The sequence below is a fragment of the Setaria italica genome, chromosome III (genome assembly GCF_000263155.2).
Source record: "Setaria italica strain Yugu1 chromosome III, Setaria_italica_v2.0, whole genome shotgun sequence".
NCBI classification, from domain to species: Eukaryota; Viridiplantae; Streptophyta; class Magnoliopsida; order Poales; family Poaceae; genus Setaria; species Setaria italica.
The window spans coordinates 17,477,538-17,547,111 of record NC_028452.1 but is presented as its reverse complement, the minus strand read 5'-3'; the positions used below and the strand labels follow the sequence as shown (position 1 = coordinate 17,547,111).

Below are 69,574 nucleotides of genomic sequence, written 5' to 3'. Positions count from 1 at the left end.
GCTCAGGATCATCAGATTGGCAACTGAACAAGCAGCAGCATGAGTAAGATATGCTTCCTGCCAGCAGCCCAGTAGTATACAACTATGCATACAGCATATCTTATAGACAATCATGAAACGCAGAGCAGCTGAAACAAACATAGAACCCAGTAATCTGCTAGTATTATACTCAGTTGCTGATCAATCCACCAAAGCCTTCACCATTGCATCATCTGCAAGATTCCTTAACAATTCACAGTGATTTTGTTTCAAAACAATGCACAATGACCCGTTAACACCCACATGCGGGTGACAAATTACATCTGAGCTGAGCTGGTCAATTTTCTCAGGCTCGTTTCTTCCTGCTCCCCTTTCCCAGCTTTGACTTGCGTTGCTTGAACACATGCAAGTACAGCTTCAGCCACAGCAATGGATAGCACACCAGCACACCCTGTGTAAGCACCAGGAGCATATCAGAATCAAGAACTAGCTGAATTTTTGTTAAGAAACAGTGAAATAGTCAAACATAATGCAGTAGCATTGCAAGATGTTTCAGTTTCACGGAGCTGACATACCACTAGAAATGAATGATAGCTCATGGAGAACTTCTCGAAGAAACCTGAGTAGAGGTTCCTCTTCTTCACAAATGGGAGAGCTTGGTACATAGTCCACACTGCAAGGATAGCAAGAACCAAGCTCAGTTTAACTTTAGTCAAGAGTGACAGTTGTAGGAAGACCTTTTGAGCTTACTTTCACCGGGTCCGACCCCGATTGGATACAGAGGGATGAAAGCTGTGTACCTACAGGGAGTTCCCATTAGAGTTTCTTCCAAAGGAATGATGATATGCAGCACACATATGTAAAGCTATACGTTGAGCTGAGAATTAGAAATAAAATGGTCTAAAAAGCCTAAGCAGAGCATCTAAACTATAAATTTGACTGATACTGCCTAGTACTTGACTGCTGGGCATCTTGTACAACTCATAGGTGAAGTGGTCGTTGTGATATTTTACTAGATAATGGTGTCATGGAACATTGATGCACTATTATGTCATGTATTTGGAATCAACTTTGCAAGACATGTGATCAACATCCCAAAGAACTGACCTTTCTGTAGCTTATTGGACAAACATTACTAAAAATTCATTGTAAACACCTAGCGACAAGTGTGCGATTCATGCAGAACCTTACCCCATTTGTAGTAGATTTTCCTTTTTATTATTACAAAGATCTTGTGTGGTTCTTTAAAAAAGATAACTATCTTCTGTCAATCAGTTAGGTTTAACTTGTGGATGTGTTTACAAGGTAACCACATGTAAAATACAACAGCATATAAAATTAGAACCAAATTAAATTGCCATAGAAGTGTGGCATTGAGATTGTCATGGAATGCAACCTGAGATAAGTCACCCAAGACGGACAAACTTTTAAGGTAGTCAGAGCATAGTGGGAATAGCGGATGACCTGTATTATAAAACATGCAGGAGATTATACTTGGTTAAAACAAACCTAACATAAAAGATGCAACTTGACGAGCACATAAATTTCGTTCAAGTTCAGTATTTGCTATAAACTTTGCCAGTATTGTTTACTTCAACTTTGCTAGTATAGTTTACTTCCTACTTCCTAGACGATAATATTAGTGTAATATTTTATTTTCCTCAGTAGGTAATCACCAATCAATTGTATTGTTATTCCCCTTACACAAACATGTCTATTGGTTGAGAACTACTCAAAAGCTAATTCACTACAACTCAATATCCATACTGATAGCACTGAACCTGGCGGGAAATTAACTCCATAGACATGCATAATAAATATAAACTAGCCTATCAATAAAACAACAATGAACATATCTGTACTAAGAATACCACATGACAAATAGAGATAAACTCTTATTGATACTGCACAATATTTTCCAAGCTAAATCTTTATTGCAGGACATTGCACCCTATGACTCCTATCTCAATCCAAGCAATAGATGGACATAGGAAGAAAAAAGGGACATTCATTCGCACCTCAGCTATGCTCCAAGCCATAAACGTTATGAAAACAGAGGGACTGCTCTGAACCTGCAGTTGCCAAATGTGAACTGAACAGATAAGCCCAGGTTAAGCTTCAGAAGATGAAACCAAGCAAAGTTGAAGCCCTCGATCGCTCCAAGGCCATCCAAGAATCTCACCTGGGGGATTTGTCGGACAACAGCGAGAACAAAGTGAGTCCTCCCTCCCCATTGCAAGACAGTAAGAAGCGGCGCAGTGGGCACCAATCCTGTATCAAAACGGCACCGGTCCATCGTCAATTCAAACATCAAGCATCACGATATAGAAGAAATTTAGGGGGGGGGGGGTTGAAAAGAGATAGGCGTTGAACAATTCATCCCACCGATCGCGGCATGGACCGTCTCAAGAATCGCGCAGGTCTGCAGGAAGCCTTCGAACCAGAACAAAAGAAAAGGTATCACACCCCGCAGGTAATTCAGATGAGGCAGCGGAGAACGGGAGGGAAGGAGGAGAGGAGGAGGCCAGGAGGGTACAGATGAGGTCGCCGGCGACCGCGTACGCGGAGTGGGCGGAGACGGGATGGGCGAGGCAGGGCAGGAGGCGGAGGAGGGCGATGAACCTGAATTCACCAAGGAAACGAAGAGAAACATTAGTAGGGGAAGCAACCGGCCGGTCGTCGCTGGTTCAAGTTGCAGGTGGCTACCATCCGAGCGCTTGGAGGGAGTTGTAGCAGACGAGGTAGAGCTTCGAAGGGCGAGCCATGGCTGCCGGCCTGCCGCGGTGTGCCGCCGGACGCCGAGCGCCGGCTGCCCGTGTCGCTGTGTGGCTGTGGTTTTGATACCGCCGAGGAGCGGTCCGGTCCGGGTTGGTTCGTGCTCCGGGTCGGTCTGCTCCGCTAGGCCCAGGAAGCAGTACGCCACGCGCCCACGCCGATTTGTGTACCCCGATACAAATGTATGGAAAGAAAATGGGTCGAAAAGACACAAATTAATCTTCTATATATTCTAAAACACGAGTTATTATTAAAAAAAATTATCTGACAAATTAGTATATCTACAATCTACTCCCTCCGTTCCAAATTATAAGTCATTCCAACTTTTCTGGAGAGTCAAACCATTTTATGTTTGACCAAAATTATAGAAAAGATCATGGCACCGAATAGATATACTATAAAAATATATTTAATGAAGAAACTAATGGTACCTATTTGGTATCATGAATGTTAGTACTTTATTGTATAAATTTGATCAAACTTGAGATGCTTTGACCCTCCAAGAAAATTAGAATGACTTATAATTTAGAACGGAGGGAGTAATTCATTAGTGTCCCCGAACATCAACTCAGAGGAACCATGATCACCACGATGTAAGAAAAAAAAAGTTAAATGCACAATTAGTACACTTAGTACATCATCTCTCTAATAACTTGACGGATGAGTACACTTAAATACATAATTTTCTTCCTAGACCTTTAAATCCCCAGTCAAATCCCCAAACCACCTCTCTTCGTATAATCCAACAACCCTCGAATAATTGCCTCTACACGCCTCCACGCCCCACATGCATCGTCGTTTTAAGAACGAGGCATGGCACTAGCTTATAGCAACGGACACGTCACATCGTGGGGTGCATAACACGTTCGTGGTCTGTTACGTGGTGCAAATAAATTGATGGTGGTCTCCAATTAGCTAAAGTTTTTTTCTTGCATTGCAGGAAAACATGTTGCAAACAACAAATGCTAAAATTTACTACTTTTTCTCAGTCTGGGTTAATTTGAAGGGTTTGTTTGTGAGGGAACCCTAACCCTCACGGGGAGTATAAACATATAATGTCTCAACAATCGGCATTGCAAGCATAACTGGAGAAGCTAAAGGCAGGCCATTTGAAAAAAAATATTATTCTTTCACAAAACTTTGTATTTTGTTTTCCCAATATCTCTGGTTCTGCAAGATGTTTTTTCGAGCAACAAAACTGATCAAGGTCTCTTTGTGGAATAATTAGTGTAGGTTCATCGGCACCAATTTTGTGTTGTAATTTATTAGTGTTTATTCAATGTATTCTCGCATTTAATTTGGATTGGCAGTCAAAATAGCACTTCCGTGTTGCAAAGTGGTGGTCATCTTGTTAGGAAGTTGTACAAAAATATAAGCGTGCTGGCATGCAAACTGTGCCTGCATACGTTGCCTGTACTGGCTGATGTACCATGTCATGGTGTTTAAAAAGGGAATGCACGCGTCATATACAAATGAAATCAAGTGGCTTAATTTTTGTGATCATTATTTTGGCCTTGACTTTGTCACTCAACTAGTTTGAGGCCTTATATAGGACAACACGGGTTGGACATCCGGACATGCATATAAAAACCATCATGTGTGTCAATGTGTTATCAACAAAAGAAAATACTCCTCCATTCTAAATTGTAGATCGTTTTGACTCTTTTAGGTTCATAAATATTATTAGATATTATTATGCATATAGACATACACTATATCTAGATGCATAATAATATCTCTGAATCTAGAAAAGCCAAAACGACCTACAATTTGGAACGGAGGGAGTACAAGCCACTTGAAAGGGGGAGAACGTAAACCCACAATAATTCTATATTATTAATGCTATCATATAGTACATAACTAGTGTACCCCACACAAATCAGTTGGCCCAAAGCAAATCCAAACATTCACACGAATTGTTATGCATACATATGTTGTTGGCTCCTAAATTCTAAACGATTCTTTCTTTAGAGTTCACAAACACAAAATTAGATGGCGGATGTTACATACAATACAACTAGGATGGTGCCATGAAAGTATCAGAAAGGGGCCAGCTAAGGACATCCTTGTAACAAAAGAGAGAAAATACTACCTTTTCAAAAAATTTACATTGTACACTACGCCATATTTGATTTATGCTGGCACAGGTAATTTAATGTGCTGGCGGGCGTGATTGGCACCCGCCAACAAAGAAGCCATTGTGCTGGCGGGCGATGCAAGCACTCGCCAGCACAGATGCACCCCATCTGTGCTGGCGGTTGGCTTATATCACCCGTCAGCACAGAGCTCACCCATTTAAGGCCGCGGGCATCTTCTTCCCCAAGCAACTGTCCATTTGGAGCTTGCCCGAGAGGAGCTTGGAAAAAGCTCCAAAAACACTAAATCTAAGGGGGAAGGTTTTGCTCTTGATTTCTTTGGAGGAGGTGGCTATATAAGGTGAGTTTGTGCCATTTGAATCTTCTTTTTCAACTTGTATCCATCATTTCTAGCTTCATTAGGTTGTCATCTAGATCTAGATCTAGAACTAGGAAAGAGAGGAGGGAAGAGAGAAAATAACTAGAAATGGATTATTTTTGCAAATAAAATTCTATGGTTATATTATAACCATGACAATGCTATGTCTGTCATTTTAATGTAATATAGAATTAAGTTTGGTTATATTTTTCCTACTTATGAATTATTATAATTATAATTTTAATTAATGATGTTGATTATCTTAATATATAATTGAGTTTGACTTTTTCCTTCTTCTTATTAATTATTACATCCAAGGTTTAATTGAGTTTCATTTAGGGTAATATAGAATTGGTTTTTATTATATTTCTTCCTACTTATTAGTTACTACATCCATAATTTAATTTAGTTTATAGAATTGTGACCCATAGCTCATTAAATTAGTTAATATAACATAGAATTCTTGTCATAGGTTGTTAAAGATGGATCATAGAGCATGGATGTATGGTATACAGAGATATTCGCATACTTTCATGTCAGAGGTATCAAAGTTTGTGAACGTTGCGAAGAAGGATGCTCGCATTTGCAAGACAAAGCAAAGACATTGTCCGTGTTTTGACTGTAGCAACAATATTGTACGGGAGGATACTGATGTCATCAAGAGGCATTTGATAAAGAGAGATTTTATGGATGGATACATAATTTGGTCCCACCATGGTGAGGAAGGAGGTATTTCAACAATACAAACATTGATACTAGCTGTGATGAAGTGGGTGGTGATGATGCAAACGAAAATGATCATATTATGATGGATGATGATTACGACCGTGGAGATCAAAATGGTGATCAAACAGATGCGCGTGTAGAACCACAGGTGGACGAGGAATGTGATGTTGATATAGAGGACATGTTGCGGCACATTGAACCGAAAGTGTTGCTAGGGAGTGCTAAAGGGTTAGAGAATTTCGAGACACTCAAGAAGGCAGCAAAGGATTGTATGTATGTGGGATGTGGGAAAGAGTGGACAGTGCTGTATTTCGTCCTTCATCTTTTGATCATGAAGGCTAAATTTGGCTGGTCAGACAATAGTTTCAATGATCTCCTTACTCTGCTCGACAATTTGCTCCCAAAACCTAACTTTGTGCCAAAAAACACATACGGAGCAAAGAAGATTATCAATCCATTGAAAATGTGTGTGTAAAGAATACATGTGTGCAAGAACCACTGCATATTGTACCGCGGTGAGTACGCGGTATTGGAAAAGTGTCCAAATTACAATGCTAGCCATTAGAAAAGTAATGCCGATTTCTGTGAGGACCGTGCTAGTTCCTCCATCGGGAATAAGAGGAAGAAGGTTGCAAAGAAAAGTGCTAGTGCTCAAGTGGAGGACAAGTCCTGTATAGGTACTAACACGATGACTCAGCGCAGAGTCCCTGCCTTGGTGATGTGGTACTTGCCGGTGGTGGACCGTTTGAAGCGTTTGTTCTCAAACCCAAAAACCGCTGAAATGATGACTTGGCATGTTGATCGCCTAATAAGGGATGACAAAAAGCTTCGACCTCTTTTCGATACTCGCCAGTAGAGGACCTTCGATGCCAATCATCTAGAGTTTTCAGATGGAAAAAGGAATGTACGGTTCGCGTTGAGTACATACAACATGAATCCATTTGGTGAAAGAAGCAGCACGCACAGCACATGGCCAGTGCCAATGATCATATACAACCTGCCCCCATGGCTATGTCACAAGAGAAATTTCCTTTTACTAACCATTCTAATAGAAGACCCGAAGCAACCTGGCATCGACGTAGATGTTTTCCTTGAGCCATTGACGGAAGATATGCAGAAGCTTTGGGAAGATGGGGTTCGGATGTGGGATGAGTACAGACATGAACACTTCACACTAAAAGCCATTATCTTTGTTACCATCAATGATTATCCCACCCTATTTGCCTTGACATGTTAGGTAAAAGGTAAGATAGCATGTGTAGTTTGCTTGGATGGAACATCATATGTGTACCTTAAGGGATCTATGAAGATAATGTTCATGCAGTACAGACACTTCTTATTGAAGAAGCACAAATACCGTAGGATGAAGGACTTTTTCGATGGCACCAATGAGAATGATTTTGCTCCAAAACCGGCTACTGGTAAAATAGTATTTGAAATGTGCGAGAAGGTCAAGTTAGACGGTAAGAAGTCATTAGGTGGTGCTGATAATTCAAAAAAAGGAAGGAAGCAGGCTGAAACTATAGACATCGCAGATGTGCTGTTTAAGAACATGTCTATCTTCTTAAAGTATTTACCATACTCGCGAGAGCTGGTGGTGCGCCATGCCATTGATGGGATGCATCTTCAGAAGAATATGTTCGATAGCACCATCGGATTCTTGTGCTTATCAGGCAAGGCACAAGTCAGACTAAAATCACGTAAGAATCTGGTTGACCTTCAAACCAGACTAGAGCTCCACCTGTAAGAACTAACTAATGGTAAGCATTAGCTTCCCTTAGCTAGCTACAACTTAACACCAGATGAGAGATTAGCTATGTGCAAGTACTTGCGTAGGTTGAAAGTGCTGACAGGATTCATCAAACATCCGGTCACTAGTCTCATTGAAGGACATGACACGTGTCGGCTATAACTCTCATTATTGCCATGTGATGATCACAGTTTTTCTCGCTATTGCGATTCGGGCTATCAAACCAGTATTCGTAAAGATGGTTATCACACGGATGTGTTCTTCAACGTGATTTCGCAGAAAGTGATCGATTGTGTCGAGTTGGCTAGGTTTCAACTATTTATGTTAGAAACTCAGGCCCAACTCGATATGTGCTTCCCTCCGTCCTTTTTCGATATCATGGAACAACTCATGGTCCACATGGTCCAGCAAATAACTGCACTAGGGCCTACGTACTTCCATCAGATGTGGACATATGAATGGTTCATGTCGACTCTCAATGGATACATGAGAAACAAGGCCTTTCCAGAGGGCAGCATAATCGAGAGCTACCATACAGAAGAGAGTATTGATTGCTGCATAGATTACATAAAAGATATGAGAGCTATTGGTTTATCGAAATCTTGACATGAGGGCAGATTGTTCGGGAGAGGTACCATTGGAATGAAAAGATTCATAGATAAGGACAACCAACAATTGAATAAAGCGCATTCAAGTGTTCTACAACAGCTCGCAAGAGTGGAGCCCTTCATCGAGCAACACCTAAATGAGGTCCGTGGACAAAGTAATGGTTGCTCGGAGGATTGGATCATCAAAGAGCAAAAGTGTCGTTTCCCATCATGGTTGAAGGATCATGAGCAGCTATTTCAAGGAAATTCCACAGAAGAAGTAACATTGATCAGGTTGGCATCTGGGCAATCAAGCAATGTCACCTCGTGGCAAGCGTATGAAATTAATGGATACACATTTTATACCACCAAAAAGGACAACAAAAGCATGGCGTACCAAAACAATGGTGTTCGCATAGAGGCGATTGATACATTCAGAAAGAACATAACTTGCTACGGTTTCATAGAGGAAATATGGGAACTTGACTATGGAGAGAATATCCGGATCCCCGTCTTTCGATGCTAATGGGTCAAACACCCGAATGGTGTTACATATGACAATTATGGGTTGAGACTTGTAGACCTAGCCAATGTAGGTTACAAAGATGACCCATGGGTATTCGCTGAGCGTGTCGCACAAGTATTCTACATAACCAACCCTATGAATGCAAAGAAGCACATTTCCATCTCTGGAAAACAAAGGATCCTTGGAGTTGAAGGTGTAGTGGACATTGAGGATTACAATCAGTATAAGGAATTGGACCTTTTCAAAGATCATGAATGAAGAATCAAGCGTGTTGAAGCAAGCATTGATAAATCCATGAAGCTATGGTTACGTAGTGACCGTGAAGGAAGAATCGGTAAAGGATAAATTAGTATTTCTTATTAGTTATGTTGTAAGACTTATTAATTATCTTGTAAGACTTATAAATTATCTTGTAAGACTTTATTAATGTGAATTCGACTTTATTATCTTGTAATTGACGGCCAACAGAAGAAAAGAGTAGGGGTACATCCATGCCACAATACAATATAACCAGTTCTGATAATAGTGCAAGTTTTTACATCAATACTTAAAGGTCCTAGAGAGCACAAGTTCAAATGCATAAGAAATGGGTAATGGTACAACCATGCATGTTATATATTTCATACTCCGGTTCGCTTCCTTAGATATGGAATATAGTTAAGGTATCCAATCATCCAGCCAAGAACTTCATCAAAATAAGTTAGAACACGGATGAGTGCACTCTCCTTCGCTTCACATGGACGACCACATACACTACTATAAATCTCGAACAATAGAGACGTTAACTGATGTGGCCTATAGAAAGTGAGATGAGCCTGGAACGTCAAATCTGGGGTGAACATCGGGTTTCCACCCATGTAAGTCAAATCAAACTATTCCAAGACTTGATCCAGAATCTCACGAAAGCTCACTTCCGCAATGGTAGTACCATTTATATCCTATAAAATGTGATTATAACATGATGAAAGTTAAAAGATGTAACATAACTAAAGTTAAAAGAATGATAAAAGAATGTTCCATACCATGTTGTTAAGCCGAGAAAGCCTCTCAGCAGTCACAATCACATTGCCTTCTCCCTCCTCGAGTTGTTTTATTCGAAAAATATGAAAAGTCTGGCACAAAGTACCCATTATCATTAAGCTGCTCTAGGCAGGCCTCCATGACGGTCCTCTCAATAGTTACCCTATTTGGTATGGCCTCTCCTGGTGACAACAAGGTGAAATCTGTATGTCGAGCAGGTACTTCAAAAGAGAGATGTACTCTTTTCAAATTAGGTTCATCTACGTCCTCAGTTTGCACTACAGGAGAAGTACCATCTAAAACTTCAACAATATCTTTGAGCCATCTAATAGGTTTGATAAACTGCATTGATGTAAGTAAATTTAGAATTTATTCATGTGTAGTAACAAAATTAATTAAAAGAAGGAAATATTATTACTATGTTGGGAATTGTTCCTCTGCTTTGATCGCCGAATGGGTTAATAGGGCCATGGAAGTGAAGTCCTGGATGACTAGCAGGAGGGTCATCGAGCCCGAAATGTCCCCTGCCACCTCCACGGGGAAAAGAACTTCCACTTGCCATAGTTAGCCCAAACTATCCACATAAAATTTACAAAATGCTCAGAATAAAAGATTATCTAAAATAATGGAAGAAATTTACAATTGTTGGTATAGATCTCATGAACATTGTTATAACTAATCATAACATATTTATTATCATTTTGTAATTGCATGGAATAAAAATGGAAAAAGGTAACAACTTTTAATTTCTAACACAATCCCTATCTAAACAAATATAGTGTGATCTAAACTAATCATAACATATTTTTAATCTTGTTACAATTGCATGGAATCAAAATGTTAAAGTATAGTGTAATCTGCATATACACTAATCATAACATATTCTTCTTAATTAATTTACTTGAATAAAATGAAAAAAGTGGAAAAAAACAACCGGCCGGGGAGGGGACGTGGAGGGCGGTGGCGAGGAGCAGCGGGCCGGCAGACGACGAGCGGTGGCGGCACTCAGAGAGGGGACGGCGGTGCTCGGTGGCCGCGGCGGAGTTGGCCGGCAAGGGGAGGCGGTGCGATGGCGGCTAGGGAGGAGGTGGACCGGCGGCGGCGCGACGGCAACCGAGGAGGGAAGGTGGCCCGACGGTCGCGTGTTGCGTACGCGGAGGAGGGCCTGTGGCGACAGCATCCGAGAGGCGTGATCGCATTCGCAGAGGACGGCGGCCCCGCGGGGAGCATGATGCCGGGCGTGCAGACGACACACGGTGGGGAGCAGCCGGCCGGGCGGAAGACGCGTGGTGGCGGCGCTCGGGGATGAGGACGGCGACGCTCGGGGGCCGTAGCGGAATCTTGCAGCCTGACGGCGTGATTTGCAAAACCGCCGCGAGTTAGAGAAAATTTGGTGCCCGGCTGCGAGTTATGCGGCCCGCCAGCACAGAAGCTCTGTGCTGGCTGGCAGGCACCCACCCACGCAGAAGTTTCACAAAATTTTCAAGAAATTTAAATACTTGGTAAATAATTTCAAAATTGTTTCAAACTTTTATAGTGAACATAAATGTTATGTAGCGAATGTAAAAAAATATAATTTCATACATAACACAAATATTTTGACTAGTTAGTTCACATGTCACTATAGTGTGAAACACCTCATGAGTTATAGGTTGATCATGACTTGGATATCCATTTGGGAAAGACGTATTGTTATACTATCTCAAAATTGTGTTATTATTTTTGGTCCATGTTGGTTCACTACTAAAGTGGTTACATATCAAATATCATGTTTGCTGGACTAAATTTATATTTTATTAAAATTTAGTTAAATCAAAAGGTAAATGCATTTTTGTGTTAAACCTTTGAAAAATGTCCATATTTAAGAAATTTCGATGATTTGAGATATAATCCATAATGCATGTTAACAAGAAAACACCAAATCTAAGGGGGGTGGTGGATTGTGCCATTTCATCTAGGTTTATTTGAATTTTAATGAAATATAAATTTGACGAACAATCATGATATTTGGCATGTAACCATTTTAGCAGTGAACCAACGTGGACCAAAAATAATAACACAATTTTGAGATAGTGTAACAGTACATCTTTCCCAAATGGATATCCAAGTTATGTTCACCCTCTAACTGATGAGGTGTTTCAACCTATACTGACATGTGAACTAACTAGTAAAGACATTTGTGTTATGTATGAAATTATATTTTTTACATTCACTACATAACATTTATGTTCAGGTGTAAAAGTTAAAAATAATTTTGAAATCATTTATCAAGTATTTAAATTGGTTGAAAATTGGTCGCCCGCCAACGCAGAGGCTCAGTGCTGGCGGGTGGCGGTAGCGCTCGCCAGCGCTGAGGAGCTGTGCTGGCGGGCCGTGTTAGCGCCCGCCAACACTGTGGCGTCCCATATAACCTGCGGCTGGGCATCAAATTTTCCCAAGTCCTGGCGTGAAACTTTCACTATGCTGTCAGGCTACCAAAATTTCACGTCGGAACCGCCACCTTCCTCGATGTCGCTGCTGGTCACCCGAGCATCGCCTGGCCTCTCAGAGTGCCACCGCGGCTCCCTTCCCAATGCCCCTCGATGCTGCTGCCCTCCCGGAATGCTGCCGCCGATCACCCGAGCGCATCCTCGCCTCCCGGAGTGCCGCCGCGGCACCCTCCCCAACGCCCCTCAATGCCGCCGCCCTCCTAGAGTGCCGGCGCTAGTCGCACACCCTCTCCCCCGGCGCGTTCCCGGAGTGCCATTGTCGGTCACCCGAGTGCCTCCTCGCCTCCCGGTGCGCCGCTGCAGCCCCTTTCCTGACGCCTCCTCCTCCTCGACGCCGCCTCTTTCTCACCCGTGTGCCACCATCCACCACCACACCTCCATGGCTGGCCACGCTAGCATTTCCACCATGGGTCCACCTCTTCCTCTCCACCGCCAGCCCTTCCCCGGCCTCTGCTTCTTGCTGATGCCGTCGGTCCTCCCCTGGCCTCTGCTCGTCCCCGACATCGCCGGCCACCTCCCCTACGCTCGACGCCGCCACGCCTCCCTGCTTCCCGCTGCTTCGTGATGCCGCGCCGCCACTCCTCCCCAAGCCCCGCCTCCTCCCTGACCGCCGACGCGCCACCGCCGGCCCTCCCCGAGGCTGCCGCACTTCCACCGGCCCTCCCCCGTGCTGCACCTCTTCCTCTCCCCGGGGCCACACGGTTGGTTTTTTCATGCAAGTATAATTACTGGATTGCAAATTATTGTAGAAAAGAAAATGTAATAATAAATGTGGTGTTTAAATATTTATGGATTGCAATTTTTATGAGTAATAAATATGTATAAGTTGTGAATGGAAAAGTTTGTTGTTGATATGCATAAATTCATGAATAATAAATATGTATAAATTGTAAAAGGAAAAGTTTGGTGCACAAATATTTATTGATATGCATAAATTCTTGAATAATTTTTAATTGCAAATATTACAATTTTGCATATTAAGAGAGATGGACAACAGTGAGAACAATGTTGAATCCGCCGAGGAGGATTCTGATTCTGACGACGATTGTGGATCGTATTCTACTCCATCTGAGTACGAACCAAGCCCACCTAGGAGTCGCAAGCGTCCAGATGAAGATGACCTTGAATACGATCCAACCGTGGATCATCAGGTACCTGCATGCACATTCATATACTAGCTAGTGATACGTTTGTTATTCACATGAAGATGATAAATTCCAACTATTATTTTCTCTATAGAACAATGACAATCCCCGGTTTATTCCCCGTCACGACATCGTAGAACATCAACTCTGCATGAAGAGGAGGTAGATGCCTTTGCACCACAACCTTTGACTACTACTGCTTCTAGTAGTATTCTGAAAAGGCAACACGAGAAACGAAGCCGAATCCAGATCCCTGAAAAAGGTATTCTCGTAATAAAAGAGCTTGGTGTCGGCTAGGCACCCCAGGGCCCGCTTGAACTCTTACGGACCCACTCAAAGGGGATGTACCCGAAACCTATTCGGACATGAAGACTACTCTGTAGGGCGCGTAGGCTTCATGGTTTCTCCGAAGACTAGTCGGATAGGAAGGAGATTACTCTACTGAGTTAGAGTAGGATTCTGTAACCATGTTCGACTAGGACTACACCCTATAACCCTGCTTCCCCGACTATATAAGGGTGGGCAGGGACCCCCTCCAGAGGACAACGAAGAAGTTCAAATACAACCAACACACAGGATGTAGGGTATTACGCGATCTAGCGGCTCGAACCTGTCTAAATCGTGTCCCCTGCGTCACCATCGGCTCCTTGATTCTCGACGACACCCGCCACACAAAAGAGCACCTAGGGTACTCCCGAGGCGGGTTGCTGGTCTAAAACATTGACAGCTGGCATGCCAGGTGCAACTTTCATCTTCGGCTCCTGGCTCTGCATCGCTGACGGCGCTGGATCTTTACAATGCTGCATCATCAATGACCAGGAAAGGAAATGCCTCGACGAGAATTTTGTTCAAGGAACAGAGAACTCCTTCGAGAAAATCCAAAATTTCAACCCACCACAATGAGATCGACTACAGTTGGGACTCGACCTCGACTCAGACTAGTCCGCACAGGCTGACGCCCAAGTTACCCCGCAGGTCGACTTCAAGTCGAAGTTGATTCCCGCACGAACTCTGTAGCACAGCCGTAGTCCACCAAAGTTTCCTTACTCGAATCCAATACAAACACGAGTCAGTAAAAGACTATGACCTCGACTCAGACTACGTCCAAGAAGTTCCTTTATCAGGCCTAACTCAAGTTTTGGTAATTACTTCAACCCCACAAGGAAGATTCGTTTATTGGCCTGGAATGAAGCCATCTTTCTTGGCTCAAGATTACGAGTCATGCCTTGTCGCTCACATAGACAACCTCCCGTATCAAGAGGGTACTCCGCTCACTTCAACCTACAAGGAAGGAAGCACCACAGAGATTGCAACGTCAAGCTCTGGAAGCTAGTACCTGGATAGGGAAATCTTTGTCATCACACCACAAAACAATGATGTGGGTACCAGTTTTCAGAGAACTCCTCAACAAGTTATACAACCCGATAATATTTCGGATGACGAGTCATCAGCTGACGCCCCATAAGATGAAACATCTGAACAAAGAAATCAACGAAGAGCACGCAATGCTGTCCGAGCGGATCGATGCCGACTACTAGCTACAAATATCCCTATCACGAACCTCAAAAGAGCATTCAATGCAGTGCAAGCTCGAGAACACAACACTCCACTCGCAGCAATTGCCTTAATCAATCTTATATCAACCCTCATACCTCATGACAAAGACAATGAATTAATAGCACAACTCGCGCAGTGGGACAATGGGTTAATCGCACAACTCGCAAAGCAAGCTTACAAACTACTCGATAAAGAATCCCCATATCCCATCTATTCCTCACAACTCGGCTCATCAAGATGGCAGCAGAGATGTTGCAGTCCATGATGGCCATCGTGAGGCTCAAAGAAAAAGCAACGAAGTAGTCAACCAGCCAAGGCAACATAGCCAGAGGCAAAATAGAGATGAACGCGAGGCCCAAGACAAAATAGAGATGCTGGAGATGCCAGCTGCACCAATTCTACAAAAAGCCTTCACCATCGCAGAACGGATCGTGAAGCATCAATTTTCAGTGATCTAAGGGAATTAATCAATAGTCATTGTGAACACGAATGCGAAGTCGATAACTATAACCATTTTCCTGCCTTCACTGCATGGGTAATGAGGACTAGATTACCCGAGAAGTTCAAGCCAACAGGGATCACCAAGTACGATGGCAAGCAAGACCCAGTTCAATGGCCACAGTGCTACTCACTGGCAGTTCAAGCAGCTGGAGGCAACGGCAACACAAAGGTCATTCACTTTCCCATATGCATGGAACCTACGCCATTAACATGGCTTGAGTCACTCAAGCCTAGAACCATTGACTCCTGGGAAGATTTGACAAAAGCTTTTGCCAATAATTACGCGGGCTCCATGTCCCGCCGAGGCAATAAAATTGATCTAAGCCAAGTCAAACAGAAAGAAGGCGAGACACTCTGTGACTATCTGCGCCGTTTCTTCAAAAAGAAGGCTACAATAGTTGACATCTAAGAAACATACGTCATTGAGTGCTTTCAAAATGGCCTCTACGATCGTCGAACATACCAAGACTTTGGCAGACGTCGTCCAGCCACCGTCAAAGATCTCAAAGTCATGGTACAGCAATGGACAAACAAAGAAGATAAAGAGCGTGAGCGATTTGGCTCCCATCGCAGCCGCGGTTGTGACAACAATAACAACAGTCATGAACAAGACAGAAACTGAAACACTGATACTTGAAACAACTACTTGGGTAATCCGAACCGCAAGTGCAAACCCGACAACACTATTGCTACTATGACCAACTCATGGAAGAAAGGGTTCCGCAAACGTGATGAAGGGCCCACCTTCACCGAGTTACTCAAGAAACAATGCCCATGACATCCAAACAGCAAACACTCGGCGATAGATTGCTATAGCATGCGTCGAGTAATGCAAGAACTACCCGCACCACTCCATCCCGAAGACTTTGGTCAGAAAAAAGACAAGGGTAAAGGCAAAATCAATAAAGATGAAGGCTAAGGAGAATTCTAGACCGCCTCTAAAACAGTTAACGTCATGTTTGGCGGAATCCCGGGTACTATGTCCAAGCAGTCCAACAGATGAAGGGCCCACCTTCACCAAGTTACTCAAGAAACAATGCCCATGGCATCCAAACAACAAACACTCGGTGATAGATTGCTACAGCATGCGCCGAGTAATGCAAGAACTACCTGCACCACTCCATCCCGAAGACTTTGGTCAGAAAAAAGACAAGGGTAAAGGCAAAATCAATAAAGATGAAGAAGGCTAAGGAACCGCCTCTAAAACAGTTAACATCATTTTTGGCGGAATCCCGTGTACTGCGTCCAAGCAGTCTAACAAGCTAGTACTCAGAGAAATTATGGCTATCGAGCCAACTGCTCCCATACCACTCAAATGGTCTGAGGTACCCATAACTTTCGGTAGAAAGGATCAATGGACAAGTTTTTCAGAACCAGGTTGATTCCCTCTGGTACTCGACCCTGTCGTTGCAGGCTCTAGACTGACCAAAGTACTCATTGATGGCGGAAGCGGACTCAACGTCATTTCTGCCAAAACACTGAGGAAAATGTGCCTCGACATCATAGATATGCTCACTCCAATGGACTCACCTTTTTATGGGATTGTCCCCGGAAATGCAGCCATACCGCTAGGACAAGTCATTCTACCAATAACTTTCGACACCGACACTTGGCACCAAAGGTGAGCCCATATTACCTGAGGGGATATCTGCTAGGTTTCGGAACATATCTGGAGCTATTGTCAGGGATAAATTATAGACCTGGATCATGATTAGTAATTGGAAGAATGTGCCTACCACTACAAAGGATGCATTGTGGGCCACATTGTAAGAAAGATTCACTTTTATTGAAGATCAAAAGAAATTCGCAATAAACTTTGCTGAGGGCCTCCTTGGGAGATGTTTCAAGAATTGGAGGTCTACTCTTAATAAAGAATATGTACAAAAAGACAAGAATGCTAGGAATGACTTCAGTAGGATCCCTCCAGAAATGTGGGAAGAGTTCATACAACAGAAGAACATGCCAGAAGCAAAAGCCCTGAGCGAAGAAAATACAGTGAAGGCTATGAAATCTGCCTAGAACACCCATCACTTGGGCGCGAGAGGGTACGCATCCAAGATCGCTAAATGGAGAAGAGAGGAAGAAGCACAGATGAGAGTTGGTTTACCGGATTTGTTTGAAGGCTTGGATGAGTGCAGCAAGAATTGGGTACTAGCTCGAATTTCGAAAGTAACACCCAACGACAAGGTTAAATTCAAACACCCAACAAAAGATGAAATTTACGCGAGGTTGGAACAGCTCACTGAGGCGCAAAAAAAGGGTCGTTTTAAGCCGAACAGGGAGAAAGATCATCTAACAGCTGCAATCGGAACCGCGCAGCACTCTGGGCGTGTTCGAAGGATATCATCAACATTGATCTGGGGTAAAGCATTCCCCAACAACCAAGCAACCTACAAGAAGCGCAACCGTTATAAGAAAAACCTTGAAGAGAAGATGAGAGAAATCGCCAAGCAGGAGTTGATTGAGTTCTTCGCCAGCCAGCAACTAGCAACAAGGGCTGACCCAACAGCATCCGATGGTCAACGACAGGCAGAACCAACCATGCTGCTTGCCCACACAAGATTCATTTTTTAGAGTAGTGCTGGCTCCATTGCAAACATGAGGTATCCCGTTGACGACATACAAGTGGATGCACCATGTAGGTTGGTGATACCTTATGGAAGGAAACAAAATAAGTTTCGAGAGGTCACAACCGGCATGGTAGTAACAGGTCATGTGTTCCTAGAGGAACCCCTGCCAGAATACGCCTGGGTGCAAGTTGTTATGGTGTTGGATGAGTCGTGCAAGATTGACATCCCTAATGATGAGGGGATTGAGGTTCTCGATGATGTGATGAACCAGTACATACTGTGGTATCATTGAGATATCGTTCTGACTAATGCGTCGCCAGAAACCTCATGGCCAAGCCAAGATGTACCCCTTCTAGATTCAAATGTTGACACGGAGCAGCCGACACTGTCACATGTGTAGGGAGCTACCAATGAGGGCGAGCAGCCAATGTTATCACCTATTCTAAAAGCTCTCAATAAGGACGATTGGACATGACTACTCCAAGGCGATGAACGAGTAGATGATTTACAAGTTATTGATCCAACATCGCCTTCGCCAGCATCTTCACCTCCCTAGAGGCCAGTGGTACCTCGTATGGTCAGCACATATGATCAAAAGGCTCCATCAACAGAAGTCAACAAGTTTTTAAACGTATTGAAGAAGAAGGCTTCATCTTCCGATGAGAAATCTGTAACTTTTGGTGCCTCTCAGCAAAAGGAAAAGGATCAAAACCTCAATTTCTTTGCATCAGATGAAGTTCCAGAGAATTATAAGCATAGCAAACCATTCTTGTATCGGTGAGATCTGTTGGAGGGCCTATGGGAACTGAATAAGCTGCATGGATGGATCATGAATGCAATGAAGCAAGGCATTCAAGCAATCACAGTGTGTGTCCCAACTAAGGTTTTTCTTGGCATTCTCGATTACCAGATTGTGATCAATTTCGAGGATTTGCACAGACTTTACTGTCGACAACACCTCGACGTGAATCTCATTACCGTATGGTGCTTGTAAGTCCACATGTATCGCATACACGAGTTTTAAATACATACGTATATATTTTATATGTCAAGTACCCGAGGGACCTATTCTGTAGGATGCAATGGAGGAAGGAAGAATTGACGAATGGCAAGTTCAAGGCAGCGTACCTTGACCCAGCATGAATAAGCGAGCCAGAGCACACAAAATAACGGAAACGATCAAAACACAAATGGAAGTAGCACAGACACAAGCAAAGAAAAATGCTATAAAATCAAAAGCTCATGGAGATAAAATGCACAAAGTGTCCGTATACATTGCAAGAGTAATAAGGAAAAAGACCGACAAGAATCGTATCATGGCTCCTTACAATTTTCAGTAAGTTAGCTAGTTTTAATTACTATATATATACTTGGTGCTATTTAATGCTGTCTATAATATAAATTATTTTAATATAATGCAGAGACCATTGGGTTTGTATCATTATTTTACCCAAGGTAGGAGAAGCAGTGGTCCTCGACTCAGCCAAATTTAGTAGAGATAGTTACAAGGAATTCATAGGTATTATACAAAAGTAAGACATTTCTTGGTAGTACTTAAATGCATGTTGACATTCTATGCACCTAAGTTGTATTACTAACTCTTGTCTTTATATCCTCAAAGTGTCGTATAAGCTTTATATACTAAAAGGTGGGGACCATGATCCAAAAAGGAAAAAAACTTTGAAAATAATATATCATAGATTCGTAAGAACATAAAAACTTGGTTTTTTCTATAATGTATACTTGTCATTAATAACAACTCATCATTTTTCTATTTGATTGTAGTGCCACAAGCAACCTCCCGGTACTGCGCTATGCGGATATTACGTGTGCGAGTTCCTCAGAAACAATGGGAGGTACCAGACGAATCCTGTACACGTAAGTCTCATATACACTGTCATGTGCTAACTTCCTAATGGTAATACATCCTAATCTTCATTTACTGTATACCTGCATATGTCTAGGATCGACACTCACGATGCCAAGCTCGAAGACAAACAAATCGACAACATTTGTAGGGAGATGACGATGTTCATCCAATGCGAGATTTGTCATGAGGATGGAGTATTTTTTGATAAACATGGCATGTTGATGGCAGACGAATGCAAAGATCTTCGTATAATGGTTTTAATATTAGCGTGGCAAAGAATAGCTATATTCCAAATGTTGGATTTTTAATAATGTGAATTATATATTATGTACGATGCAGTTTTGAATAATATGAATTATTTATTATTCAAGTTTGTTGTTACGTGGTTGGAAATACATATTTCAATTTGACGACTACAACCGATGGGAAATAGAAATTATAAATAACTCATGAAAAATAATAAATTGGATGGGAAAATACATATTCCTGGCGGTGTGACATAAGCACCCGCCAGCACAGAAACCATCTGTGGTGGCGGGCGATGTAACCACCCACCAGCATAGAAATCATCTGTACTAGCGGGTGGCTAACGTCGCCCGCCAGCACAGACCGCTCTGTGCTGGCAGGCGAGCACCCGCCAGCACAAACGGTATTTGTGATGGCTCAAGGTTACTGACGGGTGCTCGGTCTGCCAGCATACACCCCTTTTAGCCACCAACACAGATCTTTTGTGGCCTAGTGGTACATGCACATGTATATTAGAAACACTTCATGTATTAGGGCTCTGCTACGTCTCTCTTGATGTAATCATCCAGGACTTAAGAGTCCTACTCGATCCGGTAGTCCTGTACCGACATGTCCTATATGGACTTGTAATACTTTTATCTTGACCAATGACCATATAATGAAGGCACCGACAGCCTCATGGCTTGTGCCGTTCCATAATTACTTCTGTATGGTATCAAACAGCCTACTCATCTGATACATCTATTAATCGTCGTCGGCAAGTTGTGCGCATTTTCATTACAGGGATCAAACGACAATAGCATGTTAGCACGTGAGAAGCACGCATGGTTCTTAAACCTTTAGGCAAACCAAAACTCCATTTCAGAATGCTCACATTGTATTTAGGAAAACAAAATTCCATTTTTACCCATCTATATTTTTCCCATTGAACTATGGGTACCGAATAACTTTGGCCATCAAGCTGATTTCAAACCTAATTTTTACCGATATGGATGACAAGTGGCCATGAGGACCAACTATGAACTGTTGGTTTTGTTGAAGTGGCACCAACTCAACGTGTAAAAAAATGTAAATATGAGAAAAAATGATGGGCTCACTTGTCGACCTCTCTCTTCCTTCTCTCCTATCCCCACGCTATACCACTCTCCCGCTCAGTGTCTCCCTCCCTCTCGTCTTTCTCCCTCAGGTCTACCTTGTGTTAGTGTAACTACTTAGACTATCCAATTTATAATTAACTTAGAGGCGAAATGACCTCTAGCCTAGTGCTTAGAGAACCTAAGTAGCATCTAGCAGGTTTAGATTCAACTCCTCGTGGAAGTGAATTAGAGGATCTGGAATAAAAAAATATAAAAAAAATATGTTGAGGCTTCCCCTAGCAACCTTGCACCGTGGCTCATGCATGATGGGTCTAAAAGGGACATCATCCGCCATCCACCGCAACTCATACTGAGTGCAGCAGCTTTCGTAACTTATACCGCGTGCGTGTTGTAACCCACCGCAAGTCATACCATGTGCCACAACCCAACGCAATTTTGGGTTACCATTTCACTCCAAAATATCAAATCCATCCTAGATCATCGATCCCTGCACGAATCTTTATGCATTGCATGGACGTCTCATTGCAATTCCGTAAAATCGAATGATATATTGCAAACTATTATACCAAAAATCAACTTAAAGATATTCAATATGGTACGAATTAAAGTACAAAATGGCACATCACGTGTTGTTGCACTAGATATAGTTTGGCTGGTGTGTGGGCTAGGATCATGATTTTGAGTGGGCTCTTTAGATGAAAAATACTGACACGTGGACTGAAAATAGATGGCCCATCTCTTTTTTGAAATTTATGCAATATACACATATTGTGTCTTTTCGTTGCAGGGATCAAACAAAAGCATGACAGTATGTGAGAAACACACACGGTTCTTAAAATTTTGGGAAAACCAGAACTTCCTTTCAGAATTCTCGCATTATATCCAGAAAAGGTTCATTTTTACCCATTACCGGAGCCTTGTTTTATCGATCCAACTCTAAAACAACATACTTCTGCCATTAAACTAACTTTGGCTATCAAGCTATAGTTTCAAATCTAGTTTTTGACGATGTGGATGACAAGTGACTGTAACGGCCATGTTGAACAGTTGGTTTCGCTAAGGTGAGACCAACCTAACCGATAAAATAAAATATAAAAAATGATAAACCCACTCGTTCGACCTCTGTCTCCCTTCTCTCCTGCCCGCACTATCTTTCTCAGTGTCTCCCTCTCTCACATCTGTTTCTCATGGGATCGGGGCTCGCTTTATTAGTATAATCTATTCAGACTATCCAATTTAGAATGCTCATACAGCAAAAATGCCATACCATGTCCAGCAACCTCACACCGTACCTCATGCATGATGGGTCTAAAAGCGAAACCATCTACCACACGTTGTAGCTCACCGCAACTCATACCACATGCCATAGCCAGCCGCAACTCATACTGTGTGCCGAAGCTCATCATAATTGATACGGTAGGCCGTACACTACTGGAAAACGGACCTTTAGTCCCGGTTGGTAAGGGTCATAGATGCTGAAAATCTAACCGGGACTAACTACTCGAGATAAAGGGGGTCCTTTAGTCCCGGGTCAATTCACCCGGCACTAAAGGTCCCCTTTAGTCCCGTTGGCGTTACCAACCAGGACTAATTTTTTTTAAAAAAAAAAGCCACCCGCACCAGCCGCCCGCCCACGCTGGAGCCTGGAAGAAAGGGAGAGGAGGAGGAAGAAGAAGAGATAAGGTGGAGAGGCCCTGTGTGGGAGATAAGAAAGGGAGGGGAGGAGATAAGTGGAGAGAAAGAGGGAGGCGATGAGATTTTGTCTCGGTTGGAAATTCCAACAAGGACAAAAGACCCTCCTTGTCCCAGTTGCAATTTTCAACCGGGACAAAAGGTTTAGTTCTGGTTGAAATTACCAACCGGGATAGGGGGGCTTTTGTCCCAGTTGGAATTTCCAATCGGGACAAAGGGGGGCGTTGATGCTAGATTTTTTAGCCATTACAACCGGGACTAAAGGGGGAGGCTTTAGTCCCGGTTGGTCTTTACAACCGAGACTAAAGCCCCTCCCATTGGTGTCCTTCAGTGTCTCATTTTTTGACTTGGGACTAAAAGCACTTTAGTTCCGAGTCTAAAATCAACCGGTACAAAAACACTAAGATGGAAGGTCAGTTCTCTAGTAGTGGTAGATGACCACAACTCACAATGCCTATCGGAGCCCACCACAACTCATACCGTGTATCACAGTCCACTGCAACTCATACCGCATGATATAGCCATGTAACTCGTACAACGTGTTGTAGCCCACTTGACTTCTACCACGTGCTCATACTGCTGGCGCAACCCGCTGCAATTTGGGATAGCGTTTCACACCAAACCAAATCAATCCTAAACCATTGATCCAAAATGTGAGCCCATCTCTTTGTGCATGACATCTAAGTCACATGGAACATGGCATGACGTGGTGTTCCATATCCACGAGATCGTCGTTCCGGATCGAGGAACGGGTCAATACTAGACGTCCTCTAGATCGACATCAGGTATGGTACTCGATCATCCCGAAGTCATTCTCCTCATCGGTGCTGAGTACCACTGGAGAGAAGAGAAGGGCGACAACTTGATAATCCTAAGTGTGTGTTGACGATTAATGGTGAGGAATTTCAGGTGGTGGCGGCGGTTACTATCTGACATAGGGAAGGATTAGAAGAAGTCGTGTTGGATTGAGTGAGTCTATAAATGACATCCTATTTTCTTGTTTTCCTCCGTAACTTGTTTTTACTTATGTGAAATTGATTCCTAATTTGCGGACGGTGAAAGATTGAACTTGAATTTTTAAAAGATATGTCTAGATCATTGCTTGAGCCATCCTAAGATTTCATCTGCATCTACTATCCCAAGTCTCGAACCATCATCTTAAATAGGTATATTCTCTCGCACCGAATCGATTTATGTTCCGCGTACCCATTTTTCGACTGCATCGTACTGAGAACCTCGTGACAGTGTGACACTGCAATATTCTCTCGCACCGAATCGATTTATGTTCCGTGTACCCATTTTTCGACTGCGTCTTACCGAGAACCTCGTGACAGTGTAACCCTGCATCGCATGACTTTTGTCTAATGTTCCACGCAGACGCAGTGCCGGAGCACACAACCCCTCAACGCTGCAACTGCAAGAGGGGCTGCTTGCATGCCCTGCTGCGCAGCGCTTTCATAGCACCGAAGAAACCCGTCCTGAAAAACACTTTATTTTTCGGGGGCACAACATCTCAGCACCTCCAGTCTTCGAGTCCTCGTTGTGCCTTGATCTCCTCGGCGTCCATGGCTCCTGTGCGGGGTGCCAAGAAGAGGAAGCGGCCGGAGAAGCCTGCGCCGGCGCCGGCTCCAAGGTTGCCGCTGCCGCCGTTGCCGGATGGCAGCGATTGGTGGGGCGTCTTCTATCGCAGGGTTGCAGGTCGCCTCTCCTCTCCCTCCCCTCCTTCCTCGCCTGCATCGCTGTGCTCTTTAGAGTTTAACCATATGCGCCTACTTGCTCCTTTTGTTGCGATAAGCTTGATCACCGTCGCATGTAGGAAAGTATGTAGTAATGCGCGTGTGCCCCCAAAGATTGAGATAGTTCGTGGGTGGATCTGGAGGGAGTTGGAATTGCAGTCTGTGAGCGTCGATGTGTAGCTTAATCGGTTGATTGCGCGAGATGGGCTTTGAGGATGCCGGTGCGTAGGGCCTTGATGCATTGGAATGGTGCGTTGTGGATTGAGAGCTTGGAACCGTGGCTGCTGACGCGATTGCTCGTGGCTTTTGTGGCATCCTTTCAGTAGAGCATATTTTGGGAATTTAGCGTTTGGTTTCAATTTCTTTCTGTTTGGTGATGTTTGTCCTGGAATCCAGATCTGTAAACCCGCCGCAATCACAATTCGAGCAGAAGCTGAATTTACGCGGCGGCTGTTTTTGCGCACTTGTGTTGATTTGATCCAGAACCAGCTGTGGTGGAAGCTGATTCTCGATTTGGCGGTCGATGATTTTCGCAAAAAAGCCTTGAAAATTTTCCTTTCCGAAGAGGGGCGTTATGTTTTCCTTTCCGAAGTGGAGTGTTATGTTCCTTAAGCTAAGAGGGGTAAGGAATGTCTGAATCCTGTAATTCTTTGATCTCGATGGACTGTTGACTGAACATTCTAACAGTGATTTTGGGGTTTGAAACTGTATCACTATTTCTGTGCTATCGAGAAAATATTGCAGATGTTTTGTTATGACTTACGAGTAGGTTCTCCCGATTAGCCGGTCACATGTTTACAGGCTTAAAAAATCTTAGGAAACTGAAAGCCTGTTGTAAATATTAGTGGTATGATTGTTACTGGTGGTTCGTTGTTGTTTTTGCTGAAGTTTGGGTATGTTTTGTGAAGTGGCAATTTCTGAGTCAATTAGTTTTGTTTATACAAGCATTTGAGAGCTCGAGTTCTTTAGTACTATCACGAGTGTTGTAGTTTGTGAACGTGCAGTTACTTGACATCATTCACAAGAACTTTGGAACTTAATGTATTGTGAGTGCAATATGATAGTTTCAAGATTCGCTTGCCCTATTCATTGGAATGTATCCTTAGTTTTGATGTGACTTAGTCAAGTTCAGAGGTCAATTGTGGCAACCACAAGAAGTTTGTCTAGAATGATGTGCTTTATTTTTGAAGAAAATTTTTGGAGATCACAATTCTTTTTTTTTCCTAGAATATGCAGGAGGATACATACCACAATTCCACAGATGTTAGATCTTATTCTGACTCGTAAACTGATACTAATCAGTGGGAGCTGAGAATCCTTACTACACCCTGCAAACCTATCTACTCATTCATTGTTCGAATCTTTTTTTCGAACACATGCCAGGCATTAGTGAGGGTAGTAAAATGGCCTCATCAACTACAAAATCTGATCCTGAAACTCAAAATTTAAAGCTTGTTGAATGAATATGTCGAGGATTAAACCTAAAACTGTACCCTAAGATTTTTTGTTCCAAGGCGTGCATATCTCCTGCATGTTCTTGGGAAAAAATATGAAAAGAAATTTTACCCTCAAATTCACACACTTATCTGGATATGTATGTCTTGAGCGCAATTTATCTGCCTTGAGCATTTGGTTTTGTTGGACAATGCTGCACGCATCTATGCTATATTGTTTGTAAAGGGTTACATTTTAGATTGCTTATAGTTACATAGCCATTATCATTTGTGTCAGTCTAGTTGTAAAGAATGTTGTGCCTATTATTTTTCTGATAGATATCCTTTTCTCAAAATTTTAAATTATTCACCTTCCATAGATAGAGCCCTCATGTTCCTGGTGCATAACATATGTATGCTGTATTTGCCAAGTAACAACACTACATCCTCACAACACTACATCCTCTCTTTTTTTTGTTGCCACAGGACATTCCTCTTTTCCAAGAGAATACCAGACCATAGAGTCTGTCCTCAAGATGTCAAGAAAGACCTTCGACTATATCTGCTCGCTTGTTAAGAAGGATCTGACAACGAAGACATATGGTTTCAGAAACTTCAGGTTTAGTGACAAGACGATCCTAGATGTGGAGGACCAGGTCGCGGTGGCTCTGATGAGGCTGACAACAGGGGAGTCACTGCAGAACATAGGAGTATGGTTTGGCATGAATCACTCGGCTATCTCAAACATCACATGGCGGTTCATCGAATCCATGGAGGAGCGTGCCATCTGTCACCTGAAGTGGCCTAGCCCTGATGAGATGGCAACCATCAAGGCGAGATTTGAGAAGATTTATGGCCTCCCAAACTGCTGCGGTGCCATTGACACCACACACATCCTCATGTGTTCCTCAGCTCAGCCCAACAGCAAGGTCTGGCTGGACATTGAGAATAAAAACAGCATGGTGCTGCAGGCCGTTGTCGACACTGACATGAGGTTTAGAGACATTGTCAGTGGCTGGCCTGGGAGCATGGATGACTCGTGCATCCTGCGCACTTCAGGCTTGTACAGGCTGTGCGAGAAAGGTGTCAGGCTAGATGGGCAAATGGAGCTCCCTGGAGGTTCAGCGGTCAGGGAATACATCGTTGGAGACTCAAGCTACCCTCTACTTTCCTGGCTGATGACCCCATACCAAGGACAGGGTCTTCCTGCAGCCAAGGTGGAATTCAACAAGCGGCACATGGCGGCCACGAAGGTGGTGCAGACTGCATTGGCGACGCTCAAGGGAAGGTGGCGGGTTATCCAGGGAGAGCTGTGGAGGCCTGACAAGCACCGGCTTCCAAGGATCATCTTCGTCTGCTGCTTGATCACCAACATCATCATCGACATGGAAGGCACTCCAAGCAAAGAGATGCTGGTTTCAGGCAATCATGACCATGGCTACAAGCAGCAGTTCAGCAACGTCGCAGATGACAATGCAGTCAAGCAGAGAGATGACCTTTCACAGCATGTCACCGCCGGCGAGTAGTCACCGTGAGCTTCCTAATTTTCATGTGCCTTTTGCACCCCCATTTATATAGAACAATGGATACAAAATTGTAAGTTGAATTTTGGCAGATTCTGATAATGTTGGTTGCGGCGAGACAGTAGAGAGTTGAAGACTGGTCCTAATTCGTTAAGGTAGGACGTGCCAAGTTATCTCCATAAGCATGCTATTTTCCCGTTGTCAAACAGCAAAATGTTAAACAAAATGACCAGGAACTGAACCAACCATAATTGGAAGAATCATGTTACACAACTTCGAAGGCTTCCAAAACTGAACAGCTAGAGAATGTTGGAAGTAACTTGACATTTTACACATCAATAGATTTCAGTAAATTCCATTCTCAAATGCTAAAAAAATGTATTATATCATTAAAACATAGCTATAGGATGATACTCCATCTTCACCCCAAAATGGAAAGCACAGCATCACATGAGAAGAGACTTAGCCAAGTGCTCTCTTGCTTGCGTTAGGGCATTGACTAAAGTCTGCACGAAAAAGTGATAGCCAGTAAGTCAAAAGCAACCAGTTTACTTCAGTTCAAAATTATAGTAGATGCAGCTGCAGCCTACCTGCTCAGCTGATGAAGCACTCTCCAATCCATGACCCGTCACCTTTTCAGCTATCTCTCTTCCTTCTGTTTCAAGTACAATCCTGTGCAACCATTCAAGACAGTCAAGTATAATAATGGAGCAAATAATTACAAGCTGCTTACAGAGCTGTTATCCATATATCTAAACCTTGACAAAGAATTATCATTTCACTTTCATATTTCAGATATAATTGCGGTTGCATAGGTCACATTGAGGTAGAGCACAAGGTTGTGGTAGCTGCAGCAAATGGTTCAAGACCTCAAACTCCTTAAAATCTGATATATACAATTCCCCATGTAGATACTAATTTTGTTCCATTTCACAACAAACAATGGGAAAAGGATGTGTGTTTTGTTAACGGCTTTAGCAGACAAAAAAGCCATTGTTTCACGTATCAAATTGTGCCATCCCACTAGAGGCATGGTTGGGGATACATAACACCAGATTACTAAACCTTATATCCAGTGAATGCAACCATTTATAAAGTAGAGGCTGAGTAGAGCTCTGTTGCCATCGCCCCACTCCAAAAAGTCAAATACAGGGGAGATGACAGGGTGATTTCAAAGCAATGGAATGATAATAAATGTACACAATACAGGGAACGAGAAAAGAACCCTTAATATCATGTAGTAAGATAAGGCTTTACCCTCCATCAACAATTTCATCGAGGCATAATAGGATCAGGTCCAGATTCTCGAGTGCTGTTCTTTTGTCAACCATGTTTCTGAAACCACCAAGATTGGGACCACATTCATATGTAATCAGCATTAACATAAGAGCATGTAACAGAACAAACAGTGGTTGAAAAGATAAACTTTAATAGAGAGAAAATAACTTGAGAAGTCGATCAACAGCATCAGAGAATCCCTGAAGAACTGATGCTAAAATAAGCTCATTCTCCTCTTCTCCTCCAGTAACAAAAAAGTGCAGGTCTTGGATGAACTTGTACACCACAATTTGACCGTCAAACATTACAATCTCAGCTGTTAAAGAGAAACAAATAAAATATGACATACTTGAATAAACAGACAAGCAATTTCAGACAGCTGAATTGACATGTTTAAGGAGAAATTAAGTCCAGCGAGATGTTTCAACCAAGCTCATTTTTCAGATTGGTGGTGTGAGTAGGATGTAGTACAATCAGCATTTCAAGTTTCAACAGAGGTTAAAAGAGGATAACAAGAGAGGGCATGAAAAATATATAGATGATTTGTAATTTGATACATAAGCCGTGTGAAAGAAGCAAATCAATAATATTACGGGAATAAAATGGCATGGCCACCACAAATTAACAAGTTCCTGAGCAAAAGAATAAGAAAACAAGAATAGTGTTAACATTGAAGAATTGGCTCTACCACTCTTCAGGATATATAACACATCCCCAAGAATGCAGAAAGTCATATTCCATTGGAGTCATTAACTGCGTATAGCAATTGTCAATCAATCAATGATATATATATAGGATAGAGTAGAACAATTACATATATCAGATTCATAAGGTCATTATCAGACGCACCCGTGACACAATAACCCTGTCATCATTAGTATAAAACAGCTCCTTCCGTATAAGGGAATCAGATGCAAATTACCTTCCGTTCCAGCGTTAGCTTTCTGGGTTTTCGCGAAGACCGACTTCTCGAAGGCCAACTTCGCCGAGAGCGTGGGCCAGTCATCGCTGTAGTACTTCACGGCAACGCGCTTCCCCTCAGAGTCCAGCAATAGGATGTTCTTCACCGACGGGCAGGTCTCCTGCACCAACAAAGGTTCAACCATATTAGGCTATTACCGTCGACGACCAACAAATCGAGGCCACCACCATCCGAAGCCGCAGATCCCATCATGCTTGCAGCAAAGAGAAAGAAGACTAATCCAATCCGGTGACACGAGAGAGGGGAGAACGAGGTAGCACGCCACAAAGTCTGGATCTCTGCGGAGGCATCGTCAGACGACACCGCCCAGGCCCCGGTGCCGAAGCGACGGATCGGGGCAGATCAAGAAACCGGCAGGTCCCGCGAGCGCGATAGCGCTAAAGCGAGAGAGAGAGAGAGAGAGAGAGAGAGAGAGAGAGAGAGAGCGGAGGAGGATGAGGGCGGGAGATGCGGTCACCTACCATCGCGAGAGGCGGACGGGTTCGCCGGTGGGGTGGGTGGGAGGAGAGGGCGACGGTGGTCGGGGTAGCCGGCGGTAGCACAGCGCTAAACGGTGTGGGCGACGCCGTGCGGACGACTGAGGCGGACGAAACGGAAAGAGCCGTGCCGCGGCTGTAGTACTAGTAGGCTACGTTGGGCCTGCGGGTCCAGCCCAATCTGTCTCTTGTGGTGTCATTCATACTGGGCCGACATGAATTTTGGGCCTTGTGTCGATGATTTTCTCCAAGAGCGTGGGCCTTTTTGTGTTGGCGGCCTCACTTTCCCGCGGCCCCCGGCCCAACGTGCGTGCCCGCGCAGACTCACCAGATCCGCCCCGTTGTCACTTACCTTACCACCGGATCTGCAAATAGGCACGAAGTAGTTTGATTTAGGTTGTATTTTATCCACTTAACGACTAAATCCATTTTCTGTGCATGGTAAGGCCGCCTAATCCCTTTGGATCCAACTGTCCAAGCATAGTGTACATCAAGCTGGTCTATGCTGGTGAGCTGGACTGAAAGATACCCTCACCCCACCTGCTCTCCAGTGTCTCGTTATCTCGAAGAAGAAAAGAAAACGGCTTGTTCGTTTGGCACATGCAGCGACCACATGCCCACATGCGTGATTCTCTTCATTTCTAATTGGTCTGGCTTCTTGTTAAGTTGATACTTGCTGATAGCTTGTTCGTGCTCATTGTCCTCATCTGTTCTCCCTTCATCGATATGGGAGTCAGCTGCATCTTGACTGTGTAGTATAGTGTACACACAGTGATAGCTAATTAACAGTAAGCTACCAGTAACATAGTGTTGATCATCTGGAGCTGGAAGGTACTATATATATGGCATTATGGGTTTGGACACTCCACAATCTCGTAGATAGGCTGTTTACAATGAAAACTTCTATTTTCGAGACCATTGAAATGGGACATTGGATGAGGAAGAAATCGTCCACTGATAATTAAAGTATCGTATGCCCTGCGTGATATTACTCTGAAGAATGGAGAGGAGCTCTATGGAGAAGATCATCGCACCATATGCTTGATTTCATGTTGAGTTGATTCTAGTAGTCCGACGTCAATCCCGGAGCGCTGAAGAAGCTCCTAAACTAGACTCACATGAACCTGCTAAGTATCCATTCAACCTGCCAGTAGACCATAAGAGCTGGGGGCAAGAAATTCAATGAAGTTATCAATATGCTGATTCAGCAAGCCAAGCATTTTTTTTTGATAAAGAGCAAGCCAAGCATTGGAGTAGGTATTCGAATTTCGCTATAAGAGAAGTGATCTTTCTCGATAGTTCTTTATATGAGTAGCTAACAGTTTGAGTGACTTTTAGTATTTCTTTTTGGGTGACTGACATTTATTTTATCTCTAGTGTAATTTGTATCTTTTCCAATAAATGTTACCAAATAATCAACAAATTAATTGCCAATAAACCCATCATATTGCCTACGATTTTGGTAAATAATTACCCAAAATAGTAAAAACCGTTGGTCAGTTGCGAACATACCGTTGGGAAAAATTAGAAATTCTGTAGTGTGTTACCTAAGCTGAATAACCAAATCAATGTAGGGTTGGTGAACAGTTGCCGATCGCGGAAATGGATGGAGAGTTGGGGCTGGATCTCGACACAAAGGCTGATCGATCCTTTATTCATGGATGGAGAAGTGGGATGGGGTGAGGGATTTGGAGGACACATTCTCCATTTGTTACACAAATGCAGACAGAATATAGTAGATGGAATGACCAGAGACTAAATCAATCTAATACATGAGTAGCATGCACGAGCAGTAGCAATGAAATACATACGATTCATACAGGATGCATATTATTTGCCATTTTTCGGGCTTTCCATTCAGCCTTGCTGGTTTTCCTGGCAACAAACAGGCCGATATGTTCAGCCATGAGCCACACGATGGTTGTCAACTCGCCGCCATGGCTCAGCTGCTTTGCATGGGACTCCTTGTTGCAACGGTAGCTCGCGTAGAAGAGCATGTCCACCCACACCTCGAGGATGAATTGCAGCATGTCCACTTTCACCTTACCCGATGTTTCCCGGTGGATCAGTTTCTCGGCTAGTAGAAGTCCTTTGAAGAGATACGGGTTGAAGGTGGCGCCAGAGTCCCAATCTTTGTATAGGATGTTGACAAGCCCCTCCTTCCGTTCCAGGCTGCCGCTGGACATTCGCCGATCATTGTGCAGCTTGAACAATATCCTAACATTATTGCAGAAGCTGAAAGATGAAGACTGCAGGTCGGTGGCCACAGCCCCATGCTTGGACCAAAATCGAGCCAAATCCTCGCAGGTCAGTTCGAACAGCTTGCGCGTAACCAGGCCTGGCAGCATGTCGAGGCGCACCGCGAGGAGATACATCATGTAGTTGGACAGCGTCGTAATCGCATTAGCATACCGTGCTGCCCTGGAGCCTTTTTGAGCCTTGTACTTACCGGACTTGAGGAGGTATATGTCGGTGGCGATGTGCCAGATGAGGATGCCCAGTTGGAGTTCATCGCCAAGGCTCCAACGGAGGTCGGACAAATCCTTGTGTTTCATCAGGACCTGATGACCCCTCTTCGTCCTGAATTGTTTTGCTATCTTCACGAACTCCAGCGCTGCTCCCCTTGTATCACCCACATCCTTTTTCAATTCGCCCCTGAGTTCTACCACCTTCTCCCGCAAACGCCTGAACACCAACTCCTTGACTTCCGGTGGGATCACAAGGGTCCTTGCGTAGGGCTCTACATTACCCCCAAACTCTTGCTCCTTTGCCGGTTGCTCACGGGTGATGAGCTGCAGCATGTTGAGCTGCCCCATGTTGCCCGACCAACTCCGGTGAGCTTGCACCTTGGCGAGCTTACCAAGATATGCGACCGAACCATGGAACTGAGACCACCGGCTAGCACAGAAGGCTTCATGGCGAATCCAACCCTGCGGCAGCCTATGGTGCAACAAAAAGCCGGTCCAGGAAGACCCTAGAGCCCTGAGCAGCGACGCTGTCTCCAAGAGAAAGGTGGCGACCAGCAGGGCGCGGGTGATCACGACGTCCGACTGCTTGTGGCGCCTGGCTTTGTTGCTGAACTCAACCAGAAGTAGTGCGGCCGCAGTGACAAGCGGTGACACGGCCCGGATGCAGTAGCCGTGCCACGTGTGGATCACCGGGGCCTTGGTGTAGAGGAAATCGTACATGAGTGAGAGCTCCATCTCCATCACCTTGCACAGGTTCTTCCAATCGAGCTGGAAGAGGATCTCTTTGGTGTGAGCAGCGTCAGTTGTGTCCGACTCCGTCTCCACGGAAGAATCCACAATGGCGTGTTTGCAGATATGGAACAGGTAGTGAGCACGCATTATGAGGTCGCCGTCGCCGTCTCCACGAGAAACCGCAGGCTTGGGGGAACGGCGGCGGCCGCCTTTTGCGCGCCGGCGCCGCCGCTGCTGGCTCTCGAGGGAACCCCGGACGTTGGCCAAGTTTGCACGGTGTAGCGCCAACGTCTTCTCCACGTACTTGGCCACGCCGGTGAGAAGCATAAGCCAGGCCGCCGGGACCAAGGCCCAGCTCCCGGAGATGGACTTGTAGACGACATACAGGGCTCCCGCCACCCGCAGGACGAGCTCGAGCACGTAACGCCCCGAGAGCTGGTTGTCCTCGATCGAGTTGGTAGGCGGTGATGCTGTCGGGGCCGCCGAGGTGCAGCAGGAAGAAGGGCGCCCAGAACGCGACGAGCCGCCGCTCGCCGGAGGTGCCGCTGACGGAGAGGTGGCCGAGGGCGGTCGTCGCCACGAAGTCGGCGCCCACGTAGAACAGCCAGATGACGCACCGCAAAGAGTCGGAGGCCCCGCGCCAACGGAACCCGGCGGAGAAGGTGAGCACGAGTTGCATGATGAAGCTGACGCCTAGCAGGATCTCCATTGTCCAGCTTCTCCAAAGGTCGGCCAGCGCGTTCCCGAGTAGTATCATCGCATGCCAAACGATGTCCACCACCCATGCGTCTCCCATCATTGTTGCTCTCTATGGTCGATCCAAGAGATGGATCTCTAACTAGTCAAACCAAGGGTAGAACAAAGAGTATGTACGTACAGGGTACAGTGGCACTGTGGCAGCCAGCACTAAACAGATCGAGATTCGTCTCACTATATACATGTAGTTAGCTGGCTACTATAAAAAGGAAAGTGTCGACATGCCAACACGTCTATCCCCACTTATTATTTTTATATTTTTTTAACATAGTGCAAATGCATGAGTACATACATATGCACACGCAACTATATCCCTATAAGCACATTCGAAAGACTAAATCATCAGATTGAGTTCGACGAACTCATCTCGCTATTAACAGGCGCATTGCCTACCACCGAAAAGAACAGTGTCAAATAAATCAAGAAAAATGTGAGTACATGACCTCGAATCTAGGTGTACAGGTTCTATCACAAGAAATCTTATCAGCCGTTATCAATTCGCCTATTATTTTATTGTTGTAACAATCAATTAGTGCGGGTCCAACCTGTTCTTCTAAAAAAATACTTTCTTTTTTTCGAAACTTACACGAATGAGCATCTTCAAGAGACTTACACTAGTACATTTTAAATTGATGAGATCGTTTTACAAGTATCATACCAATAAAAAATAATTAATCATAAAATGCGAGCATTCATTCGAAGTTGAATGTTCAAACCAAGATATCCATAAGTTCCAACTACAAAACACATAGCCAACTAAGCTACCCTCATCTCATGAAAAGGGTCGGATACTCCCTCCGTCATAGAATACAAACTATCTAAGCATTTAAAATTTATCCACAAATACAAGACATTCCGAACATATTTAGATCATTACTCATTTAATTCACCTCGGAGTTAGCAAGATAGATTTGGCATTGGTGGATTAGTTGAAATGATTCCTTTATTTTCTGCAACCATCATTAAAACAACTAGCTTACACAACTTCCCACGTCACTCAAAGGTCCCATGCATCTTTTACCAGTCCCTGATCTGTCCTAAAAACTCTAGAATTTCTTGTATTTCATGATGATTGAGGGAGTACATCTTACTTTTAAAGTATATCAAACTGCCGGGCCATTTGCAGAAGCATAACAGTAGAAACAAGAGGAACTCCAACAGCATTGCCATCTCCCTCTCTTCAAACTAAAATTTGGCAAGTCTATGAGAAAAACGCGGTCCAACAAAGTTGCTATCCGAATGGTCATCACATCCGGCTTGCCAAATGCTCCCCCACACTCTTCAAACCTTGCAAGCGAGTTTGGCTTGCCAGATGTGCAAAATGGAGAGTGCAAGATGAAGAGTCTGTTGTAGTGTGAAATAGAGAGACCGTTGAAGTGGATGGAGAGTGTACATTTCTAGAGAGGAAACTACCTATTGGGATTTGGAGAGTGGAAAATAGATAGTCTGTCGGAATAAGCAACTCAATATAGAGAGGAATCTTTTTGCCAACTTTGTCAGAGAGTTAAATGGAAAGTTGATATACCCACGAGTCCAACTAAGAAAGACATCTTTAAAATGCTGGGTGGTTATAACAACGAGCAGCTTACATTGGCGCTCGGATGACAAACATAATGTTAAAATTTTGATTCATATTCAGTTTCCTATATATCAGGTTTAACACATGAGCCTCAGCGTTTTCTAATGAAGGAAGTTTTATTAAATATAAGATCGATCCTTTTTCAACCAGCCGATACATATGCAGCCATCACAAAAGAAAAGAGAAAGAGAGAGTATGCTTGCTACACAAAGTCTGAAACCCACCAAACCTCCTTACAAGCTGACGCTCTAAAACAACAGAAACCATGCTCGCTACACTAGCACATGTCATCGTCATAGTAAAAAGAGAGAATCCTAATGATTCCTCAAACTCCGCCGTATTCTTCCCAATAGGAAGATGAGAGAGAGAGGGGGTGGTGCACCAAGGAGGACGAGAGGCTTCTTACTCGCTGGATTCGGACGCTCCACCCACCGAGCCGTCACTGCATCTCGGCCTTGCGCCACTGTAGACATGTCACGCCCACTTCGCTCGTCGTAGCCCCGCGTGCCGCAATGTCCCGTCGTAACCCCACGTGCTGCAATGTTTCCTCCTGTCGTACCCACGTGGCTCGCCACGTCTGTGGCCCACCGCTTGACCCCACCCAAGCGCTGCCTCCGACCCTTACCCCACCGTCGATCCTCACTGCCCTAATGAGAGGTGAGCGGAGGGGAAGGGGAGGGGCATCATGGGACTCACCGGCCAGGAGGGAGAGGACGACGGAGAGAGGACAGGGAGATAGGGGAGAAAGAGGGGACAACGCGCCAAGAGGGGGAGGCGATGTGGCGGAGAGATAGAGGGGAGGTGAGATTGCGCAAGAGAGGAGGGAGAAAATGCAGGAGAGGGGGAAGCGCTACGATGGTTTTCTAATCCAAAATTGATTTCACACTAAAGCTACTCTTATAACTCATTTTGTAGTAGTGAATTTTAACACCGGAGCATTAATTAAAGCGACCAACCCGAACCCAATTAGAAAAAACGCCGGGTTGAAGAAAAGCATTGTGCGGCTGACCGGCCGGCGGCCGCGCTTTCACACGGTCTACCTGGCTCGCCTTCGCCGCCAGCCTGACGGATCTCGTTCACCCGTGCCGTGATTTACCACAATCGGCAATCGGGCATATTCGCAGCCGTTGAGGGGGGGATTAATTAGTTCCTAGAGTAAGTGGCATCCAGCGGTTAGGCACTCGTGCACAGCTTCAGTTCACTCGGATTCAGAACTGAAAGCCACGCTTGATGCGTGTCGACGGCCGCTTTCCCAAACGCGCAAAGCTCGTTTAGGCTGCTGCGATGAGAAATGCGCCGCGCAGGAGGCTACCACTACCAGTCACGTACGTGTAGTCGGGGTTGGTAACTTGGTCCGACTGGATCCTGGTCAGAATCGGCATGGATCCGTTTCAAGCAGCTGAACGCGACCTGCTTGCTCAGACCAGGATCTAGATGTGGATGCGTGTCGTGGAGTCTGATCCGTAACATACGAGCGTGAGCGTAAATGCGCCTAGAACCTGCCTGGTTCAAAGAAGTGTGCGCATTAATATTGCTAGCACCACACCTCTCAATTGGTCATGCTCGGATCAAAGAAAACCCACAATGGTTGGTGGACATTGTTCCATCAGTGTTCCCTGCACAGTTGGTCAAATACTATGTTTAGCCGTCCAGACCGGGGAACTTTTAACCACACCAACCCGATCCGATTCAGCCGATCGAGAAAAACGCTGACTAGGCTGCTGAACTTGAACGGGTACGTTCCTGTCGAGCTTGCTTTGTGTTCTTACGCGTGCTGAATCTGAGCTCTGACTTTCCGAGACACGAACGAATTCAGGTCAGGGTCCAGCTCGATCGCTAGCGAGCCACACTCCGGCAAAAGTCCAGTTTCAACTTTCAACCACCAACCTCAAAGGTGTGAAACGCTGAGGCTGAGCCACTCCGTCCGGTTCAACTTCAACCACCTGACGCCAAGCTACCACGACCGCGGCTCGCTCCATGCGTCGCTGTTAGACTGTAACATGTGTGTGCTGTGTTTATTGCGTGAGTGGGCCATGTATAGCAGGCCCAGGCCGGCACATCTCTGGGCGCCGGCCCTAGGTGATTAGGGTTAGGCGCCTGCCCCTATGCAGGCGCCTATATATATGTATTGTATCCCCGTATCCCTAATCAATCTACTAGTTCCACGCAATCCTATTACTTTCATGGTATCATGAGTCCGGGTCACCCCCGATTCATTTTCTTCCGCTTTCTAGCGCGCCTCTCGGCGCTGCCTGCGCGATCCCGCGCCTCCCCTGCGCGCTCCCCGCACCCCGTGCCTCCGCGCGATCCATGGCCGGCTCCTTGCCCGCCTCTCCCGCCACTGCCGTGGCTGCCGTCGATGCCGCGCCCCAGGAGGTCGCTGCCGACGCCGCATGCCTGGACGCCTCTCGCGCCCAGCGTCAGGCCATGCGCAACGCTGCCCTGGCCCGCGCCGCAGCCGCCGAGGCCGCGGCCGCCTCTGCCGCCCGGGACCGCGACGACGCCGAGGCTCGCATCCGCGAGGCCCTGGCACTTGCCGCCGCGGCCCGCCAGGAGGCCAACCCGGCTTCCGACGACGACTCAGTCGTCCACGACGACGCCGACGATAACTCGGACGCCCGCCGCGCTCTACTGATGCATGAAGCCGCAACCCTTCTTCAGCTCCATGCCCAGGCTGCCGCTGTCCAGAATGTTCGCAGCCTCGTCCTTGTTGTCCTCGACTCCGACGGTAACTACTCCCGTTGGCGTGAACAGTTCCTTCTCGCCGTCGGCAAGTACTCGCTGCAGGATCACATCCTCCGCGACCCTCCGGCTGTTCCCTACGCAGATTGGCTTCGCATGGACTGCGTCGTCCGTTCGTGGCTCTACGGCAGCATCGCCACGGACCTCGCCGACATCGTCATGGCCCGTGGCGACCGCGGGGCCACGGCCCGCACCACTTGGCTCGCTATTGAGGCGCAGTTCCTTGGCAACAAGGAGACGCGCATCATCCTCCTCGACGCCAAGTTCCGCAACTTCAAGCAAGGCGACCTCAGCATCACGGAGTACTGCAAGCGCCTGAAGGGTATGGCCGACGGCCTCAGCGACCTCGGGGCACCTGTCGACGACAAGCTCCTCGTCCTCACCCTCGTCGGCGGCCTCAACGACCAGTTCCACGCCGTCGGTCGTGACATCCGTCGCAGCCGCCCCCTGCGCTCCTTCCTGGAGGCTCGCGACGACCTTCTTCTCGAGGAGATGACCATGCCGTCCTCGCCGTCCGAGCCACCGCAGGCCCTTCTCGGGGCCACTGCTGGCCCTTCTCAGCCCCGGCCTCCCGCGCCCCCCAACACCACTCGCGCCGGCAACGGGGGCGGGGGGAGCCGCGGCGGCCGCGATCGTCGCCAACGCGGCGGCCAAGGACGCTCCGGCAGGGGCGGCCAGGGCAAAGGCGCCAGCTCCGGCCAGGGCGTCAAAACCCCTGGTCCTCCTGGCGCAGGCGACGCCCCCCTGGCACGTGGCCGTCCTTTTGGAACCCATGGACTGGGACCATTCAGATGTATCCCGGTCCTGGGCCCTTGCGGTCTGGACCGTTGCACCCCACCCCGCCTCCCTAGGCGGCCCACCTCTGCCCCAGGCCTACCTCGCCCATCACCAGCAGGCCGCCCTCGCCCAGCAGCAACAGGCGTGGCTTGCTCAACAGCAGGCCTGGGCCGCCCCAGTTTCCCCGGCGCAGCAGCAGGCGCCGCCCGGGTTCTACGGCGCCTCTTCGGCCTTGCCCTCCTCCTGGGACCAGCAGTCTCTCGCCTCTACGTTCAGCACCATGACGCTCAACCAACCACAGGCGACTGACTGGTACCTCGACTCCGGTGCTTCCTCCCACATGACATCCGACCCTGGTACCCTCTCCCACTTTTCCCCTTCGCGGTATCCCTCTCCCTCCTCCATTATTGTCGGTGATGGTTCCTTAATTCCTGTCACAGCCACTGGTTCCGCTTGTTTTCCAGGATCATTGTCTCTTAATAACGTTTTAGTTTCTCCTAAACTTATTAAAAACTTGGTCTCTGTTCGCCAGTTTACTTCTGACAATAATTGTTCCATCGAATTTGATCCCGCTGGCTGTTCTGTGAAGGATCTGTCATCCCAGAGAGTGATCGTCAGGTGCAATAGCTCCGGTCCCCTCTACCCGCTTCGATTCCCCGCCGCTCACGCTTTGGCAGCCACCTCCTCCTCCGACGTGTGGCATCATCGCCTCGGGCACCCCGGCTCTGATGTTTAATCTAGAGTTGCTTCTGCTGTTCCTTTGTAATAAAGCTGCCAATACCACTTGTCATGCTTGTCAGCTCGGTCGTCATGTGCGCCTTCCATTTCAGATATCATCATCTCGTGCTCTTCACAAATTTGATTTACTCCACTGTGACCTATGGACGTCCCCTGTTCCTAGTATTTCCGGCTACAAATACTATCTGGTGGTACTTGATGATTGTTCGCACTATTTGTGGACTTTTCCCCTGCGCCTTAAGTCTGACACTTTTGCGACTCTCACCAACTTCTTTTCGCTTGTGCATACTCAGTTTGGCGCCACAGTGAAAGCCGTGCAGTGCGACAACGGTCGCGAGTTCGATAACTCCAGCTCCCGCACCTTCTTCCTCTCCAAGGGGATGCACCTGCGAATGTCCTGCCCCCACACCTCGCCACAGAACGGTCATGCCGAGCGCATGATCCGGAGCATCAACAATGTTGTTCGCTCCCTCCTCTTCCAAGCCAGCATGCCGCCAGCATATTGGGTGGAGGGCCTACACACCGCCACCCATATCCTTAACCTCATGCCGACCAAAACCCTACAGGGTTCCACACCGCACCAGGCCCTCTTCGGCACTCCACCTGACTACGGTCACCTACGGGTTTTCGGTTCCGCCTGCTATCCGAACCTCTCCGCCACGGCACCCCACAAGCTAGCTCCTCGCTCCACTCTCTGTGTTTTCCTTGGTTACTCTGCTCATCATAAGGGATACCGCTGCCTTGACCGTTCCACCAACCGCGTGATAATCTCTCATCACGTGGTGTTTGACGAAACGCAATTTCCCTTCCAGCAGTCCTCACCAGTCTACACTAATGAGTTTAATTTTTTGGAGCTCCCCGAGGTGGTTCCATACAGCATGGCGCCTCCTTTGCTTCCTGAAGGTCCCCCTGTTGGCGTCGACGTCGCCACACTACCGCATGCGGCCGGCATTCCAGCACCACCGGGTGCTCCCTCGGCGCCACCAGCACCGTCCCTAGGCGCCAACGGCGCCCCCGCCTCACCTTCAGACGCTCTAGGCGCCCCCCTGCCGTCGTCCAGCACCTGGCCGGTTGCCCCTGCAGCACCCCTCGGCGACCGGCCAGCCCCGACGACGTCTCCCGGCCATCGGCTGGGCGCTGCCGCCCCTGTCACCCGGTTGGGCAGCCCCTCGCCTGGGCCGTCTGCTCCCGTCTCGGCACCTCAGGAGTCGGTCGACGCCTCTGGACCATTGCTGGTCTATTCCCGTCGGCACCGGCCTCCACCATCGTCGTCACCGCAGCAGCCACCTGCAGCCTCTCTGCCTCCGGGCGCCGTCCCGGTTCGCCCCGTCATCAACACACACTCCATGACGACCCGTGGCAAGATGGGCTTTTGGCAGCCCACCTTGTTCCACTCGTCGTCTCTCTCTCCGGTGCCTCGGTCCTATCGTGGGGCCCTCGCTGATCCTAATTGGCGCCAGGCGATGCATGAAGAATTCGACGCTCTCCTCTCCAACAACACTTGGGACCTCGTTCCTCGGCCCTCAGGCAGCAACATTGTGACCGGAAAGTGGATTTTCAAGCACAAGTTCCATGCTGACGGCTCTCTGGAGCGTTACAAGGCACGCTGGGTCCTTCGCGGCTTCACACAGCGCCCTGGGGTTGACTTCTCCGAGACTTTCAGCCCGGTTGTGAAACCCGCCACCGTCCGCACAGTGCTCTCGTTGGCTCTCTCTTGTCAGTGGCCTATACACCAGCTTGATGTCAAGAATGCTTTCCTGCACGGCACCCTGTCTGAGACGGTCTATTGTGCCCAGCCGACTGGTTTCGAGGACTCCGCTCATCCTGGGTATGTATGCAAGCTGAACCGCTCTCTCTACGGCCTCAAGCAGGCGCCTCGGGCATGGTACAGCCGCTTCTCCACATATTTGCAGCAGCTCGGATTTGTCGAGGCCCGTACGGACACCTCCCTCTTCGTGTTTCACCGTGGCCATGACACTGCCTACCTTCTCCTCTACGTGGATGATATTGTTCTGACCGCCTCCTCGTCGCTCCTCCTGGCCCGTATCATTCAGGACTTGCGCCAGGAGTTTTCGATGAAGGACCTCGGCCAGCTACATCACTTCCTTGGGATGCATGTTCAGCGCTCTGGTAAGGGTCTGCTACTCTCCCAGCGTCAGTTCATGGTGGAGATATTGGATCGTGCAGGTATGACCGATTGCAAGTCCTGTCAGACGCCTGTTGATACCAACCCCAAGCTATCTGACAGTGACGGCAACCTGCTCTCGGCTGCAGCTGCATCCGACTACAGGAGTTTGGCCGGTGCCCTTCAGTACCTGACATTCACCCGCCCGGATATCTCCTATGCTGTCCAGCAGGTTTGTCTCCACATGCACGCGCCGCGCGATTCACATCTCGCGGCCCTGAAGCGTATTCTGCGCTATGTACGCGGCACGCTTCACTTGGGCCTCCTGCTGCGCCCGTCCGTGCAGACCGAGTTTGTGGTGTACTCTGATGCGGACTGGGCAGGCTGTCCGGACACCCGCAAATCCACATCAGGTTATGCGGTCTTCTTGGGCGACAACTTGGTGTCCTGGTCTTCCAAGCGTCAGAATGCAGTATCCCGTTCCAGTGCCGAGGCAGAATACCGTGCCGTCGCCAACGCCGTCGCTGAGGTCACCTGGTTGCGCCAGCTTCTCCATGAGCTCCGTGTCCCTTTGCGCCGCACAGCTCTGGTTTACTGTGATAACATCAGCACTATGTACATGTCCTCCAACCCCATTCAGCACCAGCGCACCAAACATGTGGAGATTGATCTCCATTTCGTCCGGGAGCGCGTCGCCACCGGTGAAGTCCGCGTCTTGCATGTTCCGACGACATCTCAGTACGCCGACATCTTCACCAAGGGCCTGCCTTCTTCGGTCTTCACGGAGTTCCGGTCCAGTCTGAACGTCCAGGCTACCGACGCTCAGACTGCGGGGGGGTGTTAGACTGTAACATGTGTGTGCTGTGTTTATTGCGTGAGTGGGCCATGTATAGCAGGCCCAGGCCGGCCCATCTCTGGGCGCCGGCCCTAGGTGATTAGGGTTAGGCGCCTGCCCCTATGCAGGCGCCTATATATATGTACTGTATCCCCGTATCCCTAATCAATCTACTAGTTCCACGCAATCCTATTACTTTCAGTCGCGCCCGCCGCGCCGCAAGGACCCGAAACCTCGGCGATCAGATGGCTGCCGACGACGCCCGCGCGCAACAACCTGGCCGCCGTGACGCCCTTCTTTTTCCGATGGAGCTTGAATTAAGGCAGCTTTGCATTGGTGCACTGAGCCTACATGTGCGTTCCTTCGGCCAGTCTTAGTGCACAGTTTCGTTAAACAGTTATCAAGACTGTGAATTAGGTAAATGTGCCTGTTAAGTTTCATGGGGATAAAACTCCTCTCACATATGATGAAACTCATCCTTATCTCTCTTCATAAATACCTTGCAAAGTTAGCAAAATTAGTGATGTGTCATGAAAATTAATGCTCATGGAACTCTTTGTGAAACTTCCACCGAGACTGGACTTATTATCGAGCCCAATTAATCCCTTCAAACACCAGCGTAGAATAGCATACCGCGAGATCTAGAAACTTTTTACACTCGCCGGTCAATTTCCTACTGCTAATGCTGAAGTAAAGCTAGTCGTCATCACGCTATATATGATCGTGCAAGCCGGAAGCCTCCTGGACACCGTTGCGTTGCACGTAGCACTTGCACATCATCGAGCAGCTCGGAGCAGCAAGCTAGGACAGCATATCGATGGAGATCGCTGTGGACACGGCCAGCATCCTCGTGCTCCTCTCGCAGCAGCAGCAGCGGGGCGGCGGCAACCGCTCGGCGGCAACCGCTCGGCGGCGGCAGCAGCGCGAGGACGTCAGGCCTTGCCACGCGCCGACACGTGTTCGCATGCAAGACGTGCGAGCGGCGGTTCCCGACGTTCCAGGCGCTGGGCGAGCACCGCGCCAGCCACAGGCGCCCCAAGCCCTACAACACGGTGGGGACGCGCCGGGCGTCGCCGGAGGCGCACGAGCACGACCAGTGGCGGATCCAGAAACGAGCTCCGCCCCGAACTAACTAATATAAAGCTTAAAATCTTACTAGCCATACACTATTAGATATAACATATTTTTCAAACAGCACAATTCAACCAATAGACTCAAACAATTCAGCAACTATATCTCTCATATCAAGTTCAATCCGTAATCTTTTTTGCTCAACCCGACTCTCTACACTTTCGGCGCTACTCTTTTTAGCATAGTATTTCTCTATTCTAAGTTATGATTACGAAATGTTGCAATTACAAACTAAGACTCAAATACTTCCTGCTCAAATCAATGAAATGACATATTCATTACTTTACATAGAAATAGCATAAATAGACTAGCAGTCGTCGAGCAATTTCAAAAAAAATAGCATACCGAGACTTCAGCAAGGTCCGGCAGCCTGCCAGGCGTGGCCTGGGGCGTGGGGCCGTCGGGCGTGGGCGCGCCGCGCGCCACCCGCGGCAGGCGAGGCGGCAGCCGGCGGGGGCCCTGGGTGGCGGCCGGGCGGCGCGCCCCTAGCGGCGCGCGGGCGGCCGGCGGGCGCTGGCCGCTGGCTCCCTGCCGGCGGGGGCGCGGCAGCGCGGGGCCGTGGGGGGCCAGGGGTGCGGCGCGCGGCCGACGCCCAACGGCAAGCTGGGGCCGGGGGACCCGCCGACGCGGCGCCTGGGAAGCGGCCGGCGGCCTTCAATCCCTGCGAACGGGTCGGGCAGACGGGAGGCGGCCTGGAGGCGGCTGAGTCGGGGACTCGGGGGTGGGCGGACAGGAGGCGGCTAGCGCTAGGGTGACTGGGTGATGGCCTGGCCACCTGGGCCAAGTTGTCTTCGGGGTGGGCTAATGGGCCAAAAAAGTCTTTTTATGCTATTTTTATGAAGGACTTTCCTATTGTTCTTGGGCCTCGCCCCGGGCTGTAGCCCGGGCAACCCGAGGCCTAGATCCGCCCCTGAGCACGACGAGGGCGAGTGCACGGCAGGCGGCTGCTCAGTGTGCGGGCTCAAGTCCGCGGTCGGGCAGGCGTTGGGTGGCCACATGCGGCGGCACAGTGTGAGACACAACTTATACCGGTGGATACGAACACATACTATAGTGGAATTTGTTCAGGATTCACCATACAAGGATAAGAATCTCGCCAGAGTCTCGAGCATAAGCTCGCCACCGCCGCCACAACCGACGTGATCCTAATCAGTTCTTCTCTGGTGCACGCGTCCTCCTTTAACCATTACACGTCGTGCTAGAATGGTCACAACGACTCCCGTTCATGGGCCTAAACTACTTTAGCCAATACGGCCTAGCCAAGTACTTGTTGGGCTTCGGATCTCGTTGAGGACGCCCAGTTCCTTGAGTTGTTTCCGCAGCCTTGATCCTGCTTTCTTCCCCTTCCTCCTTCACAGAATTCGGTGTCACATTCTTGTTCGTGACATCCCCCTCTTCTTGAATAACGGCTTGTCTGCGAGCCATTGCAGATTCCAGCTGAGGTAAGATGTGATCTTCTTCTTCCCAAGTTGCCAGTTCCGCGGGCCAATCGTGCCACTTGACCAGACCCTGCTAGATAGCTCTTCTTCCAATGTTCCTGAGACACCAGTCGAGCATCATTTTTGGTACCTGCATAGATACATCATCTGGAGGTAGAGACGGGCTGCCAGTGGGTATGTTACCTTTGACCTTCTTAAGGAGTGAAACATGGAACACAGGGTGAATTTTGCTTCCAGAAGGCAACTTCAACTTGTAAGCAACCAATCCAATCTTGTTCTCAATCAGATAAGGACCAAAATATTTGAACGAGAGCTTATGACTAGCTCGTGAGCCAACAGAAGTCTGAACATAAGGTTGTAACTTAAGCCAAACCTTCTCTCCAACAGCAAAGGATCTTTCAGTTCTGTGCTTGTCCGCTTGACGTTTCATCCGCTGTTGTGCTCTCAACAACTGTTGCTGTAATAGTTCTGTCATTGTTTGTATTTCCTTTAGCCAGCCCTCCAAGTCTGGTATAGCACAATGTTCCACTCCTTCTATTCCTTCTATTCCAAAGTATCTAGGAGCATGCCCATACAACACTTCAAATGGTGATTTGTTCAAAGCTGAGTGGAAATTGATGTTGTACCAGAATTCAGCCAATGATAACCACTGTGACCATTTGGAAGGACAAGAATGTACAAAATAATGGAGATAAGCTTCCACACTTTGATTTACCCTCTCAGTTTGCCCATCACTTTGAGGATGATATGCAGAACTCATTCTGAGTTCAGTTTTAGACAACTTAAATAATTCTTGCCAAAGTTGACTAGTAAATATTTTATCTCTGTTAGACACCATGGCTTGTGGCATGCCATGTAGTTTATAGACATCATCCGTATATGCTTTAGCCACTTTGAGAGTAGTAAAAGGGTGGACTAACTTATGAAGTGAGAGTATTTTGAGAACTTGTCAACTACTACCAGTATGCAGTTGTAATTAGATGAAGTTGGCAAGCCTTCAATGAAGTCTAGAGTCACTACTTGCCAAGCATGATCAGGTACTTCCAAAGGTTGAAGAAGACCTGGATAAGGCACCCTTTCGACTTTTGCTCGTTGACAAACAGAATAAGACTCAACCCACTCATGTATGTGGTCCTTCATTTGAGGCCAATAGAAGAATCTTTTGATCCTTATATATGTGACCAAGATTTCTGAATGACCACCCATTGGACTTGAATGCAGAACCTTCATAACTTGTTGTATTTCTAGGCTATGACCCAACCATATCCTGTTCTTGTACTTGATAATGCCTTGTGATAGTTTGTACTTGCCTTGATCAGGATTGAGTAAAAGTTGTGTTAATAGCTTTTGAGCTTGTTCATTATCAGCATAACTAGACTGCAAGTCATCCAACCAAACTGGTTGTGCCTTTGATAAAGCCAAGACTTTTGAAGTTTCATCATGTGTAACTCTGGACAGTGCATCAGCAGCATTGTTTGTGGAGCCCTTCTTGTAGGAGATCTTGTATTGTAGACCGAGCAACTTGTTTAAAGCCTTCTGCTGCCATTAGGAATTTAGCCTCTGGTCATCCAGGTGAATTAAGCTTTTCTGATTAGTCTGAATGATGAATTCAGCAGTGGTCATCCAGGTGAATTAAGCTTTTCTGATCAGTCTGAATGATGAATTTAGCAGGTTGTAAATAGCTCCTTCGGTGATCTATAGCCACCAAGATTGCCAAACTCTCTTTTTCATAAGTAGAAAGGCCTTGGCTTTTGGGACCCAGTGCTATGCTAACATAAGCTATTGGATGCCCTCTTTGCTGCAATACTGCTCCAATTCCTTTGTCTGATGCATCAGTTTCCACCACAAAAGTCTTGTTAAAATCAGGAAGAGCTAAGACTGGAGATGAAGTGAGTGCAGATTTCAAAGTTTGAAAGTCCTGTTCAGCTATAGATATCCACACAAATATTTTCTCTTTCTTCAACAGTTCTGTTAGAGGTTTAGCTAACATGCCAAAATTTTTGACAAATCTTCTATAATACGCAGCCAAGCCAAGGAACCCCCTCAATTCCTTCACTGAAGTTGGAACGGGCCAATTCTGGACATCACTGACTTTTCCAGGATTTGTTTCCACACCTTCAGCACTTATAATGTGGTCCAGATATTTGAGCTGTTGTTGGGCAAAACTACATTTAGACAACCTGACTTTAAATTGATGTTCTTTCAACAAGTCAAAGACCATCTTACATGTTGCACGTGCTCTTCATAGCTCTTACTGTATATAAGTATATCATCAATGAAGACTACCACACACTTCCTGAGCAGAGGTGCCAATATGTGGTTCATAATAGCTTGGAATGTAGATGGTGCTCCTGTTAACCCATATGGCATAAGCTTATACTCAAAATGGCCGAAATGTGTTTGAAAAATAGTTTTGTACTGATCTTCTTCATTAACCAATATCTGATGAAAATCAGACCTAAGGTCCAAGGTTGTAAACCATTTTGCTCCATACAACTCCTCAAACAACTCTTCAATGATTGGTAGTGGAAATTTGTTCTTGATAGTGTAGGCATTCAACCTTCTGAAATCTACACACAACCTCCATTCTCCTATTTTCTTTTTGACTAGCAATACAGGGAGGCAAAAGGACTTATACTGGCCTGAATCATGTGATCTTGTAAAAGCTTGGCCACTTGTTGCTCTATTTCATCTTTCTGAGCTGGGGTATATCTATATGGCCTCAATTTGAAAGGTTGGGCTCCAGGCAGCAAGGGAATTGAATGAGTAATATTTCTATTTGGAGGCAGTCCTTTTGGTTCAGCAAAGAGTTCTACATAGTTGTCCACTAACTCTTGCCTTCATTGCTAGGATGTTGTTCAACAGAATTACTTGCAGAACACACCAAATATCATCTTGCTTTTGTATAGCAAATAACTGATCTCCAGTGATATAAAGACAAGGTGTGTTATCTTGTGTTCCCTGTATCCTGACTTTCTTCTCCTTGTAGTGGAAAGACAGCCATTTTTGAGCCTAATGTACCTTCATAGGACTAAAAGTTTCCAGCCAATCCATCCCCAATATAGCATCATAGCATTTCAAGGGAAGTATCTTAAAAGTTGTCAAGAATTGAATCCCTTGAACAAGCCAATTGCAATTCACCACTTTATGTGTACATTGCAGAATACCTCCATCTGCCATGTTGACATCAATAGGTTTCTTCAGTGGTCTCCAGTTTGGTAAAAGTGCAGCAAACTGCTCACTAATGAAATTATGAGAGTTGCTAGAGTCCACCAATACAACAGTCTTATATTGTTGAATAAAGCATTGGAGCTTCATTGTCTTCCCAGAATAAGTTTCATTTACAGCTTGTGCAAAAATTGCCATTAAATCTTCTCATGAATCAGAATCAGATTCACCCAAGGATTGATGTACAGGTTCCTCCTTCTTTGCAATCATTTGCCAAAACTCTTCTACAATATGGAGGGGAACATTCTCAGGACAAGTATGCTGAGGATCCTATTTTGCTCCACACTTGTAGTAGAGTCCCTTGGCCTTCCTATAAGCCATCAGAGCTGACACTCTATCACCTAATGGTTAGGAGATCTCCTATCTTCAGTTGGAAATTGTTCATTTTGCCTTGCTACAGAAGACACACTGCCAGTCCTCTGCACTGACTTGATAGAATTGGGTACTTCTATTCTCCTTCTTTATTTGCTAGGACCTCCCTCTAGCACTTCCTCCTGCAAAATTGCCAAAGAGCTAGCAATATCCAAATCTTTTGGCCTATGAACAAGTACTATTGCCTTAATTTCAATCTTTAAACCATCTACAAATTTACTAGTAACAACAGAGGGATTGAAATAAGGGTCATGAGCCAGCAGTTGGTGAACAAGCTTATCAAAAAGCTCTATGTATTCTGCTACTGACCCTGACTGTTTGATATGAAATAATTGCCTAATAACATGGTTGTGCTGATCCCTCTCAAACCTTCCTAACACAACTTGGCAGAGATTCTCCCAAGTACACTTCTTAAGATCTATTTCTATGGATTGCATCCAAAAATCAGCAGAGCCCCCAAATTCATGGTAGCTAACTTAACCCAATGAGATTTAGGAGTTTCATAGACATCAAAAAAATTCTCACACCTCCTAATCCAGATCTTGGGATTAGTTCCACCAAACCGAGGAAATTCAAGCTGGGGTATGCCATGACTAAAGCTAGGAGCAGGAAGATAACTAACACATCCAACAGAATCAAACCCATGAAAAGGAACATGTGTAACATTGAGGTCTCGATTTGCACCTTTGACCGGAGGTGGCACCAGGGTTGTGACAACCCCAGCACCAACACTCCGGTGCTGAGTTTCGACGCGGTGGTAGTATTGCCCAGACGCCTCTGCATCTCCAATCACCCCTAGATGGGTGGGGGAAGGCGCCTCAACCTTGATCCCTTCATCTGGCTTCTTCTTGGGAGCTCGTGGACGAACAGATCTACCTTCTGCTTGAGATCGTACATAGAATTCTGCAACTCCGTGACCTTGTTCTCCAACTTAGGTTTCCATTCCTTCACTGCACCTTGCTCTTGAGTAAGAAGATCAATGGACTGCTGCATCTCCTCGATCTTGCGATTGGTCTCATCCACCTTTTTTTCCCAACTCCTCCAGCTTCGCCGACACCGTTGCCATGGAATCCGTCGGTACCACCATGGCTCCGACATGAACTTGGAAGCGAGTGAGATGAGAGTGCGTTGGATCCAGAATCGATCAACTCTGAATACCAAATGTGAGACACAACTTATACCGGTGGACACGAACACACACTATAGTGGAATTTGTTCAGGATTCACGATACAAGGATAAGGATCTCGTCGGAGTCTCGAGCCTAAGCTCGCCGCCGCCGCCACAACCGACGTGATCCTAATCAGTTCTCCCCTAGTGCACGCCTCCTCCTTTAACCATTACACCCCGTGCCAGAATGGTCACAACGACTCCCGTTCATGGGCCTAAACTACTTTAGCCACTACGGCCCAGCCAAGTACTTGTTGGGCTTCGAATCCCGTCGAGGACGCCCAGCTCCTTGAGTTGTTACCGCAGCCTTGATCCCGTTTCCTTCCCCTTCCTCCTTTAGAGCATTCGGCGTCACATTCTTGTTCGTGACACACAGACACAGGACCACGGCGGTGGCCGCCGGAACCCTCCGTTCCGGGGACGGGGCGTCGGTGGAGGGTGATGAAGACATCAGCAACGGTTGTGCCAGTGGCATTTGCTTGGACTTGAAGCTGGCAACATCCGAGAACTGCGCCAAGTGCCGGAAGAACGCTAGGCTCGGCGACACAATGCAGGGCGTGCAGAAAAAGTTGATATTGGATTGCTCTCTTTGAGATGTTGCCTTCATCAGATGTATAAGTTGTGTTCGTTTCAATTTTTTCGTATAGTTCAAATTCAAAGTGTATTTGGTTTCATTTCCAAATATATACTCCACGCAATAAGTATCATCATCGAACACGAATATCACTGGTATAAATTCCTCATTCCTCTTTTGTCTCTCGTAAGGTCAGTCTCAATGGACCGTTTCATAATAGTTTCATGAATATTAAAATCTATACCACATCACCAATTTTTGCTTACTTGTCATGATCATTATGAGGAGAGAGGTGTTTTGTAGCCGGTCTCAATGGACGGTTTTTATAGGAGTTTCGTGAACATTAAAATATATACCACACCAGTAATTTTATTTACTTGTCATGATTATTATGATAGGGAGAGTTTCATCAAATGTGGGGTTACACTCATCAAGCAGTGTAAAATCTTGGTAATGCACTTGGTAACTGCATTGGTAACTGCACTGAAACTAGCCTAAGGCTGGTACACAATCCAAGAACCTTTGACCAACGCTTAATCTAAGAAATTTGTTAACTATACTATATAAATTTGGTAACTAGATTCTATTCGACAACATTCCATGAGATCAGTTTTTAAAGAACACTTGATATGATGTCAATTTCATATAGCCATATGAACAACTTAAGACATCTAAGGACAAAGTATGTGACCACGATAGGTCAAACCCCGTGCTTTTAAAGAGGGAATACACCTGACAGCAACAAAAGTACATCAAAGGTGCTTTCCCAAGAAAATAAATTGCAAGGAAAAATACAACGCAACAATGCACGCAGAGCAACACCTTATTCCATGCATTGATCGATAAAATGCAAACCCAACGACATGGATTTCATTCATTACACACTGTAGGGAGGGGGGAGGTTTTTCAATGGACCGAAATCCAGAGTGCAATAGCTCCCGGCAATAGCAATAGCTACGTCAACAGCAAGAGGTGGTTGCTTCAAAGAGGGGAAGCAAACACAAGTACAACCACATCAGTATATCAAAGTGGCTTCTTCAAATTCTTCCTATAACAGCCAAGCGGGAAATAAATAAAGTCAAATAACCAACGACCACAGACATTGTGCTTCGCTTATGAGCCGCAGCAAGCAGATTTCTGGCCAACTGGTGTCTCGGTGGCATCCGGCTTGTTAATCTTGATTGCCTTGTCCTACAGTGCAAGGATAGATTGCTCAGATCATTGGTTGAGATGAAATTTCAAACATAACCAGATGCAATTATCTGTACCTCAGGCTTGGAATCTGTCTCGGCAAGCCTCTGCTTGATGTCACGTGCAATGGAGAAAAACACTTGCTCCACGTTAAGGTTTGTCTTGGCACTCTGCAAAACACAATACTCTGTGAGACCAAAACAACAGTCACTGAAAAGGTTCGATTCAGGCAGAAACTTACAGTTTCAAAGAACTTGATCCCGTACTCATCAGCAAGCGCTTGTCCTTTTGCAGTAGGTACAGCCTGATGTAACAGTTACAGTAAAGTTAAGCATGTAATCAGTGATTTCAAACAAATGATACAGGCTGAAATCAGTGAAATTTTATAGAATACTAGAACAATCAAAAGGAAAAGATGACTTCAGGGATCTCTACCCTTTTGCTCTCATCCATATCTGCCTTATTGCCAACCAATATTTTGTTGACATTATCAGAGGCGTGTTGCTCAATGTTCCGAATCCAGTTTCGGATGTCTGTATGTTAGGTGAGACAATTATCAACAAATGGGTAAATTTGTTCAAAATGGAAGCATTAGGGAATAGAGTGTGTTGGGTAAGAGCGTACTGTTAAAAGAAGACTCATCAGTGACGTCATAAACCAGCAGGATGCCCATAGCTCCTCGGTAGTATGCTGAGATAAAATAATGTTTGCTGGATCAAAATGTTATCATATAACTTCAACGAAGTAGATGATCAGAAATGAAATAAAACACTATACCAGTGGTAATGGTCCGGAAGCGTTCTTGGCCTGCTGTGTCCCAAATCTGTAGCTTGATGCGCTTGCCATCCAACTCTATTGTTCTTATCTTAAAATCAATACTACATAAAACAAGCATTGAAATCAGATTTAAGTACATAACAAATGCCACAATCCCATCTTTGCGGGAAGAGATGATGAACACTTGAACAATCTTCAGGTCCGTAAGCTTTTCGAAGAAAAAAAAATCATGTCACCATAGAGACTTACCCAATTGTGGTAATAAAGCTTGTAGTGAAGGAACCATCGGAGAACCGCAATAGGAGGCAACTCTTGCCGACACCTAGAAACAAGTAAGAAAAGTGTTTGTCAGGCAATTGAGATAACAGAAAACTTAACCAAAGGACATGACACTAGCTGCACAGTAACTTTTCAGTCAAAAACATACCTTCGTATGATAACTGTCCAGATCTATACATGTTATAACAACATAGCTACTAGAGCAAGACTCAGCAATCGGAGTAATTCCAAGGTTATCCCAGGAACCAATGGACCTCAAGCAAATACTAGAAATGCTCTAAACCAATGCATAGAACACAGACTACAGGATGGATAGCCATCATCCTTGTGTAGCAAGAACCACTTAGTTGATCATCAGTAATGCTGAATCAGGTAAAGAGTGAAATATGGATAAAATGGCTCAGATAGAGAACACAACAATGCACCTAGTTTTGTTGAGGCATATTTTGTGGTTTAAGTCCTGCAATAGGTTTTGTAATTTTTTTCTAGTGCCGATAAATTAGTTTCACTGCTCCAACTAACATCCAGCGGCTGCCATTTTCACACGTTATCCACCCTCAAAAGCATGAAACTCTCTGTATTCACTGACAGCAAATTCCATAGACATAATGGTTAAATAGTATGCGCTAACAAGTAAATTATCAAAGAACACAGAGCAGCACACAGCATCACATACAAATGATATTTTATTATATAAATCACCTATATTGAACATATTCTGAAGTAAGATTTTCTAGTCTGTCCGCTCAATGCAAGAATGGGTAAAAGAAACAATTGCTTAACCAGGAAGTATCAACTCAAAACGTCAACCATTGAACAAGTCTACCAACTTAATCTGCAGTGCAAGAGACTTTAGGAGCACATTTCCACAAATTGGACTATTTCCAGTGTGCATCTTCCATGAACCAAACAATTTGCACAGGTGAATGTTCGTCAATGAAGGAAAAACTCACATCAATATCACAAATGAAGTTCATACAAGAAAGAAAAAAAGTCACAGAAAGGCACAATCCATCCTTCCCATCACTGCCCCTCAATTTCGCATCTGAGACTAATGCAGCAAAGCGGCTACTAGATGAAGGAACGGTGAGTTAGGCAGAAAGCAGGAACCAGCAAGCAACATCTCTTCCGCTCTCCACTACAAACTGAACACGGATCAATCGCACGAAAACGGCCACGGGCAGCAGGAGCGAGATCCACATGGCGTGTAAGCCAAACCCAACCCCCGATCCCACGAACGCGAGCGCGCGTACGCACAAATTCATCCATCTACTGAGATATATAGAGGGAGAGATCTAGTGGCACCCACCGCTATCCCCAATGAGGAGCAGCTTAATAAGGTAGTCGTAGTCGGCCCGGGCCCTCGCCGGCGGCGCCGCCATGGCGCTCCTCCTCCTGCCCGGGGCGCAACGCAACCCCCGACCTGCACGCAGAGGGCAAACGAGGAACGCCGCGCCGGTGAGCGACCCGAGGGAATGGCGGCCGGCGACGGACGGCGGGGCGGGGCGAGGGCGGATCGGTGGGCTCACCTACGGGCGTGGGGCGCGGGGATCGAGGAGCGGGCGGTGCCGGATCTGGGGGCTGCGCAGGGGAGGTTGGGGGCGAAGCGAGACGAGACGGGGAGACGGGAAATTTTCCGTGAGGGGTAAAACGAGCACACGGTGGTGGTTTTGATTCGACGGGGCCGGGCGCATGAGCGAGCGAGCGTGTGTTATGATGGGGTCAGGTCGGGTCGGGTCAGGTCACTTGGATTGGAAGACAGGGCTGGGTCTGCCCGTCTGGGTTACTTGCGGCGCTTTGCGATGCTTAACCCGAGGCGCTTAGCCACCGACCGGTGAGCTTAAGCCTGACACCGGATGGTATTCTGCGCTAATGGCGACGCCAAAGTTTTTTTAGTGTGAGGGGAGACCATTCCAGTTTTCAATCAAGAAATAGTACTCGATAGATGCATTGCCTAGGGTATATATGCTCCTAGTAGAATACTACATCCGATTCTTTGACGTTCCCGTTGGCTACTTGCAGGCAAATCACCGTCTGAAACGTTAAATATAATGAATCGGAGGTAGTATTAGCTAGGGGCGGCGAGCGCGATTGCTGGCCGCTGGATCTGTGGCGCGCATTATTTATGAATCATTTGGTGTGTATGGTTTTGTTTGAAGTTAGAAAGCATAAGTATTATGAAAGATAATGTCTTTTCTGAACCAAACATACAAGTATTTTCAAACTTGATGTGTAATCCAAAAGTTTCCTTTTCCGAAGAACCGACGATCATCAATTCAGCTTGTGTACCTAGCAGTCGCCCTTTGTGGTGGATTTGATGGTACAAGTGGTAACAATGTTTTTGCGTGAAAGAAAGGGATAAACGGAAAGCAGACCGGTGGTGTGCTTTCTGTGTTTTCAGGTTTCAGCCTCCCAACATCATCATCCGTGGGGTCACGCAGCCTCCATGCAGCCCCTTCCTTCGGAAACTCCCACTCGTCAGCGGCTTCTCGGTGCAGTTACAGCACGCGAAAGTGGCCCAAGGGATGGGCGGAGCCGGACGGTGCAAGCACTACAGGAAAAAGGGTAACTTGATGGCATTTCAAGCGTGTTGAGGCCCCTATGACCAGGATTCTAAAACTGCGCTGATGGGTAACTCCAGAGTATGAAATTGCTAACCAACCACATGCAGCCATGCAGGCCCGGACAGCACGCACAAGAAGCTCGACCACATGCCTAAAATGGTTGGTGGTATCCAGCAGGGACCAGCACCTTTTGCAACCATTATTTGCCAAAGCAGCTCTAATTGCAGTGCATCCAATGCTCAGTTTTTGTTTTGTATATTATCTATACAGCAAAATGACAGGAGTGCCAGACTCTTTCAGAATGGCAGTACTCTCTGTTTCTACTAGCAAATTGTTGGAAGTAGACTACTGACCTTCGCTTGTTGTTCGCACAAAATTGGGCCATCTATCATTCTATCTTGGCAAAGCCCACAAATCACTCCTCCGCGCCGGGTGGCCGTGCCGTTCCGTGCATCCGGGATTTCGGGGGCTGGCCGCAGCTCCCATGGAAGTCCGATCGGACCGAGGGCCGTCCATTCCTCGCTGGGTGGTCATGGACCATCAGATCTTCCGCAGGGACCGTACCACGTCTCCGTCCACCGCGACGACAGGAACAGGATAACCTCCGCGTCCGCGATGGCCCGCGCCAGCAACGGTGACCCCGTCGCGTCTCCTCCTCCTCTCCTCGCTGCCTGGCACGTCCCGCCTCTGCGTGCACCACCGCCCGGAGGGGCGCGAGCTCTCCTGCTTCGACACCGTCGTGGCGGCCCACGGGGACGCCGCAATCTTCCGCCTGGAGGGCAACTTCGAGGGCCTGACGTGCTACGCGATCGACTTCTTCCTCTACCGGGCTCTCGCTGCTCCCGCGCCACTACTCGATCCAGAAGGAGATCGCGGCCGCGGCGGAGGGCTCCTGGAGGAGAAGTCGCCAGCGACGCATGGGGCGTTTGGTTGCCTGCATCAGCCTTCAGCTAGTTCTGCTGGTGCAAGATTTGTTGTTTGTTTGGTTCGCGTATCTGCTCGGTCAAGCTCCGCGCGTGCGAGATTCCCTCCGCAGCCAGGCTCTACCGGTGCGAGGAAATCGGCCGTTTCTGCTGGACCAGGCTCGCGTGGTGCAGGTAATTAGCCATCTAATGATGTTATTAATACATTATTAGCACATATTAAATGATATTAACATATTTCGATTAATATTAAGAAGTAATAAGATAAACTAAAAGCTTTAAGATAATAGTTTCTCCATAATAAATGCCATTACGTGATTATTTATATATTTTCATCTCATACAACCCGTCCTCGTCCGAGCAACTAAAGAGCTTCTCGGGAGAGCCTGGCCCGTGCGAGCAGGCAACCAAACACCATTCTCTTACATGCAATGGGTCTGGTTCTAGGGAGTCAGGCTGGCTGGTGCGAGCTAGACTCCTCCAGGCAACCAAAAACGTCCATGATGAACAAAAGCGGCATCGGCCTCTTGCTCACCGGTGAGGACGATTCAGGAGGATTCGTTGTGGCGGAGCTCCGTCTTAATCTGAGCAAGCTCGACAGCGGCGACGTGGACGCGCCTCTCTCGAAGGGGAGCGCTAGCTCTTCAGGCTCCGCTGGTGGAGTGGGAAGTGAAGCACGCGAGCGTCCGTGACGGCAAGGCCACGTTCCGTGACATCCGCGGCTGGTGGGAAGCTCACAAAGTCATAAGGTCGTCGTCCCTTACGGCGGCTACCTTTGCTGGGTCGACCTTTGCAAGAGGTGTTGTCTTCTGCGACGTGAATCGTGACAGCCCTGAGCTTGTACCTCCCGTTGCCCATGGGTCACGTATGTCAAGAGATGATCAGGTTTCACAGATCATAGCGATATAGGATATCGTACTGATGATGTTAGCGATATAGGATATCGTACTGATGATGTGAACATGTGTTATGAACATATTGTTGGATAGACCCACTGCGAGACACTGCGAATACATTTGTGCTATCGGTGAGTCTTGTAATGACACATATACTAAAATCCTTAGACCTGAGATCGGCGTAGAGTCCCGGATTGCGGAAGAGCATATTTTGGGGTGCCAAACGCTACCCCATAACTGGGTTGTTATAAAGGTAGCTTTCGCGTCTGTTCTGAAACAAATCACAGGGTCCGTCGAGTCAAGATGGAATCTGCCCCTCCTGCATTAGGGAGAGATACCTCTTGACCCTCTCGATGTGTAGGAACTGAAAGTGCATGGTCATACCATGACTAAAGGTTACTCGGTAAAATAAGTTCTACATGGAGCAGATATGGCTAAGTTGATAAGAGTAGCACTTCACTTGCCTTGTACTTAGCTAGGTTTCGTGTGGTGGAAGGACATACTATTGGCGCATATCAAAGTTATGCAAGATATGATCTTTGTGGACCATCGGGAGTTAGTACGCTTTGCTAGAGGCCAATGCTGACTATTGACTAGAAACAGTTTCTAGTTCATGACTGTTGGTTGCATGAACCTATGGAGTCACACACTTAAGGAGAGAGAACTAAAAAAGGATCAATTGGATTGAGTCCAGGACACTGCAGCAAATAGCCGCCCTGATTGGCTAAGTGCAAGCGGGAGATGATTGGCTAAGTGGAAGCGGGAGACTGTTGAACTTGCCCGTGAGCATCAGGTTCGACCCGCTAGCTAGCCCATGAGGATGGCCCATTAGATGGGTTATAAATCCTAATCAGCGGCCAGAGAGCTAATTAACTCTAATTAGAATTTAGCCACCGTGAGGTTTTGGCCGCCACCCGCCACCACGCCTGGACGTGCTAGCTACCAGGTTGTTGTGCGTGGTTGCCCTGTGTGACTGCTGCGAGTTTCTACGATGTAGCGTATTGTTGAGTGTAGCACATTCTGTCGTGCCGTTCTTCTCTCTGAACATGTGGACTTTCGTAGAGGTACTGCTCGTTTGCGCACTATGTCAAGCTGTACGACTACCTCCTTGACATCGACTATACATCGACTACTCGCGCTTCTTCAAGTCTTCTGTTGCGCTGCGTGACAGGAAGGTATAAGATCCATGATCCTCGACTCGCAAATGATCTTGTGCAAGCATGGTTAATTTTTCATTTGCGCTAGCGTAGCGTTCCACGTTGCCTAATATCAGTATCATAGGTGGTTATACCTTCGATACAAGACGCATGATTTTACGTATGGGTGCACAAACATTCTAGCATTTATACTATATTGATAAATATATGTCATTATAATACTTGATAGTAAAAGAATATTTACATAAGGATGACACTTATTGTATACTTTATCATTCCATCACGAAACTAAGATTTTTAGATGGCTAAGGATCCCAACAACGAGCCGGTCAAGAGCATGACCTATTATCTTTAATATGAGGGGGAAGCCTTATGGCATTTAACCGTACTTCTCTGCCTTTTTTAAAAAATGGTGGAAACTAAATCATTAGGTACTATTTTTTTAATATTTCTTTGTGAAGAAGGGACCTTGAGAAGAAGATGATTAGTGTATCACGATAGAAGCAAAGAAGTGCCACTTCAAATATGGAACATTGATTCTAGCAATGTGTTTTACTTGGTTTCTTGCATTGAAACAACTATGCTCTTATATGATAAGGTTAGCCCACTTCAGATATGAAATACCGATTCTAGCGATGTGTGTGATGTAATTGGTTTCATGCACTGAAGAAACTATACTCTTATAGACAAGGTCATATACTTATAGCTTATACAACTATGCCCTATGTTATAAATAAATATCTTTTGTCTAGAAGCATATTTAAAAGAAAGATTTAAATGATTTTCAACACTAGGAACTACCTCTTAGTGTAGTGTGTAGATGTACGGTACGAATCCATACGCAATGATTCAAATCACGTTCCTTACGATTTACTCATATGTGAGCATTTTAGCGGATTATTGTAGGTTCTCCATGGAGAAGAATGTGTGGCAATGTTCTTGGGCACTTTCACTACAAAAGAAAAAGGGATGGAATCATGTCACATGACTTGGTTGATAAGAAAATCAGACATGTGATGATATACTACTTGTGTATATTGTCCTATATTTAAATGTAGCATGCCAAATTCATGTTCCATTTTTTTTATAGGACCAATGCATAGCATAGCCTTTTAAACACAGAACCGTATGTTAAAATTCTCTAAAGAATTGACTCTTGTTCAGATTCTGAGATTAACGAAATCACCACATACGAGATCGCTGACACGCATGTTATCTACCATTGAAAGAATAATTAGTTATACATGCAAGCATTATATTTGTGATGAGTCGGAGAGTTGAATCCATACGGGTAAGTTCCACTACAATAACCTAATTCTATGCTCAGTTCATGGACCACTAATTTCATCTACTTCCACTAAAAACCAAAGTACTTCAATAAGACACTTCGTTTTGGAAAACCACCAACATGCAGAAATTCAGAACCCATAAGGAATCCAAAAAGGGACAGGAAAATTCCTGCGAGGGAAGATGCTCGTGAGCCAGGCCCGAACACAGCGATCAAACAAGCAATTCAGCACGAATCCTAGAGCACCAATTTTATAAGGTAACATTCATCACTGCACGTTCAATCGCCATACGAGGCAATGCCTCCGGTGGGCACACCGGGCTGCACGGTGGGCAAGCTCTCAGGCATTGGTCCCTCGTGCGGAAACAATGATGAATCTTTGGCTGGTCCTCGCAGCAGTAGCAGGCGTCCGTATTGCAACTGAACTCGAAGCAGAATTTCAGCAAGATCTTGCTCTCGTCTACTGATGGCGTGTCATTGACCGCGATGGCATCTGAAGTCGTGTTGGTAACACTAGATGGTGGGTAGCTTGTCGCATCTCCGGCCTCGATGAATAGCTCGGGATAACCTTTTGAAACATCTGTCCATCTCAGAAAACAACGTATTTTCAGCAAAAATTCAACGAAATTTTTGACCGAAAGACACAAAGATCACATGCATGTGAACTTACAAGGCAACGCCAGGCACCAGAAAAGAACGGCGAGCAAGATGGGCATCGCCTTCGCCTGCAGGCCGCGGCCGCCGATGCACTTCCACGTCTGCGTATTCCTCGATCGATCGAAGTGCGGCGAGAAGTTGGGCGTAAGCAAGAGGGAGAGGCTGGATTCGGCGTGCGGGAGAGATCGATTGGGCGTGAGCAATATATAGGAGGTGACATTTTCATATGTTGCCGCACTAATCGTTTTCTACAAGGAAAGTTTTATTTAAGCGGTCAACGGCTATATTCTCTTTCTTTTCTTTCTTTTTACCCCTCTCGAAACAACGGCTACTCCTACATCCCTCTTCCTCACCAAAATTTCACCGTTGAATCGTGAAGCAGCACCGAGTGTCGTCCGTGCATTACGTGCTGCCGCTGGTCTGGTACGCAGGTACGGTACATTTCCATTTGTAAATTGGCCAAAGCGAGATTGAAATGCAGAGTACAGTCTTGATCGGTTTGGCATGTTCGATGCTCCTGCCCTCAATGGGTGGCGATGGTGGCCGAGGCACCAGAAAATGCTTCCTTCACTAGAAAAATACTCCCTACCGTTCACACAAGCTCATTCCCCCGTAAACTAATTGGAGAGTACCGCTACCAAGAGATACTGAAATTATAACCATACTCCAAGCTAAGTACATTTTATTTCCTCTGTTCCATGTCATATTCAAGTAATAACTGCAAAAATGGTGCATAAACATACATCCCGTGGTCACAGAAGTGGTTAGTAAATGGAGCAAACAGCCAATTAACCTCGCCGGTCTAACAATTAAGAGCAAATCACATCACGGCAATGGCGAAGCAAGGCGCGCAGTCACCGTCATGCGTTTTTCAAGCAACTAGTACATGACTTTATAAGAGCAATTCCAAAGGAATCTGTATCCTACCTCTAATACCTTATTCAGGGAGGAAAAAAAAAGACTCCAACGGCTCCCTAAAATTTTCCCAATTTATTTGCGACGCCAAAATAGAACCTGACACCGCGCATATTTGCGCGACGTCTTTCCTCCCCCAATCGCCCCCTTCCCGCGAGAATGACTCTGTACCACCGGAATGAGCGAACGGGGCATCCCCTCGGTCCCCCGTTACGAGCCGATTGGCTCCATCCCTCATACGACACAAGGAGAGGCCAGCGCGGCGCGAGTTGAAGGCAGGATAGGGCGAGCTCCACGAGCAGCGCAGCCATGGCCAGATGTGGCGAGCTCCACAGGTGGCCAAGGGTGGCGGGGGCGAGAAGGGCCGGCGGGGATGGTGAGCGGGCGGCCAGGGGCTCACGTGCTCCACCACGGGCACGGGCGAGCTCCTCCAACTACGGCACAAACTTCTTTTTTATGAGCTACGCGAGCTCTGGCTATGAACCTAGGGCGAGCTCCACGAGCAGCGCAGCCATGGCTAGATGTGGCGAGCTTCACAGGTGGCCAAGGGCGGCGGGGGCGAGAAGGGCCAGCGGGGATGGTGAGCGGGCGGCCAGGGGCTCACGTGCTCCGCCACGGGCACGGGCGAGCTCCTCCAACTACGGCACGAGCTTCTTTTTTATGAGCTGCGCGAGCTCTAGCTGTGAACCCTGACGAGCTTCTACTCATCTCTTTTCACCTCTTTTCACGGGAATTTTGATGAATTTCCATCCAACCATTGAAGCTCCTCCAATCAAGTACGGGCAATCCAACCATTGAAGCTCCTCCAATCAAGTGCAGGCAAAGCACGAAGCAGAGCTGCAGACCAACATGGTCAAGCACAGGTGCGGGGAAGGATTGGAGGCACGTGGGCTGGCATGGTCAAGCATAGGTGTGGGGGAGGATTGAAGGCACGTGCGGATCAACGAGTTCTTCTTCAGCTAGAGGAAGAAGAAGAAAGAGGTCAAGCACAGGTGCGGGGAAGGATTGGAGGCGCGTGCGCTAGCATGATCAAGCATAGGTGCAGGGGAGGCCTTCAGGATTGAAGGCATGTGCGGATCAACAAGTTCTTCTTCGACCAGAGGAAGAAGAAGAAAGAATGATACGGGGACGAGAAGAGGGCAGGAAGGCGCCAAGCTAGGCCAATTACGATTATGTAACCTGTTTTAAAATATTTTAAAATATTGAAGACAGGTTATTAGCGATCTACAGCGATCTACTATGGGTTGATATATTTTTGGAGGAAAAACTTTTTGAAAGAGTCCCAAAACATAGTTTTGGGGAAGAACTTTTTAGAAAACTCTTAAAAGCAGATCCTTTTTGTTTCTTGTTTCCCTCCAAGATCAAGAGGCAGATCCTCTTTGTTTCCCTCCAAGTTTGGAGGAAGTTTGTTTCCCTCCAAGATTATATAAACTGGGACCACTAGGGGACCAAAGCTACCCAAGGCTAAGATTATTTGTGGTTCTAAAATAATATTTTACCATGACCCATAATCCAACTTATATAATCTAGGTAGATTATAATCCCAAACAAACAACTTATATAATCTAGGTAGATTATAATCCCAAACAAACAGGACCAAACCATACAAATGCACGATATTGGAGATTGTACAGAATTAAAGGTGGCGGTTAAGGAAAATGACAGTTCCATTTGCAACTCCCAGACCAGATAATGCATCTGAATTCTGAATCAGTGGCTTAAATAAGACCAATCACAAATGCAGAACAGCAAGATAGGCAATATCAAATTAGCGACCACTTATATATAATGATGTGAATGCTGACAAAAATCATTCCAGAATTCCAATTCACAAACTGTTAACAACGCACTATCCACTCATGATATATTAACATAACTATCACAAACTAAAATTGCAATGCATTTCGACATAACTATAATGATCAACAACATGTCTACATAAATACATAGTATAACAAAACGTAGCATATTTACTGCCACAGTATTGCATCAAAGGGGTTTAAATGGCTTTCTACGTTTCTTATGTGTGCATTAGTCATGTGCATTAGTCATTCGGATTTTAATCTGTTACAACTTACACTGTTAGAACATGATTTACCAAAATGCAGTCTGACTACACTTATTTTGGGTTTTCTACTGTTAATCTGAGCTTTGTCAAACGAAGGAAGATAAGAGTTTCCCATAGAAACATATAATTGTGAGCTAGGGGAAACAGGTTCCAGTGTTTCACTTGTTCTAAATGCAGTTTACCCAACTTCTTTTTTTTTCTTATCCTAAAGATCCAACCAAGTGACCAACTATCATCAATGAAAATGATATAAATATAAAATTCAAATCTAGTAAGAAACACCAAACCAGGATCATCAAACTTAAGGATAACATTTTCAATGCAATGTAAAAACTATCAATTACAGAAATTAAAAAAAAAGTTACACATATAGATAACCATGTCATGCCATCCACTGCGCCCAAATTCAATTATCAATTAGTCAAAGAAAAACCATAACACGGGATTTATAATTCGGACATGCAACTCCAGCAATTAAATGACAACCAAACTATTACAATACTCGAGGAAAATATTATTACCGAATGCAAACATTAAGAAGAGATAGCATACAAAACAAAATCACAATAACCGACAATTCAGATGACAACAAAAAAAACATGGCATTCAAGCATTGCCCCATCAAGTAAGTGAATACCATCTTGAAAGCTAACTAATCATGCAAGTATATATGGAAGTACACAAATTTGGAACTTGGAAGCCAACACACTACCAATAGAAAAATGAAACTGAGCTGAAAACCCTAAAATTCCGTATTCCTGGACTGAACATAAAAACATGGCTTGTTGATATGCTTAATCTTATTGCAGTAATTCAGTCTGCCCACTTTTACATACTGGAAAATGCAGAAACCACGTGTTGCACAAAACAAAACATAAATTCAATTTCACACTTCTTATATGCCTCTGCAACAAATTGCAGAACATTATCAAGTAACAATTCTTAAATACATTGCTATAATCTACCAAAGGAATCACAGTTCAAAACAGGAAGATCTACAAGCATAATACCCAGATACCATATTTCAGAGTCAAGATTTGGAATGAACTTTGTTGGATATCATATTCCATCAACGGCAATAGGGGTGTACAAAGCCCACGATGTATCTGAATTCATCATTGATCAACTAGCAGAAATGTCAATAGAAGGCAAACCCCTATCCGTTTGACCATAACCCCACATAATCTTTTTCAGCCATCCCTTAAATTGGGTCTTAGTATCATTGATCAGCTAACAGAAATGTCGACAGCCACTATTCAATTGATGTTAACATCAGACAGCATTTTGCAACCATCACCTTGCGTTGACATACAACGAAACCAAACCGTAGCCTACTTATTTAGGGTACAAAACAAACCATAACCTTTATAAGTTCAAACTTTAACAGAGCTGGTAAGAAACAGCACTCTCTGCAAACAAAATAACACCCTACAGTTTCTATGACCAATTAATCAGACGCAACCACATAAACATAAGAACAGTCACCAATTAGCACAAACGGAACCAGATAAACATAATCATGGTCCCAAAACCACATCCAGACAATCAAGCACAGAATGAAGGCCCATAATTTTACACATCTTCACAATCTTATTACAAACAGCACCTAATGATTCACAGTTCCCACCCCTCCACTGCCCTTCAGAGTTCACACACACTCCTTCGAACCTAAACAAGTGTTCTTCAGATCGGACCCTAGACCAGTGTCAACCTACACAGTGCATGCTGATTGAGCGAAAGGCACTCAGTTACACACAAACAACCACGACAAGCAGCAAAGATCATGACGACGACGACAGCTAGGAAGGAGCATTTCAGTTCAGAGCGGACAGGGAGAGAGCGAGAGACAGGGCACCACCATCCGCTCGGGGCCTACGCGGCGGCCGCCTTCTTGGGCGACTTGGTGGCGGCCTTCTTGGGCGACTTCTTCTCCTTACCTTCCTTGCCTTCCTTGGCGGCGGCAGAGGCGGTCTTCTTGGGGAGGAGCACGGGGTTGATGTTGGGCAGCACCCCGCCGTGCGCGATGGTGACGCCGGCCAGCAGCTTCCCGAGCTCCTCGTCGTTGCGGATCGCCAGCAGCACGTGCCGCGGGATGATCCGGTTCTTCTTGTTGTCCCGCGCCGCGTTCCCCGCGAGCTCGAGGACCTAAAAAGGAAGGGACGAAACGAGACGAATCAGGGATTCCGCGTCTTCAACGGGGCGGGTAGGGGGGAATGGGTGGGGTCCCACTGACCTCGGCGGCGAGGTACTCGAGGACGGCGGCGAGGTAGACGGGGGCGCCGGTGCCGATGCGCTGAGAGTAGCGGCCCTGCTTGAGGTAGCGGCCGATACGGCCGACGGGGAACTGGAGGCCGGCCTTCACGGAGCGGGAGACCGGCTTCTTCTTGGGGCCGCCGCCGCCGCGACGCCCGGCCGCGCCCTTCTTCGGCACCTTCGCTCCGACATCCATCGCCGATCGAAGCGCGCGCGCTCTCCCCTCTTCCTCCCTCTCTTTCTCTCTCCTCTCTGTCTCCCTCTCTCTCCTGGCGTCACCCTTTTTCGCGTTTCGATTTCTTCGGTTTTTGCTTGCGCCGTGTGTGCTTGTGTTGTGTGCGTTGTTTGTGTTTTCGGTGTTTGTGGAGGAGGGCGGTGCTGCGATCTGGACCGCTGGAGGTACGGGCTCAGTTTATGTGAGCCGTCGGATGGGACTCGGCGATCCGTGGGTGAGGGAAACCAGCCAATGAGAAGAGAGATTGGAGGGGGCGAGAGATCATGATCCATGGCCTACTGGCCTCATGGGTGTTATTGTATTTTTGCCCCTTTCTCTCGTGAAAAAGTACACCTCGACCCTCGATGTTTCTGCGAATTCGATATTTCTTATCTTCAAATTTTTCAATTTTTGCATCGTTGTGGATTTTGCGTGGAACGCAAATATAAATATGAATTCCACTTGAAATGAAAAATGAGGGGGTACGATAAGGTATATTGAGAATTCTTTTGCCCGGCCCCGCGGGCTCGACCCGATCTCGCTGCGATTTGACCCGCCCACGATGATTATGGGACTAGGCATGGTAAGTGAAAATCAAGTTTGAAAAAATTCAGGTTGGTCCAAGCCCACCCAAATAATTTATTTGATTTATTTTCAACTAAAAAAGAGTAGGTAGCTCGGTTAAAAAAATCAGCCCGACAATACCTATGGGACGGTCATGGGTACGAATTCTCAGTCCGAAATGAACTGAATTTTTTTCCCCAGCCGAAGTCCAGCCCAGCCCGAAAAATAGATAAGGCAACACAGCGCACGCTAGGATTTTTTTCTTTAAGGTGACTACACATTATGTCGTTTGCTAATATGTTCGACCTAAATTTGTTTTTTACCAAGTACCTATTTTTTTATATAATTTTTATTTTTGACCCGTTTAATGCTACGAGAAGTCGAACCTGAGCCTACTGGATACTACTCAGGTGCTCTAACCACTAGGCTAGAGTCACACACAAATTTGTTTTCAGCAAATGCCTATCTTAATTTGAGGTTATCGATAATATGCAACTATTACACGCCTCCTCCTAATTTTTTACACGTTATTACGGGCCTGTTTGGCAGAGCTCCACGCAGCTCCAGATCCAAAAAAACAGTAGCTCCACTGCAGAGCAGCTCCAGCGTGGATCTATGTTCTCACCGTGGAGCTGAGCAAAAGTGTTTGGCTGAGACAACAGCTCCAAATCCAGAAACATAGTTTTTGGTTGGATTGTCCACTAATACCCTTGGTTTTTTCCATTTTTTTCTTCTCATTTTTTTCTGAAAAAAGGAAAATGGCCGGAGGAAGAACATACAGGTCTCCAACTACTATGAGACGAAACTTTCATTTTCCAGATTCATTAGCAAAAGTTAAAATAAGGAAAAAAATGTCAGAGGAATTGCAAGCAGCGCAATCATGTATTGACATGTTTTTTTTTATATACGCATGCATCTAGTTTCATTCGTCTACACTGACGAGTAGTCATTTTCCCAAGAAGTTGATTAATTGTTCATACATAAATTAATTGTTCATACATAAATAATTGTCCATACATAGAAAATAAATTTGATAATTCACTACTTCATTACATTCTACCTCCAAGCAAGAGCAAGATTGGTGGCCAGCTCATCGCGAAAAATATCCATTGTAGTGACACTGCCTTCTGAAGTAGATCCATCCGATGGAACTACAAATGGATTGTACCGTTGCGGTATTGTAGGGACAAAATTAGGATCACGATCAAACCGAGCAAAGTCTGAATCCTCACTATTATGCTCACGAATGAAATTGTGAAGGACCATACAAGCAATAACTACCATTTTTTGTTTCCGCATCGGGTAGTTCGGCATTTTGTATAAAATTTGCCACTTCATTTTCAATACGCCAAAAGATCGCTCAATCACATTTCGAATAGAAGAATGGATGCGATTGAATTTTTCCTTTGGGGTTTTTGGTTCCATACCTCTATGCCACTCAGGCATATGATACCTCTCACCCTTATATGGAGCTAGATAACCTGGACGATTGGGATACCCCGCATCGACAACGTAGTATTTACCTACAAATGATGATAAAAAATAAATTTATTTGTAGTCACGTATAATGGTAAAATAACTATTCCAATAAATTTTACCTTGCGGTGGATGTGGAAAGAATTTCTCGTCCACACTCAATGCATTGTATAACACACTTGTGTCATGCATAGCTCCTGGTTGGCCCGTTGACACATATGTGAACCGCATGTCGAAATCACAGACTGCTAAAATATTTTGGGTGGCTATCCCTGTCTTCCCGATATACCTCACTTGATCATCCGGTGGAAGGGAAACACGAATATGGGTGCCATCAAGTGCTCCAATGCAATCTTTGAAATGTGGATATGCTCGCCTATCATCCCTTATTCTCCTATGAACATTATGAAAATTTGGATCTTTTGGCCTAATGAAATCCTTTGCCATGGCCATCAAACAGTTTAGAACATTCTCAAATTTTTGACTAATAGTTTCACCAGAGTGCTTGAATCGATTTTGACATTTTCTATTAGACTCATTTCCCGCACAGATAAATAAGAAAATTCCTAGGCTCTCTTCGGTAGACATGTGCAACGATGGTTTTAGCCCATACCTCTGTACCAATAAGCCATGAAGATCAAAGAAGATTTCTGTGCTCATACGCAACTGGCTATGGCATTCGCCTGGAGTGTGCAAAGTCTCCAAAATAAAACCCATTCCACTGGTGGTAGATGTCCTTGTAGGGTTTTTAGTAAGGAACATATCAACATATATTTGAGCAAGCATAGCACCTCCTAGGATAGTTTTGAAAAATTCCTCATTCTCATCACTAGAATCATCACTAGACAACTGCAAGAATAAAAATAACATGTCCAAATAACAACGTAAGATGAATAAAAAATGACAACAAATTGACCATCACAAATTATCCACACAAGATGGATGAATTAAAAATGACAACAAATTAAGCATCACAAATTTGTCCATATGACATAGATGAATGAAAATGACATGTCTAAAAAAAGATGGCAAATCACTCGGCCATCACTTTGCAAACATCATATCGTACTTCCTCTTAAGCCAACTAAACCTAGCCTCATTGGTGGGAATAGTCATGAACATTTCCCTTTGCTCTTTCTTAACAAAAAGCTCAGTTGCCACAAAATGCTCATCACTGCCACACGCAGCCCCACATGCAGCAACATGGTCCATTACTTGTTCAATAGTGATCCCAGCTTGCCTGCTTGCCACAAAAGAGGAAGCATTATTTGATATC

The 69,574-nt window shown here is 46.0% G+C and overlaps 7 protein-coding genes across 8 annotated transcripts; 2 read left to right on the top strand and 5 right to left on the bottom strand.

Annotated features, from left to right (window-relative positions):
• Window positions 1-129: 129 nt before the first annotated feature.
• On the bottom strand, window positions 130-2,865 carry LOC101782661 (very-long-chain (3R)-3-hydroxyacyl-CoA dehydratase 2). 2 transcript variants are annotated; one of them, XM_004961784.4, is made up of 9 exons: window positions 2,686-2,864; window positions 2,516-2,601; window positions 2,365-2,412; window positions 2,162-2,250; window positions 1,998-2,051; window positions 1,376-1,443; window positions 730-779; window positions 555-652; window positions 130-430 (listed from the first exon to the last, which is right to left on the bottom strand). In XM_004961784.4, the coding sequence occupies exons 1-9, from the start codon at window positions 2,742-2,744 to the stop codon at window positions 326-328; spliced, it is 657 nt and encodes a 218-aa protein (XP_004961841.1). In that variant the 5' UTR covers window positions 2,745-2,864; the 3' UTR covers window positions 130-325. The 2 variants fall into 2 exon arrangements, with proteins under 2 accessions (XP_004961841.1, XP_004961842.1); XM_004961785.4 differs by lacking the exon at window positions 730-779 and having other exon boundaries at window positions 2,686-2,865.
• A 21,553-nt stretch (window positions 2,866-24,418) lies between these two features.
• Window positions 24,419-27,830, top strand: LOC101782255 (protein ALP1-like). The gene is made up of 2 exons (XM_004961783.3): window positions 24,419-24,682; window positions 26,640-27,830. The coding sequence occupies exons 1-2, from the start codon at window positions 24,550-24,552 to the stop codon at window positions 27,677-27,679; spliced, it is 1,173 nt and encodes a 390-aa protein (XP_004961840.1). The 5' UTR covers window positions 24,419-24,549; the 3' UTR covers window positions 27,680-27,830.
• Window positions 27,831-27,909: 79 nt separating this feature from the next.
• On the bottom strand, window positions 27,910-30,520 carry LOC101781854 (coatomer subunit zeta-1). Its single transcript, XM_004961782.4, has 6 exons — window positions 30,398-30,520; window positions 29,877-30,036; window positions 29,123-29,270; window positions 28,934-29,011; window positions 28,267-28,348; window positions 27,910-28,182 (listed from the first exon to the last, which is right to left on the bottom strand). The coding sequence occupies exons 1-6, from the start codon at window positions 30,398-30,400 to the stop codon at window positions 28,123-28,125; spliced, it is 531 nt and encodes a 176-aa protein (XP_004961839.1). The 5' UTR covers window positions 30,401-30,520; the 3' UTR covers window positions 27,910-28,122.
• Window positions 30,521-32,226: 1,706 nt separating this feature from the next.
• On the bottom strand, window positions 32,227-34,321 carry LOC101778111. Its single transcript, XM_022825239.1, has 2 exons — window positions 34,076-34,321; window positions 32,227-34,023 (listed from the first exon to the last, which is right to left on the bottom strand). The coding sequence occupies exons 1-2, from the start codon at window positions 34,319-34,321 to the stop codon at window positions 32,227-32,229; spliced, it is 2,043 nt and encodes a 680-aa protein (XP_022680974.1).
• Window positions 34,322-51,881: 17,560 nt separating this feature from the next.
• Window positions 51,882-55,013, bottom strand: LOC101780246 (ras-related protein RABE1c). The gene is made up of 9 exons (XM_004961779.2): window positions 54,853-55,013; window positions 54,633-54,746; window positions 53,294-53,366; window positions 53,045-53,145; window positions 52,892-52,957; window positions 52,703-52,800; window positions 52,509-52,571; window positions 52,345-52,437; window positions 51,882-52,267 (listed from the first exon to the last, which is right to left on the bottom strand). The coding sequence occupies exons 2-9, from the start codon at window positions 54,703-54,705 to the stop codon at window positions 52,190-52,192; spliced, it is 645 nt and encodes a 214-aa protein (XP_004961836.1). The 5' UTR covers window positions 54,706-54,746; window positions 54,853-55,013; the 3' UTR covers window positions 51,882-52,189.
• Window positions 54,704-57,798, top strand: LOC111256743. Its single transcript, XM_022825238.1, has 3 exons — window positions 54,704-54,917; window positions 56,517-56,984; window positions 57,258-57,798. Exons 1-3 carry the CDS (start codon window positions 54,704-54,706, stop codon window positions 57,500-57,502), a joined length of 927 nt encoding a protein of 308 aa, XP_022680973.1. The 3' UTR covers window positions 57,503-57,798.
• Window positions 57,799-65,257: 7,459 nt separating this feature from the next.
• LOC101779834 (probable histone H2A.4) lies at window positions 65,258-66,363 on the bottom strand. Its single transcript, XM_004961778.4, has 2 exons — window positions 66,025-66,363; window positions 65,258-65,936 (listed from the first exon to the last, which is right to left on the bottom strand). The coding sequence occupies exons 1-2, from the start codon at window positions 66,238-66,240 to the stop codon at window positions 65,664-65,666; spliced, it is 489 nt and encodes a 162-aa protein (XP_004961835.1). The 5' UTR covers window positions 66,241-66,363; the 3' UTR covers window positions 65,258-65,663.
• Window positions 66,364-69,574: the final 3,211 nt, after the last annotated feature.

Excerpts from the sequence above, each read along its gene's own strand:
- LOC111256743 (XM_022825238.1), top strand. The coding sequence starts at position 54,704 with ATGGCGCTCCTCCTCCTGCCCGGGGCGCAACGCAACCCCCGACCTGCA. Across the intron at positions 54,918-56,516 it reads CTGGGGGCTGCGCAGGGGAG|CAACGGTGACCCCGTCGCGT; the intron begins GTTGGGGGCGAA and ends GGCCCGCGCCAG. Across the intron at positions 56,985-57,257 it reads ACCAGGCTCGCGTGGTGCAG|GGAGTCAGGCTGGCTGGTGC; the intron begins GTAATTAGCCAT and ends GTCTGGTTCTAG.
- LOC101780246 (XM_004961779.2), bottom strand. The coding sequence starts at position 54,705 with ATGGCGGCGCCGCCGGCGAGGGCCCGGGCCGACTACGACTACCTTATT. Across the intron at positions 52,801-52,891 it reads TGATGAGTCTTCTTTTAACA|ACATCCGAAACTGGATTCGG; the intron begins GTACGCTCTTAC and ends CCTAACATACAG. Across the intron at positions 52,268-52,344 it reads AGACAGATTCCAAGCCTGAG|GACAAGGCAATCAAGATTAA; the intron begins GTACAGATAATT and ends CTTGCACTGTAG.
- LOC101782255 (XM_004961783.3), top strand. The coding sequence starts at position 24,550 with ATGGCTCCTGTGCGGGGTGCCAAGAAGAGGAAGCGGCCGGAGAAGCCT. Across the intron at positions 24,683-26,639 it reads CTTCTATCGCAGGGTTGCAG|GACATTCCTCTTTTCCAAGA; the intron begins GTCGCCTCTCCT and ends TTGTTGCCACAG.
- LOC101778111 (XM_022825239.1), bottom strand. The coding sequence starts at position 34,321 with ATGGAGATCCTGCTAGGCGTCAGCTTCATCATGCAACTCGTGCTCACC. Across the intron at positions 34,024-34,075 it reads GCGGCCCCGACAGCATCACC|CTCGTCCTGCGGGTGGCGGG; the intron begins GCCTACCAACTC and ends TACGTGCTCGAG.
- LOC101781854 (XM_004961782.4), bottom strand. Across the intron at positions 29,271-29,876 it reads AGCTAACGCTGGAACGGAAG|CTGAGATTGTAATGTTTGAC; the intron begins GTAATTTGCATC and ends TCTCTTTAACAG. Across the intron at positions 28,349-28,933 it reads GATGAAATTGTTGATGGAGG|GATTGTACTTGAAACAGAAG; the intron begins GTAAAGCCTTAT and ends ATGGTTGCACAG.
- LOC101782661 (XM_004961784.4), bottom strand. The coding sequence starts at position 2,744 with ATGGCTCGCCCTTCGAAGCTCTACCTCGTCTGCTACAACTCCCTCCAA. Across the intron at positions 2,052-2,161 it reads TTGTCCGACAAATCCCCCAG|GTTCAGAGCAGTCCCTCTGT; the intron begins GTGAGATTCTTG and ends TGGCAACTGCAG. Across the intron at positions 780-1,375 it reads TCTTGGGTGACTTATCTCAG|GTACACAGCTTTCATCCCTC; the intron begins GTTGCATTCCAT and ends AACTCCCTGTAG.
- LOC101779834 (XM_004961778.4), bottom strand. The coding sequence starts at position 66,240 with ATGGATGTCGGAGCGAAGGTGCCGAAGAAGGGCGCGGCCGGGCGTCGC. Across the intron at positions 65,937-66,024 it reads TCGAGTACCTCGCCGCCGAG|GTCCTCGAGCTCGCGGGGAA; the intron begins GTCAGTGGGACC and ends CTTCCTTTTTAG.